Consider the following 72089-nt stretch of genomic DNA (forward strand, 5'->3'; position numbering starts at 1 on the left):
CATATACTGTGATTATCTTCAACACTCAAAAAATCAATTGTCATTTAGTGCCCCTATGGAATATGGATTGCTTGTATGAGTCAGCATCTTTTTTTTATATTTTTGTTTCTATTTATATATATATAAATATACATATATGTACGTATGTAACATTTTGGGAAACGCCACAATGCTATGTTTAATGGGATAGTGGCATATATTGAGAAAAAGGACATACTATTGGAGATCTTAAGTAGAGTAGCTAAAAGTTGATATTTTATGTATATGCTTAGGATTTCTTTTCAGTAATACCTTTTGAAATCCCTGTGAAGAGAGTATAGAATGCCATTTGATTTGAAAGATATTTTCTCATTTGAGGAGGAAAGAGAATAGTACTATTGCTTTAAGATGCAAACTACTTTTACTGCAATTTGTAGGCTATCCCATAGTACCCTGTACATGATTGAAAGTCTCGGAACATTTTTTGTATCATAGGTGTCATTTTGTAGAGTTCAGAACATTTGTAGTAATGCACGCATTGGTGAAGGGTAGATTTAAAAATTCTTACACGCGTACACAAATACACATACACACACAAGGATGATGTCGACTTATGCATGCAATATACAGAATTATAAGAATGATGGATTGATTTTTGACAGAATATGTATTTAAAGGATAGTTATTTGTCAGCCAAAGTGATATCTTTCAAACTTTCACCCTCATCATGTACAGTTTATAGGAAAGGAAGGTTATCATGCTGTGTTTTAGTCTTAACAAGTCGGACTTTTGAAAGGTAGTGATGCTCTTATATACAAACTCTCAGTCTCTATTACCCAACCTCCAGCCTCTCATCCAACAAATACTACAGAGAAAGTCTGAATATCAGCAAGTCAATTTAATTCTGCCACTGTAAGGTAGACAGGTTAGAATGCAAAGGTTTGGCAATAAATACAAGAATTACTGACTGGTCAAGGAGTTAGTCCAATGGCTAAGACTGCATGAAAAATTTGACACAGAAATAGTGCCTCCGTGAGTGAGGTTGTACTGATGCACTTGACAGAAAATGATAATGTATAGAAATATTCTCCTATGGTAATATGCTGGGTATTCATTTGCAAATGACTCGGAAAAAAGCATGTTCTTTGCATAAGTTTGAACAGACTCTGAGGCATTGCCCTTGTGTGTTTGATCTGTGTTGTATTAGGTTTACATGCATACAACCCAGCTAGTGGCAGTTTCACTTATTGCTGGCCGGTCAAATGCCATCTGTGCTTTCAATGGTCAGTGCAGTGGTCAGTGTGTTGATCCCTGTCCAGTTGTAATATTTCTTGTGTCTCATCACATTCACGTGAGATGACAGAATGACAATTACGACAGTCATAATTTTGCTTGAGTCATCTTTTTAAAAAGTCTTAATATGCCACAGATTCACTAGCTAACATGCTCAAACCTCAACAGTTGAGACATCCCAGTATCTTTCTGTGTCTATCCATAGCCTGTGACTATGGTTAAAATTCCCCTTTGAGGAGTGGGTACATTGCTGGTAAGATACCTTCATCTTGTGTCATTTTCCCGTGATGGTTCGCTTGAGCCAATTACGGGTTGAGAAGGAGGTCCTTTCAATGTCTTGAATCTGTAGAGTATTTTCTTTCAAACAAAAACTTGGAATGTTTTGTGTATTTTGCAATCACTTCAATGTGGGCTCTCCCTTGTGTGACCTGTACAGTGTGTTTGTAAATGATTACAAGAATTTTATCAACATGATATCTTTGGGATGGTGTAATGTGTGCACATTGAGAATAATAAGTCTCTGGGTCTTGCATGTATTTCGACTCCAATATCATTTCTTCCCCTTTTGAAACTCAGATATCAGTTTGGGGGAATCTTTCCAAATGTATTCTTTGATTGTGATCTTATAAAGAAATGTTGCATAGTCCCACAAGTGTATATTGTATTAAAAAAAAGACAAGACAAAATGGAATATTTTCTTCACCTGTGCATGATTGTCCAGTATATTTTTGTTGTTATATGTGTTGTCATTTGTAGTACCGGTATATTTGCAAGATTCATACTGTATTTTGCATTTACATGACATTATTTTGGTGTTAAAACAACATGTAATATTCTGCAGTATTCTCACAATGATGGATATTTCTAAAATTATTAAAAAAGTAAAGAAACTGTAAACAGGTAGGAATACATGTATATGGGTACGTTATCTTTTTTTTTTTAATAATATGAATAGTCCGAGATATCATCGATAATGTCTACTGCTAATTAGTGATGTGCATAATATGTGTGAGCTGCGAGTGTGTGTGTGTGGGGGGGGGGGTGTCCTGTTTCATTTGTGAGCAAGTATTTTTGTGTTCTGTATATTTTGCTCCAATTTCTCCTGTCCTAGAGTCTACATGACTGTGTGTGTGTGTGTGTGTGTGTGTTGGTGTGTGCAGGGAGGTGTGACTCCTCTGTGGTGTGTGTACAATGTGTGTATCCTGGAATATATACCATGGTGTGTTTGTGTGTGTCTGTTAAAATTTGTATATATACAGTTGTATACAAAAGGTACGTAGGTAGATACCAGTAGATAGATGGAAAGAGATAAATAAGATAGCTGAAGGGAAAGCCCTTTTGATCTTTTTTAAAATTTTTTCCTTAGAAAAATCAAACAGTTGTCAGGGCCAGAGAAAATATTCTGACACTGAAAACCCAAACTGGAATATCAGAGTAAAATTTGCAAGGGCATACCAGCAATGAACTTGCTTGCTACATTTTTTGTCAATCTTTTATTTTTCTTTTTTTTCCATATAGGCAATATACAAATTAATTCATGACATTGAAAATAACACAAATTCAATTCTGACAACAAAAGTTTATGTACACACACACACACACACACACACACACACACACATATACACCTGACATATATGTAAATATGCACACAAACAGGAACCCCCCCCCCCCCGAAAAAACACAAACACAACAAACAAACAAACCCAACCAAAAATGTACAATATTGAAATTAAGTTCAAGTATAGTTCTGCTCAGCTGATATATTTCTGCAACTTTTTGAAGAAAAAAAATACAAAAGTTGAAAGAAAGTACAATATTGTTAAATTTTGTTCACACATTTCACACATTTCAAACATGAAACTGTGAAAACAAAAGACACATCTTTTTTTTGCTTGTTATAATTATGTAATACTACTTTTTGATTTGATTCCATGGAATTAAAAGTGTGCAAAATTCATCTTACCCAGCTAAATACAAAAAAAAAAATACTCATGCAGATTTTTCTACTTTTACAGTAATCATAAAAGCAGAAATACATTATGTAAATGCATAATACGTATTGACAAAGTGTACTATGAGCATTCCAACTCATGAAAATGATACGCATGTGAATATGTTAATGGTTGATTTTTAATTTCAAGCAGTACATGTGAAAGAATAAATCCTTCATTCATCACCCCATTGTCTAAAATAACCCATTTCTCTTAATTCTTATAGAAGAAAAGTTGTCACAGGGCCTGTAACAAAATGTGACATTTTAGTAATTTAAGCAGTATCCCTTGACATCTCACTGGGTAGTCGAGTAGTCCTATAGTCCAAAATTGATATAATTTGTGCACTTTGGGAAATTAATTTCGCCAAAAATTTAGCAATGCGAATTCAGGAGAAAAAAAAAGTCCTCACAAGCATCATGTTCATGTAGTGAAACACTACATCCGTACAACAAGTGGTAATTAAAGAAAGAATATGAAGTGACTCCGCGGGCAAAAGCAAAAAGGTTACGTAGTCGGCAGGATTCGAACCTGCGCGGGGAGACCCCAACAGATTTCTAGTCTGTCGCCTTAACCGCTCGGCCACGACTACCGATGATGAATGTGTGACACTATTTTCTCTTTGACAACACCGTACGGCCATACGTTTACTGCATGCATGTGAGATGCACTGGATGTACTCTGGGTTCGCAGGTGTAACATTTCTCACACACCACTTCCGTGTTTGTTTACCTGTGACTGTCCAACATTTGCTGCCTTTCAGGAGTAGTTTTGGCCGAAATAGAGCAAAATGACGACCCCTGCGAGACCTGCACCACCCAGGCCTACTCCTAAACCAGGTTTGTGCTGTCACTTTTATCACTCGCAAGCCAAATTCAAGTAAATATCAATGTGTGTTCAGGATGGTTCGTAGCTGGCTAGCGTAGCCGCCCTGCGCTGCCTGCCCTGCGTGTCTGCAAGGTCGATTTTCAGTGCAGCGGGAGTGCTGCTCGAATCCACCCGACGCTGGCCGGTGCGAAATGGATACTGCCCCCTGCCCTGGCCCTTCGGCCCTCCTTCACCAGCTTTAGGAGGAGCTCAATAATGAACTCCTGTAGACCTTACAGTTACATTACCAAAACGTAAAGTTTACCTTTACCGAAGATACTGGGAGATTGCTGTGTAGAAGCAGTCGAGCTTCCAGGTCTGTTCTCTTCTGACTAATCTCTAGTCTAATCTATCATCAGCTGGCACTTACTTTGTATTGGTGGGTGGTTTCTTATTGTCCAGTTCTAAAGAAGGCAAGGCAGCAGACAGGCTGTGAGTGTTACTGTATATTAAAGTAATTACTGCTCATCTCACGTCAGAGTTGACTATATAGGGGACAGGCATTGTTGGTCTACCCAGTGTCGATCAAGCCTAGTCTTAAAAGCATTATCTATAGATGGAGCTTCCACTAAACTTACTTCTTCCGGCAGGGAATTCCAGTCCTCTATCACTCGATGTGTGAATGTATCCCTCCTTACATTTGTTCTGCATCTCGGCTTAGAAAGTTTGTACATAATTTAATCATCTAAAGTAGACTTCTATGGCTGCCTTAGTCAAAACAATACCAGCAATACCAATGCCATTATACCCTGAAATGAATAAAAATTCATAGATACATAGAACATAATACAGTCAAGGGTCTAGATCTACAGTACGGTATGCCTAATTGCTTTGCTCAGTCTTGTCACTTGTCATTATGAATGTCAGTTGTAACCAATACTCGATCTTGATTCCATTAGTCTACTTGTAGTAAACTCTTCGTCATGACACCACTCCTCCATGACCGACAAGTAATTTATGTTTAATTCCGCGAAAAACTTCTCATCTATGTTTAATGACATTTGCTGGGTCAGTTTTTCGCTTCTGACACCATTGATACATACGCTATTGCGACGGTTTCAATCGTTCTGTTTGAACCACGCAACTTCAACCCAGTTCCCCCCGCATAAAAATGGTTATTATTATTTTTTCCAGCTTGGTTTTCAAACCAATCTGGAATAGATATAAATCTATAGGATTAATCAGTAAACATTTTGACTCACCTCTTCCACTGTTTCCTCCTGTTTTCTGGCTGTTTCCTCCATTTCTTTGCAGCGCTCCCCAATTCATCGCCGCCTTCGCAAGAACGTCTGTGACATGCCAAATGCTCATTCACAATATTACGAAGTTAAATTTAGCGTTCGAACAACTTACTAGTACTTTAGTCAATAAACGTAAGTGTACAAGTACTGATGGCACTATATCGGTACATTTACGTTTATTGACTAAAGTAATAGTAAGTTGTTCAAGCACTAAATTTAACTTCGTAATATTGTGAATGAGCATTTGGCATGCCATAGACGTTAGTGCGGTCATTTTTCAAACGAAGGCAGCGATGAATTGGGTAGCACTGTAAAGAAGTGGAGGAAACAGCCAGAAAACAGGAGGAAACAGTGGAAGAGGTGAGTCAAAATGTTAAGGCCAAGTAAAAAAAGATAGTAGTTTCTCGTCCGGGTTTTTTGAGCAAGGCGATGAGGGAGGTCCTTACTATTTGATATCTTACTATTATTTCGAGGATTGTCAAAATGAAAGTAATATGTGTTTCTCATCCGGTAATTCTGAGAAAGGTAACGAGAGAGGGCTTTACTATTTTCTTATAACCAATTAGTGAAATATCACTCTGGTAGCTGTGTTTAATATGAGAGACCAGGTCCCAAGTGTACAGTATGTCTTGCCTGCACTCTGTGCATTTTCAAACAAATAGATTATGTACCATACTTGAAATGAAACTTCATGCATGCAGAAATACATTTGCTTTTTCTTTCCACTACAGATGTCAAGGGAAAATGACCATCTTAATACTGGTATTATTAGTGTTGTAATGGCATTTCTCAGGGGCGGATCCAGGAATTCTGTAAAGAGGAGGCGTGACTAATATTTCTCCTGGTGCCACTTCCGGGTTTCATTTCATCTTTTTTCTTTTTATTTTCTTTGTTTTTAACGAAAATTAAAGGGGGGCGTGCGCCGGTTGCGCCCCTCTCTGGATCCGCCACTGTTTCTGATACCAGTGTTATACTTGCAATTCTGATGTATTGTGCTACTCAGAAACAGGTATAAAACATGTCTTTCAACAAGGAATGTACGACTGAAATAAATTCTATGATATTCAAAACACTGCTTTATTCATCATTGGTGTTTGTGACTTTTTGTGTCCACACAGCTGGTATGTATCTGCATTTCTTCACAGTACAATTATTGTAGCACATTTAACTGGAAACTGTTGTACAATTGCAGATGGATGTCAAAATGATACTGATATGGCATTATAGCATTAAACGTTTAAAGATGTTTCTTCATGTTCTAAAAAGACATTTGAAAATCACTCATCATTTGGATGATGAATGATTGTATACCACACTACAGATGATACGACTCACGGCCGTGTCCGTGAATTTACATAGTAAAGAAAAGTATCCCGCAGAAATACGAGACAAACCAGAATCCGTGGAAAAGTTATTTATTTTGCAGATACACCCATTTGATAATTCTACATTTGCTGGAAAAGCGCATTCACTTTCTCTTCAAAATAGAACAATAAATCGCCGTCAGCGATGCAACGTTACAGAGCAAAGTGTACGGGCTTCTACACATTCGAATGTGTTCATGCGTGCGTGCAGACAGCTGACAGACATGTCCCGTTGCATAAAACTTTTTAGCAACCTTAGAAAATTCAGGTTGGGATTTGCCCAACCTGAATTTTTTAAGGTTGCTAACCTAAGAATGTAAAATCCGTTGCATAAAAACTCTGGTTGGGAGCTTCCAACCGGAATTTTGTGATTTCAACCGGAAAAAAAATCCGGTTGGAGTTTCATGCAACAGGCCCCTCGGGGGATGGTACCGGTGACCGACCCTGGACAGCTACATGCATATGTTAAATACAGACACGCACACTAATTTGCCAATACGGTGCGGCACGGCCACTGCACCGGCACCGTACCTTCCGACACTGCACACACATGCACATACAATTGTAGTCACAATGACATGAAAATGTATACAAACTCGATACAATCCTCACAAGCATTTGTACAGTACAATCATCCGCTTGAAATATGAGAAACGGGGAAAAATACGAACAATGCGCGAAATATGCGTGGAATATCAGCGATTGATTGCAAAAAAAATGTTGCCGCTATCGCGTTCACGACGTACCGAGTGCGCTGTTCATCACAGCTAGCCCAGGCCGGCCGGCGCCGCCCGCGCCCGCGCCCATCCAACTACAGTTCGACTGCTTTGTGGGTCATTCCTTCTTGCCGAGCTCACAGTGTGAAATGCATGCGTTACGCGTTATACATACACACTACAGAAGCTACAGCTGTACTACAGCTAAGTAGAGGACGCAAGGCGTAATTAGAAATGACATCACGATTGGTAGGTGAATTGTCGATCTTTTTTTCGGCGGCCGAAAAAATAGTAAATATCAAAAAATTTGATGCGGCAACTGAAAATCGAGGCGGGCGGGGAGCGGGCTGGGACGAGAATTATGAATTTCTTGGTATTTTCAGCGCCATTTTGAAAATAGTAAATAGTAAAAAAATCGATGCGGCGGCCAAAATCGATGCGCGCGAGGACGAGAAACTGGTTTCTTTTTTTACTTGGCCTAACTAATCAATCCTGTATATATTTATTCCAGATTGGTTTGAAAACCAAGCTGGAAAGTATTAATACTTGAACTATTTTTATGCCGGGGGAACAGGGTCGAAGTTGAGTTCAAACAGAACGATTGAAAACGTCGCAATTCTTAGCGTATATATCAATGGTGTCTGTCTACAGAAGCAAAAAACTGACCCAGCAAATGTCATATTATAACTGAGAAGTTTTTCGCGGAATTAGACATGCTTAACGGTCAACACTCCTCCATGAGTACATGACTCTACTCTCGTCTCTACTTTCTTAAATGTTTACCCTATCAAAAAGATAGGCCCGGCCTGGCCCTAGGCCAAGCTTAGGCTCTCTCGAAATACAGTAGCCCTGTTGGTGTTATATGGTGTGGCATCATATCAGCTGTGGAAAACTTTGCCTGGCAACAGTCCAGTGCATATGAACAGGGTTATTATCAATATCATCATCATCATCATCATTTTTGAAATCACATATTAAGTTATTATGGCTTCTTCATAAAGATTTTGGCTGTGCTTCATATTAAAATTTTCATACCTCAGAGAGAAAGTAAAGTTTGAGCTTTGAAACAGTACCGAAGAGTTATCTGTACATGTGGGCCTACATACAGTAGCTACATCTTCACTCCGTGAAATGAAAGAAAGAATGGCACCAAGACACATTTTGTGGGGGGAATCCAGGAATTCCATATAAGGGGAGGGGGAGGTGCACGCACTCCATTTTTTTTTTTAGAATACAAAAAATAAGGGACACTGAGTGCCCCCCCCCCCCCCCTTGGATCTGCCACTGTGTTGCTGTGGAATGGTTTAATATTTGGCCTTGGGCAAAAAAGTTTTTCGCCCTAACCTTTACAATATGAGAAAAAGGAGGATGAGGGCACTTTTTTTTCTCTTTGCCTTTTCCTAAACGACAGTTTTTTTTCCCCCCTGGATTTTTGAATGGCCAATCCACTGCACAGCACCACTGGGGTAATCGTGAACTGTGATGTGCAAGAAGGCTGTGATGTGCAAGGTTCAATGGCTGGAAACAGCAAAAATCAGCTGAAATTTCATGTTTTTATTGTTTTGTTTATTTAAAAAAATTAATTCAGCAGTCAAAAAATGATGCGGGCGGGGATGAGAAACTACATAATAATTTTTTTTTTTTTTCACATGGCCTTACGTTGCATTCTGACTCCGTGGTACATTGTACTAATTGTGTTACAGGCCTCGAATTACCCGGGAGGCAAAAGGCAATTTGCCGCAATGCCCTATCTACTTGCCGCAATGCCTCTCTCACTATTACCATGCTTATGGCAACTTTTCCTTGCTGCCCTTCAAAAATTTTGAGAGAGAGTGCCCCTAAAACCAAAAATTGCCTGTTCCTAAAACTGGCGAAATTCGAGGCCTGGTGTTACTACATGAATCAAAGCTATATATTGTAGAACTCTATAGAGTAACTAGAAAATATTGTGAGACATTGGAATAAGATAGTGCTTAGCCTGATCTATTTTGTCTGAATATTCACAAGCTCATTTTTAGTTTAACAGAATTGTCTCTAAACTTCCATGATCAAAATTTCTGCAAACTGGCATGATTTGTTCACATGTACTCCTGAAGTACAGTGTGTATTATCCAATGATTTCAAAGCACAAATCATAGAGGAAATTTTTTTTTTTTTTTTGTGCAGATATGTGCAATTTTAGTTAGATTGCATTTAAACCAGTGGTGCTAACTTTCATTAAACCCATTTCTGACTTAAACAAATTCTCATGCTGAACTCCTAAAATGCAGTAGGAAATTAATAAACAAAAAAAAATGTCACCGAAATCCCATTCCAAACATTCAATAGATGCCCATCAAACCCCAAATGTTGACATTTTTAGGAGCACCCACTTTATGTGGGCTTACATACTGTATGTGATAAAATTATGATGAAGTATGCACCACACTAACACACCATTTAAAATTTAAAATTGTCTAAACTCCTTACCAGTGTGGAACACCCCCTCCCCTCTTCCACACACCAATACCCCTAAGTTGTACAATTGCTTTGGTCCTTCACAGTGTATCTGCCCGAAGCTCTCCCTCCAGTTTGGCAGCCCTGCATAATTTATAAATCTTCTTGCATGGCCATAATTTTCTTTGACCCTTGACCTCCATTGAGGAAGTCCATATTCATTGTTTATTCACCCAATTTGTGAGCATTTAGGGTTTGTCCCCTTTTGAGAATTCACAATATACCCGGGTACTCCACTTCCTCCTATTATTAGGTGAATTGACCATGAAGACAGACTTCACAGTCACACAAATGACATGGTGAATCTATATAATGATAAATTAGTCAAAACCAATTATACATTTTGATGCAGTAAAATCCTACTTTCATGCCTATACACCCATTCATCACAATTTCCTTGGATCCATGCAACACTGTGTTGTGTGAGGTGAAATATTAACACGGTGGGCAGTGAATGAATTTGATGACATGGTTGATGCAATGATGATATGTGTCTGCTAGATGAGAAACTTTGACCCCTCACTACTCATAGGGATGTTTTTGTGTGTGTGCGTGTGTGTAGGTTTGTGTGTGTGTGTACAACCAAATTTTCCTGAATGGAGGGAATTATTCAACCTCACACATTCAGAATTATATTATATTCAGAATATCATATTTAGCAGAAGAAACAGTTTGAGCACATTTTGCTGCCACTGAATACTGCAGCATTTTTTTTTCTTCAGAATTTGCTTAAAATTGTTATTCCCATCATGTACCGTACACTAATTTTTTGTTTTTGAAAGGTCAGCCATTTTCTTTGCAATATATTCTCAAAGGAATTGTCCACAGGACTGTGTTTGAGCCATATTTAGGGAATGCATAACATTGCTTCCACCTGTTACATAATTCCAACAGAAATAAGTATATTACTTGACAGTTATATAAAGGTTAATTTGAACTCCTGTTTTGTGTTGAAAAAGATGACAATGACAGAGCTCTCTTTTGAAGTCATATTTCAAAATGAACAATGTCTGCTAACTGTCTGGCTACTGTTACTGGGTAGCCAATGATTGAATAATTGAATCAGACTGAATAGCCTGCAAGACAATGCTTGTGTGCACGTGGTAGAAAGTCATGCTTTGATGAGATTAAATGTCAACAAATCATGACTTTTGGTCATGTGCACAAAATCCTACTCTCTAAAAAAAAATCGAGTGAAAATATTCACTCTTAAAGGAGTGAATTCAAAAAAGAGTGAATTTAGAGTGAATTTAGAGTGAAAATGTTCATTTTCACTCATTTTGGAGTGACCTCAAGGATCACTAAAAGTTTTTGGAGTGATCCCTGAGGTCACTCTAAAATGAGTGAAGATGAACATTTTCACTCAAAATTTACTCCAATTTCACTCTAAATTCACTCTTTTTGTATTCAATCTTTTTGGAGTGAATATTTTCACTCGAATTTTTTTAGAGAGTATGTTATGATTCCAGAAACTGTTTTGGCGGTCATAAGTTTGTAAATATTTTGCCCCGTTGCCAAACTGGCAGACCGTTATTTGAGCTTATTACCTGTGTAGCTGCCAGGATTTCTGATTGATGCAGTGAAGTTGTTTCCAATCTGTTATTTAAACCTTTTGTAGACCGCACTACTCCTTGTAACTGACATTCACATCAGAGGCCTGTTTCTTGGTAGAGCTACATGTAAATATTCCAATATATGTGTATTGTTTGAATAGCAAACTCAACGCGGTGAAAGATTGAATTCCAAGCCCTTACAAAGTTTAACAATACACAGTATGTTTTAGCTTTAAGTGTACAAACCGATGTGAGATGAGGTGATGACATTACCTGCTATACAGTAGGCCTATGCAGTGACAGCCAATGTCACTGGCACATTTATTGTCAAAACATGGAAAACTTATAAATCCCACTTACTTTTATTTCCCATTTGTGTCTCGGTTTGATGAAACTTTTTCCATGTACTGTTCGTCTGGTTCTTTCTTTAAATCTTCATAGCTGACAACAAAGAGGAAAGTGCATTGACCTTGATTTTTTTTTTTTTTTTTTTTTTTTTTTTTTTTTGCAAAGCTCCATTGCGAACAGTACATTGGCTAGTTTTTATTACCAGTTAGGCTAGAGCTACATTTGTAGGTGAGCCCCCTCGTACACGTTTGATAAATACAGTCACATGGCCCTTTCACACTGACAGCTGCAGTTTGTTCTTGCCAAGTCTCTTTTAATTGAGGATTTGCTTTGACAGGCATTGTGCCCTAATTATCTTGGAAGAAAACTTTGCAAATTAATTGTTATATGATTCTATCTCGAATATTTTCCAGGTCAGGTGAAAGTGTTTCGAGCGTTGTATCCCTACACAGCCCAGCAGGTAATGTAGTGATTTGTTATTTCTATTCATGTCGTATATTGCTACCTAGCAAACTGAAAACAGAAAGGATGAAAAGAATGGAAAAAAGGCATGACAAATAAGGTTAATTGTAACCTTCACTTAAATGTCATTACTCTTCTTTATTAGATACATGTAAACTTCAAATTTTGAAGATTTTCTTCTCAAAAGTGTACAATCATGCTTAATACAGATCACTGGACATGTGATGCTCTATAAGGCATACATATATGTGTGCTATAATTTGCATGAGCAATTTATTGCGCTTGGCCCAAGAAAGATGAAGTTTGATTGTTTGTACGAATGCTGCAGAATCAAAACATGAAGAAGTACACTGTAGCAAAAAGTTTCACATGCTTTTATTTTTGTGGTAACTTCATGTTGCCCAAAATGTGTACAAATTTCTACAAGCAGCAAACCTTACTTTTACAAAATTTGTTCAAACAAACATGCATTCATTTGTCATTATCTAGATTCTCGCTTTGTTTCAGTATCAGTTTTGTAGTGATACATGTACATGTATGCAACAGAACTTTTGTCTACAGGGCATTGGATGTAAAACTGTGTCATTTCCAGTTTATAGTGCAAGGGAGACTTTTGTGGTCTGAGTTATAATGAGTAACGTTTGTTCTAGAGGTTGCTGTCATGACTTTTTTTCATGCTGATTTAAAGGTGCACGAAAATGTGACAGTTACCATTCAATCTGTCTCTTTTGATACAGAATGATGAACTCACTTTTGATGAAGGTGACTTGCTGTATGTTACTGAAATGGTAAGTATACTTGGTAATTGTACACATGGTTGAATTTAAAGTCCAGGTAGTGAGTGATACCACGGAGTGGAGAGGCTGGTCCGGCTTTAAATATTTGATAATCCCTGTGACGAATCATGTATCGCCATTAAAAGAACATCGTTCGGGGATGGATAACCAGTCACAATAGTTAAGGTTTAAGCAAACTTTATTATGCTCACGCAACACAACTGCCGGCCGAAAAGGGGCGAAGGTTGTACAACAACAATTTAACATACTTCTCAAACACTGCCCGTAGGAGGGCAGTATAACACACTGGCGCAATCACTTTCTTCTTTGTCTTCTTCTACATATCAGAAAGGAAAACACTTGGCATTCGAATAATCATGCACATTCAATATGCCAGGAATGTGTGTGGAATCAAGCCAGTCAAACTTCCGACTAATTGCATGGATAGGTAGACCACATTACGAACACTCAATGATTTGATAACATTAACACAAACATTATCCCGATATACACTGTAGACACAATGTCTCCAAAAACGTGTATGAACTGACTGACAACTAACTAATATGAAACATTAACTTTACATTAGCTATAATCAGTACTGCTATACAGTATATACATGTATACCCACTCATTGGAGCAACAGTCAGAATCCTGTGCATACATGTACAAGCGTAACAATAATCTACGCTTTACATGTGCCTTCATGTGCATTCTACCAATTATAAAAAATGACACTAAATACAACTACAAAATCAACCACCTTACGCTGTAAAAACCAGAAAATATTTCACAATATCAACTATCAAATACATACCTAACTCACTCACATTCTACCCTTTTCTCACAACATGAAACATTACTATTGTACATAAGTACCATGATCTCCACATTCTCATTCACTCTTTTGTTACAACACTATCAAACACTGTACATGAATAACATACAGCTGTAATCACTTTTCTTCTGATGGAATATGAAACAACAGTACATAAACACCACACCATAGCTGTCTTTCCTTTACAGTCCCCCAAAGAAACACAATGCTGTCAGAACCAAATAGATGACCAACTATAGGCCCCAAAAGGACAAAAACAAAAATCCCTAGATAAATCAAATTAAAGCATAAACACATTACAGGTTAAGTAAACAGTATATGGGTGGCATGGAAACAACAATGGTGTGTATGCATTGTAATACATGTCGTACCTGATACACGTATTCAAATCGGTATGAGTAAGACACACATGTACAAGAAAGCCGCTGAGAATAATCACCCACCTGATGTAACAATATCAAAACCTTAATGTCATCATCAACTTATCATGTGAGTTATTACTACAAAATGTACAACCCTTTGGCATATACCAAACAAAACAACTGAAAACGATACATTCAGTATAAAAAAAAAATGTTGCATATGAAAACAAATTATCAGAAATAAGCAGAGATCAAATACACCTGTATTATACTTTTGAAAGCATACTCAAACTTCCAAACCATATTTTGTCCTTAAAGTGTATCACTGTATGAACTGCTTTGTACACATGCATCAAAAACGGAATCCTACATCGACGTCACTCCTTACAGTATGACCTGACACATGATTCGTACATATCAAAAAAAGGGGAAGGATGAGCTACACGAGGTACATCAAAACTATGTGCTATGTACAATGTGTTACCATACATATCATGTAGGCTTCATATAATTACAAATTGTATCATCATACATACATTCATCTTTTCTTTATCAAAAAACCTGTTACTGATATTCTACCCTTGCATGTGCAACAAAAAAAAAAATCAAACGAGCATCATACATACGGATAACAAAAAGTCACCTCTCCTACATGTGTGCAATATGTATGTGACATAAGACACAAAAAATGACACTAAGAATCATACACATTGGGCAAAATGAATGGCAAAAACACAAACATAAAAATGCTGACTTATACTTACTGAGTTGCCATCAAAACTATCATGTCAGAGTGATGTGTATGCTACATACAAATAAAAACATAAACATGTAATTCTAATTTGCACAACTTGCTATGTGCAAGTCACCTGGCTGCTTACGTGATGTATACTACAACAACATGGACTTGCATCCAATAACAATATACATGTACTGTTTCTGTACATTACATTGAATCAGAATCAATGCAAAACACTTAAAACCATAACAAAAATACACTGTATTATCAAGTTTGTAATATCCTTAAACAAAAAAATAATACATGCATAGATTCATTCCATACTATCACAAAAAAAAAGAAGAAATGAACACGAGTTTTAAATCTCAGAGTGCCGAAAATATCAAGAGATGCAAAACTACACAATTCACACAAACTTAACTCGTTGTCAGAAGAAATTCCAGTGTAACTAACATAATTGTCAACTAAAATTTACAATATTACCTTGGGCATAAGACATAATAAATCACAAACTTATACATCGCAAGTTTGTTTTTCTCACTTCGAAACACTAATTACACGTACGTTACACATTGTGGTAAAAAAATATTCCATAAACTTAAAAATCCTTTGTTATTTCAATAAAAACAATATGTTTATCCTATTACCTACACAAATATATAAATTTAACAAAACTTATAAAGGTGAAGTAGTATATAACACATAATTCAAGTCACAAATCAGAGTCCAGAAATATCCGGTAGCCGAGGTCACAAGTGGAGGTTATCAGCTTCTGGATAAACAGTCAATGTCTGGAGGATGGCCAGGAGGGGGTCCTACATGCAAGCACGTGTAGTGACCTGGTTGAGGGTGAGGAGCAATGTCTGAGGTTGGAGACATCACAGGTGTGTTAAGATGAAGACGACGGGCAGGAATCTTCTTGCCCCGTGGAAAGCGAGATGTACCTCCAGGAGTGGAGGTATTGGTGAAGGCACGGGGTTCACTGGATGCATCTGGGGGCGCCCAGGAGGGTCATTGATCTCCATAATGCGAGGATGGTCGGGGGGGGGGGGGGGGCACTGTGTCGATGATGAAGAGTGGTAGTGCTACCAACACTGATGTTTAGAACATCCACAGGAAGCTCATCAGGGGGTAAGGTGTCCAAGGAACACTGGTTGACATCTGAAGATGGCTGACATGCTGGCCAGCCACAGAGATGACGAGGTGTGGCTAGGACATCACAGGAATCATCATCAGTGACATCAGGGATGGTGCCATTCATCTCAGGGGTGCAAATGATGGCTAGCTCAGACTGAGCTAGACACTGACGTGCAGGTTCAGCATTCTGGGAACAGGGGTGTAGGCCTATGCCTTGGTGGTGACAGTTGCTGGCTGGTGAAGGTTCGGTCACATCATCAGGGATGGATGAAAGTGGGTTGTAACGGGGAAGGCTGAGAGACATTGGAGGCGTACGGGGCAGCCGAATATCTGCCTCTGGTGTAGGATCAGGACCATAGGTGTACGAAGGTCCATCACCAATTGTGATGCGGCGCTTCGCGGGACGGATGGTAATGTCGTGTAACACTATAAATGGAATGCCTGCCTCAACTAAAACATCCGGAGAGTCAACAACTAACCCTTCAAAGAGAAATGCCTTTCCATCTCTTGTGAGTGTAAGGCACGTCCCTCCAATGATTGCATACGGTGAAGAACGGTCAACTGAATAAGCCTCAGAAGAGTCCGTTAAAACACCTCCAAGACTCTTAAACACTGAGTAGCCAATCAAGTTCTGTGGAGAACCGCTGACAAGAGTAACCCGGACACTCTGTTGGCCATGGTCAAGATCAATGTAGGGAGACATACAGGCCTTTTCAGGCAACACTGAGGGACTAGCTACTGGAGACTGTGGCGACTGATCAACCCGGAAGTGGAACTCATCCGACTCCAATGAGCCACTATCATAGCAGTAAGAATTGTCTTGAAACCCTATTGACCTGTCTAAATCTGACATATCCTTTGCATCTCCAAGACTAGTACTGTCTGAATCAGCAACACATACCCTAGCAGACAAGCAGACAATATCTGTAGCCAAAGCACTGTCATGAAGTTCATCAAGACATTCATCAACTTCTGAGAAATCACATTCTGACTCTAGCTCATCATAATCATCCAGATAGTCGTCATATGGACACAGGGAATCAGAGTAGCCAAGGATGGACGCCGCTTGGCGAGCACATGTAATGATATCTCTTTCATACTCTGGTAGGAATGAGCAATCACTGATGTGATGCTGGTTCGGGCGATTGGCCACGAGACATATTGAGCAACTGTGAACTTTATGTCTAACATTAGAAAGACTGGACTCACTAAGACTAAGACTACTCATACACATAGGGACAGGACGAGGAGTAATGCTACATGAACTTGGATTGACAGCATCATACCGAGTAGCATGCGATACTCTATCCTCATGGGGACGAGGTTGGTTAGGGTCCCCGAAGGGCTCATCACAACTGTCATAATTTTCATCATCATAATCGTCACAGAAATCATCATGATCAAGACCGACATAATCATCTTCAGCCATCCACTCATTGCTTTCATTTCTTTTGATTTGAATTGACTCAGAATCGTAAACAGCGTAAGGTACCTGGTACATTGTACTTCTGGTTAGGATACTGGTAGGGGCGGCCTCTCTCTCGGGCCTGGGTGCGAGGTCGTTGCCTCAGTAGGGGACAGGGAACAGCCATTCAAGGGCTATGTATGGGACTACAGCAGATGCGAGCAAACCATAACTACCTATCACGACACGTTTTGCCGACCAACTGGCTGCCATATCATGCATAAAATCCATCGGTAATGAGGGAAGAGCAGGGTACTTGATCCCATATAGCTGCCACCACGCCTTTAAAAGAACATCGTTCGGGGATGGATAACCAGTCACAATAGTTAAGGTTTAAGCAAACTTTATTATGCTCACGCAACACAAACTGCCGGCCGAAAAGGGGCGAAGGTTGTACAACAACAATTTAACATACTTCTCAAACACTGCCCGTAGGAGGGCAGTATAACACACTGGCGTATGACTCTATCACTGATCTTTATGTGAGTACACACACTTCTGACGAATCTTGACTAGAGTTGACCATTACCGATGAGTCATGCACATATGTGACCCACTACAACAAAAGGATCCGAAAGTCGAGGGAGGTCGATTTTCTGAAAATGACATGATATTATTCCCTTACTCTTCCACTTTAATTTCTATAACACGACTCTCAAAAGTACTTGGCTGCAGAGATATTGATGATTTTATGAGACCATGTTGAGGGGCATAGGAAATCAGCGTTTCAAGAAAACCGCCTTCAATGTTTTCTTTCCGATGCAATCGTGATCAAGGAGAGGTAAGGCAGTTTTCACCTCTTGACAATGGAAGGTCCGCTCATAGCAACCTCCGCGATGTTAATTGAAGCTTAGTGCCAGCAGTCTAAGCACGACCAATCAGTAACCAGGATGCCACGCACTGACCAATAAGATCGTTCCCTCGTTGCTAGGGGCAGAGTCTATCTGCGGCGCTAAATCCAAATCTTCAGACACGTTTCTGTTCTGTTCAAAGTCAGAAAATCATGGCCCGGAAAAACGCTAATTTCTTGCCTTTCCTTTGATCATTTAGCTTCGAAATTTTGGCAGATGATAGACGAAACATTTGACTACAACATTATGCCAACAACGGAAATTTGATGGTTTTGACCGATTTCGATGATCTAACTTCAGACTTAATTTTCTTGGCTCAGTCGTCAGCGACTTTCGGATCCTTTTGTTGTGGAGGGTCACATATTCACTCGATGGATGCAATTGGGGTTTTCAAATGTATCCCGGTGGGCCACGAATGACTTCAGATCAATTTAATCAACTGAAGGTTTCCACCTGTTTTCCCATATTAAACAGGTCTTTAAACTTTTTGTGCCAATTTCAAACAGTTTCTAGCAATCAAGTTTTGATTCATGAAGTGAATAGAATCTTGTATGCTTTCAATGTGTTTTCCAGTCTCTTTTATACACAGAGATATGCTCATATCCATGCAGGCAACTTTGTTCTGTCTCGTTGGCCTGTCTCAGTGATGAAGGATTTAACCGTCACATCGCAGACCACTTAAGAAATTTCTTCGAGCTGTTCCTAGTTCCATGATCTCATGAATATTTTCATTTATTTCAGGTGTCAAGTGGTGTGAAAGTCATCCACCATGTTTGTAGTCTTTGTTAAAATAGACTGCTTTTCATCCAACCATGTTCAATGTAGTCTTTGTAAACAGACTGCTTTTCATCCAACCATGTTCAATGTAGTCTTTGTGACCAGACTGTTTTTAATCTTTCACACTGCACCAGAGTTCACCACCAGTCTGCTAGATAACTTCCCTGATGATTTCAAGAGTGGAATTCATATTTGTAACTCATCTTCCCCCCCCCCCCCTCCCCCCCTCCCCCCCTCCCCCCCGGAATTTGGTGTTGCGTATTGTCAGCCAGCCAATCAAATCTCTGTGTAGTTTCTAAGTTGCTCTCTTTTTGAAACACAAACATGGCAACTGGTTACGTCCCTTGAAAACTATGACATTCTCTTTTTTTTCCTCTTAAAATCCAGATCACAGCTATGTTACATTGCAAGCATTGTAATGTGTCCATTGCCATAATTTTGGATGGATTCCAAAATTTGATTGTTATGCAGTATGCTCTATATAAACATATTTGTTTTGTTTTTGATGTCTTTGCCTTTATGGTGCTATTCATAAGTGACTAGTAGTTGTTAGATTTTAATAACCATGTAGGTGGTGCAGACTTACTTTACTGAGAAAAGTGTACAAGGCATCAGACAGGATGTACATGTACATTGTATGTACAGTAAGTCTTACTGATCGATTCTAACCCAGGCCAAAAGATTAGGCATGGAGCTGTGCATCATAATAAACCACAAGCTAGGTAGAGTGTGAAGTTGTGAACCCTAAATCTACAGTACATTGTATGATTGTACAGTAATCATGCACGAAAGTTATCAAGTGTCGAGGATCAGAGTCTGAAGCAGAGACTAGACGAGGGGAGGTTTCTTTTTTGTGACACGCATGTGTCATTTCCTCCCAGTGTTTGGGGCTTCATATCTCGTGGAAAGGATACAGTGGGCCCTTCAAGATTACGTCCCTTGACCACAGAATAAGCACGGATTGATTGATTCACGCCGATTGCCGAATCACCACAAGGAAAATGCAGAGTTCACATTTGTGGAATAACTAGGGCATGGACAGGCAGTTGTTTTTGTGCTGTCATCGTGATGATACAATTTTTCAATGAATTTAAAGCCAAACACATAATCTGCTTTTAATCAACAAATAAAAAAGCCAAATATCTGCAAATATCTGTCTCTTATCAGTGAACAGAAAGCAAAGCAGTTACTTGCTTCTCAGCGTGAAATGTAAAAGCCGATATCTATTTCAAATCGATGAATGAAAACCCAAATAAACTACTTTGCAAACTTGCTCTATAAACTGAATATCACCATTATCATTTTTTTTTTTTTTTTTGGGGGGGGGGGGTGAATTTTCCTGGAAGATTGCATTGATATGACAATTGTGCTCAACAGGTTTGTGGTTGAGGTTCCCCTTGTAAGGCAACTGCGTCATCTTCCAATTAACTGTTACACTTGCTCGTCTTTTCTGACTGCAGCTAGTTACGTAGTAAGACAGTGAAAGTATTGACACAACTGCTATCCTGAACAGAAAGGGCCATCAATCATCTTGTGTAGACCGGGAAATAAAACAAGCGTGAAACAAGCATCCCTGGCACTTGCGCTTGTCAACATGCGCTCTCATCAGTATTTTGACTGTTAAAGTGTACGTAATCTGTCACACACTATACACTCATTTGAGCTGTCAAAATTTGCATAAAATATACACAGTAGATTTATACTTTCATTGCGCATTCCAGCCATAATGTGCATTACATGTATACACACATATATCATCAACATTTCATGATCATAATACTGCATTGTGAACTGATTGTAAAGCTCATTGACCAGAACGTTTCCCCCTCTACTCCCATTCTGGAAGATTGATTCTTCAAACCTAATGAGAAAGTGATTTGAATAGGGACCCCTACAGGTGCCAGTCAAAAAGTTTTACTGTACAATTGTATAAGCTGTTATTTTCACGAGGGTTTAATTTTTGCGAATTTCGCGAATCACAGTTGGATGGCGAATGTAACAACACACGAAAATGTCTCAATGCGCCTTGTTAATAGTGTATTTACTTAAGCATCTGCGTCAATTCGCAAAAACAACATCTTGTGAAAATGTCTTGTCATTCGCGAAAATATCTGTATGTGAAAATAGCAGCGTATCAGTATCTCATGGGATTTATGCTATACTGTATATATATTATACACCGATATGTATGTTGAGAAGTGTTCTATGGCGATATTGTTTTGCTAGGTCTTTCATGTGTTGAATGAATTCTCTGCATAGAGATTTATTGTTAATATTCATCTCATTGATTCTTCAAATTTATATGCAGCTTAAAAGTTTGAGGCACTCATATCTAATGTGTACCTGCTATTTGCTCACTTTTGATACTCATCTTACAGGGATGGTACAGTATTGGTGGAGGTGAAAATTGGGCTTTACAAACGTGTAACTTTTTTTTGCGAGATACCAATAAAACACCTATGAAATAGTATAGAGCATACCATTTTTTAAAGAGGATATTCAAAGTTTATTTGTGGGAAGATGGAATTTGGGTTTGGAATAGCTGAAATGTCCAAACACAAAGTAAAACAAAATGATCACACTTTATTAGGATCACTGTTTTGGATATCTCAGCCATTTATCAAATAAACATTGAAATCATCATGGAATTACATGCTCTTTCATATTTCATGAAATCTATTTCTCACTATCTCACCAAAAAATGATGAAAACCTGAAGTAAGACCCCGTTTACAGTGCGAGGCTCGGCCGCGGCTCGGCCGCGGCCGTGCCCAGCCCCGCTTCAGTGTAAACGCGCAAAAGGCCAAATGCGAGGCCAAAATTGGCCTCGCATTTGGCCTCGCTCTGGAGGTGGTCTCGGCCACGGCCGAGCCGCGGCCGAGCCCGGCCTTTTCTTGGTGTAAACGCAAACTGGGCCAAATGCGCGGCCAATAGCGCAGCCAATTTAGTCTGGCTTCCAAACCCTCTGCCTGTACTCTGCACTGTAAACGGGGTCTTACTTCAGGTTTTCATCATTTTTTGGTGAGATAGTGAGAAATAGATTTCATGAAATATGAAAGAGCATGTAATTCCATGATGATTTCAATGTTTATTTGATAAATGGCTGAGATATCCAAAACAGAGTGATTAACCCCTCAACGTCGAAAACTAGTATAGTTTCAGGTGGTTTTGTCCTGCAAAGGATTTTTTTCCTTCGGCAAAGGCCTTTGCCCAAACGGCGACTTCGTCGCCACGGAATTCATTTGGCAAAGGGTCTGAAAACCAGACAATACCAAATTGCGTTTGTTTACAAGCAGAGCGCCACTACGACAAAATATTGAAAGGTTTGAATCAAAAGCGCGGCCGAGCCCGGCAGTGTAAACGGACAAAATTGCGGGGCCCGGCCTCGCAATTGAGGCAGGGCTCGGCCGCGGCTCGGCCGCGGCTTGGCCCAGCCCCGCACTGTAAACGGGGTCTTAGTCTCAACCAAAACTAAACGATCCCTTTAAAAGTGAAAATTCATTAATTTCATTTGTTACAATGTTAATCCACTTTAGTTTCTGAATTATAGTAAGGTTAATGTCAAATGATGTGCTAGATGTATATGTGTATTTTTAATTTAAAAATGGTTTTGAAATGGCTGAGATATTCTAGTACTAAGCGAAACAAAACTAGGTTCTAATAAAAGATGGGTGCCACCTTTTATTAGAACCTCTTTATTTGTTTTTTTTATATCTCCATTTCAAACCCGATTTTTATTGAATGAACTTTGAATAACTTTTAGAATTGTATGCTCTTTAATATTTCGTAGTGGTTTTTTTAATAGTTATCTCACAAAAAGTGAAAACCTGATTCCCCATCTCAACCAAAACTATACCATCCCTCTAAAGTTTAGTTGACTCTTCATATTTTCAGTTTGGATTCCATGTAGATATTTTGTCATTGAAGTTTAACTGATTTTAGTCAAGAATAAGTTAGATGAAAGTGTGTCTTATAAAGGAAAGGTAGCTACCATTCCATCAACTAGATTATGATAAAAGTTTTAGAGAAAAACAAAATTAGAGAAAAGTTTTTCTCCCCCCCCCCCCATGGGGTATGTTTATCTCATGTTTTCCATGATATCATAGTGGGTTGAGTCTCACAACTTGTACCATCCATCACTGTGATTTACAGGCAGTTCTTCCACCCCCACTGATTTACAAGCATGGCACCGTTAATAGATTTATGAGCGTACAAATGTAGCAGCAAGTGCAGAAATAGCCAAACAAGTTTATGATTTACTATCCTAAACTATATGGTCTGCAGTTTCGCCAAGGAGCTATGGGTCTGTAATAGCTCCTTGGTTTCACAAACCATTCACAGTGGGTCATTCTCTAATTCATAGTTTCACTGACCTCTCCGAACTGACGTCAAAGATGCAGGTTTGGTTTTAAATGATACTTATTGTGGTCAAAAGTACATTTGTTTCAACTCACATTTCCAGTGACTGATATATAGACTTGGGTTTCGATGAGGATGGCATACAATATCATCAACTTTGAATATGAGTTATAAATGACCAAACAAAGGAGGTAAAATACTATATTTTATCCTGAGATGATAATGACAATCTCCACAATTGGTAGATACTACATCAGAGAATGAGGAGATACATTATTGCAGATGCTCACTCTCACTTGTCATAGATATGGTGATGTGTGTGGTTTTTATTACCTCTTGAGAATATCGATCATGTAGTTGACGTCCCTTTACGTGAATCATGCATTGTGTTAATTGTTTAGAGTTGGCCACCATGGGCCCTTCATATGACAGTGAGTGGTCTGCAGAGAAGATGGTTGTATTGTTGTAGCTTTATAAAACACAGCGTAGAGCTGAATGGCAACTTAATACAATGCACGGTTTGTTGTCATGATGTGCTTTATAAATGCACTGTTTATATAGTGTAAAATGTTGTGTCTTCTAATGGACCTCTTTAGAAAAATAGACTGGCAGTTAACTGCTCATCACTTTTTTGTTTTGATTTTGATTTTTTACTAACCAGTGATGGTGCTAAATACTGCATTTGTTTTTCGTATACAGTAATTTCCCTTTTTTGGGTTTTACGTCAGGGACAGGTATTTCCTGTGTCAGGATAGTGTAATTTATGAGCATAACTCCCTATTGCTTTTTGAATCAGGACTTTCTGAGAATTTCGCAAGGGGTTAAATTGGTGAAGGTTGAGCACAGTAATGAATGGATAATTTTTATGTACATATGCGTGCGCGTTACATTCATATCAAGATCCATTTTGCATGTTTAAATTTGTGAATAGCACCCAACTTGCAAAATGTGCAAAAATACAAACTTCACAAAATATGAAGTGTATAGCTAAAAGTGTCATAGCCATAGATGTGTTGTAAATTAGGGCCTACATCATATACAAAACTTGCAATTTTATCTATAATGACTTTGCTGTACTGCATTTTTAGCATACGAAAGTTACAAGGCTTTGAAAACAGGATGTTTTCCAAAACCACGCATGGGATGTGGTCTCAGAATAGTGTGACAGACAGGGGGTTTGCGCTGCGGTACACAAGAGTTAAAAATTGCATGTTTCATTGACAGCCCGTAGAGTTTGTGATACAGCTGTTGTAAGGAATGTTGTTGGTTCACAGTTGGCAGGGAGACTCATTTCAAAGGCTTAAAAACCCACAAATTCAGGTGCAAGAAACATGTTAATGTGTCTAAAAACAGACAAAAACATATACTGTAGTATTAGGGTCAAACTAGAGAGCCAAGAAGAGCCTATTAATTACCAGGCGAGTTTGATTTGCTGATGCATAAATTTAATAAGGAGAGTGAATCCCAAATATAGAATGTGAATTGAGGGAATGCCACAGTATTAATAGAATATTGTCAGTGAAGTTTGTGAGGAAAATCAAGCAATTCGTTTAAGAGTTATGATTTCTTTAAGTTTTGGTGCAACCATTGCTGGATAAGAAGACTTTATTACTTGTGATGTCATGTATTAACAACATTACAAAGAATATAAAGAAATTGCACATAATTTTAGTTTCTATATCTAGCATATAAAAGAGCTTATGACTTCCGTTAGCCTCTTTCAGAAAGCAGGGAGATGATATTACCCTTATTTCAGCAACAAGTCATAGGAATGTGTACTTGCCACAAAAATGAAATTTTGTGGAATTTTCCATTTAATAATTACAATGTATGCTTTCTTTATATCATCGTCCATGTGTAATATCATAGACTGTTGTAGTCTTCTCATCCAGCGATGGTGGCACCTATGCTTTAAAAACTTTTGAACAGATTGTCTGACCGTTTTCAAATTTTGCTGATGTGTTCTCTTATTTTGATGCATTCCTCAATTTCACATAAAAATATGTATGGGTAACATTTCCCTTAAAGGGATAGTACAGTATTGGTGGAGATGAGAATTGGGCTTTTAACTTTTTGCGAGATACCAAGAAAACACTTATGATATAGTACAGAGCATACCATTTTAAGAGGAATTTAAAGTTTATTTGATGAAAATCGGGTGTGGAATGAATGAAACATCCAAAAACAAAGTAAAACAAAGCGATTGTAAAAAAGTGTGGGTCCCACACTTTATTAGAATCGCTCTTTTTTGGATATCTCAGCCATTTCAAAACCAATTTTCATCAAATAAATGTTGAATTCCTCATAGAATTACATGCTCTTTCATATTTTATAAGAGGTTTCTCATTATCTAACCAAAACATGTTAGAAACCTGAAATCAGGTCTCAACCAAAACTGTACGATCCCTTTAAGAGCTGCATGTTTCATTGACATGCCATGGAGTCTGTGATACAGCTGTTGTACGGAATGTCATAATGGTTCACAGTTGGCAGGGAGACTGTTTCAAAAGCTGAACAACCCTTGACTTTCGGCGCAAATAGAAACATGTTTCTCAAGCTTTAATTTCCAACATGGCATTTTTACTGGACCATCTGAAAATAGACAAAGACATGGTATAAGGACTGGCTAAAAGCCAAAAAGAGCCTATCACCATTTTAACCCGTTGAAGACAATTCCCGAGTATACAGTACTTGGGAAAGTGTCTGATGGGAAATGCGTGTTGTAGCAAAATCAGCCTGTCCTCAATGGGTTAATGTTCATACACATGTACAATGTACATTTGATTGATTGGTTGGTTAGTATGTTGTATATAATTATGTGTTCCATATATCATGTACTTATTATCTTCTTAAATTGTCTTATAATTTCTTTATTATTTCTTAATTTATTTGTTTATTTGTGTGTTCATTCATTCATTGATTTATTCATGTGGCTTTAGATATTTATGCATATCTAGTATTTATCTGCCATTCTTGTTTCTGTCATGTTCTCTAATTTTTAGAACAATGATGGTTGGTGGAAGGCTCGATGTGGAAACAAAGCAGGACTCATTCCAGGCAATTACGGTTAGTTTCCGCAAAGATTTCTCTGATTGGAGAATATAAGAATTTCATTTTGTTTGATTAGTAAGATTTTGACTTCAGAGACTGTTGGCATGGTTTATAATACTTTCCTAGGGCTAATACATAATATCCACTGGTATGGACCATTAAATGGCTACTACCCCATCTGTGGTGAGTTTTATATAGTGACAATCCAGGGTACGTAGCTCGCAGAACCATGCCGGCTAAACTTTTTGTACAATGAGTATTCATCTATCGTGAATGACGAAGCCATTTTACTTTAAAGTGATTAAGCAGTTCCTGGCATACAGACTTGTCAAAGGGATGCACTAGAAAGTATAGCAATATAGTTTAAAACCCAGTATAAAAGGACATCAATACACATCTGTGAAGGCATCCACATGTATGTTTCTGTTGGGTCTATAAAGAAAACTATTGTTGTTTTTCCAAATCATTAGCTGTCATAAATGCAGTAATCTGAGCAAATGCTATGGGTTATGAAACAACCTTCTAAACACAAACTTACACTTTATTCCTAATGTGATTCAATTTTTATGGGAAATAATTTTATTCTTTGAAAAAAAGAACTTTGAAATACGCAAATTATGTAAAAGATCTGAGGAGAAGCATTCCCATGACCTACATTCCAAGTTTTGCTTATAATCTGTACTTTTAGATGGAATTTTATTAAAGCTTTTGTGAGTTACCATATATGTGTCATACATTTAGCGAGTCTAAATTTTCACAAATCAGAACTTTCTGATGATTTCATGAGTGGTTAAAGGGGCCCTGAAATCCAAATGCATGTTGATCTGTGTTGATTTATAATACCTTCAACATCACTTTTGCGGTGAAACGATTATCTAGAAACATTCCATATATTTTTAATGATTTTTTCTTTTATTTTTCTTCAGATTACTTGGGAACGCCCACAAAAAATCCTTCCAAACCAATCAATATTCATATTCTTGAGATGACATCATCTGTCAATCATTGCTAAAGTGCTGAAATGTTTAACAAAAGACATTGGAATGCACCTTCCCCTCAACTCAGCATAACTTGCATGTTCACTCGCCATGTCTTTTGTTAATCACATTAATAATCATAATTAAGAATATGAATATTGATTGGTTTGGAAGGATTTTTTGTGCGTGTTCTCAAGTAATCTGAAGAAAAATAGAAGAAAAAAATCATTAAAAATATATGGAATGTTTCTAGATATTCGTTTCACCGCAAAAGTGATGTTCAGGGTATCATAAATCAACACAAATCAACATGCATTTGGATTTCAGGGCCCCTTTAAATTTGTGATCATAGAGTACAGTAATGAACAAAGAAATGTACATGTGCACTTCGCATTCATATGTCAGGATCAGACTGTATATTTTCACATGTTGCTAAATTCAAGAGTAGCACCCAACTCGCAAAATTCATGAAAATGAAAAGGCCCACAAAATATATGGTATATAGATACAGCATCTGGTTCCAATTTTGATTGCAGTTGAAGAGAGCATGGAGTCTGTAGACTACCCTCTGCATGAAGCGGCAAAACGTGGAAACATCTCATTCCTGGAGGAGTGTTTAAACAACAAGGTAAGTACACAGAAACCAATAATTTGTGACCCGCTACAACAAAAGGATCCGAAAGTCGGGGAATGACGATTTTGTGGAAATGGCATGACGTTATTCCCCTACTCATCTACTTTAATTTAACATATAGCACAACTCATAAAAGTACTCGGTTGCGGAAATATCAATGATTTTATTAGCGCATGTCAAGTGGTTGAGGAAATCAGAGTTTCGAGAAAAACGCCTCTAAAGTTTTCCTTCGGACACTATCATGATTATGGGGAGACGAATCAGTTTTCACCGCTTGACAATAGAAGGCATGCTCCTAGCGACCTCCGCCAATGTTCATTCAAGCTTAGCGCCAGCAGTCTATGCACGACCAGTCAGTAATCAGGATGCCATGCACTGACCAATAAGATCACTCCCTCGTTGCTAGGGGCGGAGTCTAGCTGTGGCGGTAAGTCCAAATCTTCGGACACGTTTCTGTTAAGTCGGAAAGTTTCTGGAAGACGGAAAATCATGGCCCAGAAAAACGCTGATTTCTTGCCTTTCCTTTGATCATTTAGCTTCGAAATTTTGGCAGATGATAGACAAAACATTAGAGTACAAAATCATGCCAAAAACAGAAATCTGATCGTTTTGACCAATTTTATGATGTGACTTCAAACTCGATTTTCTCGGCTCATCCGCCAGCGACTTTAGGATCCTTTTGTTGTAGCGGGTCACATTTGTTTTTCTTCATTCTTTGGTTTGTGACTGTCATCCTGTTGAAGGAAACACACATGTACTGCCAGGCAAGGACATTATTTTTGTCGGATGGCAGACATACCAGTCACATGCATAATCATCACAACTAAGTATAATCATTTTAGATATCAAGAATTCCTCTCGATTCCTCACAAGGGCAACATTTGTGAAATCTTTGGCTAGATTGACACTCCGTAACAATACAGTATGTCCCCAAAGAAATTACAATCAGATTTTTGCATTGAAAATTCCCAATATGATTAAACTGTCTAAATGCTACTTCAGGGTCTTGAGAAATAACATCTTAGCTCTATTTTGCAGAAAACAGAAAACCCCGTTCAATTTGGTTAAGTGGTCGCGGAGAAAAATGTTTTGTTGTAAAGCATCTCATGAGTCCGATTCTTCCAAGTTTAGCACCTGGATGCTCTTGGAATTGCATATTCTTTATGTGTTAACACAATAGCCTGAACTTGGAGGGGAAAGGTTCCTGACATGCTCTTAAGATTTCTCGTTTCTCTTTGACCACTGGAGCAAATTGAATGGGGTTTTCTGTAAGATGTGGGCAATGAGTTATAGTTTCATACCCTGAAATTGTATTTGAATTGATTCACTGCTTTCAAAGTTATCATTGCGGGGGATCCCATTGTAATTTTTTGTGGGGACATACGGTACAATGGAGCGATAGTCACTTGCCCTTGCCTATGCACCAAGTTTCAATCGCCAATGCATGCATGCATAATAGTATAGTTCTTCACCCACTGTACATTCTTATGTGTGGCTGATGAGTAACACTTTTGGATACAGTAGATCCAATAAAAGTTAGAAGCAATAAGTGTTGATCATGAACGTCTCACTAGAATGTACAAACAGACAAAAGACATGCATGGAATCCATATATTATGCTAGATCAATTCTGTAATTGCCAATATTTGTTCGGGGTTTACATGTATGTATCAAAGAAAAGGTACATCAGTGTCATGGATCATATCAAGCAAATGGAATTCTATCAATTTTCTATTTTGTGGTATCAGATACTTTGTGTAATATGCCCACTGTATAATCATTCTCGTATTGTATCTAGGATACTACAAGTACCTCAGTTTAGATTGACCTTCATAAATGTTGATTAAATCTACATGACAAGGCCACATGTGAATTTTATGGGTTCTTCCCCCTTCTCATAACTAGACAGCATGCTTATTCATGTCTGGAGGTATACAGTGTACTTCCCTCCTATCCCACCCTCTCCATTCACACTTACTCAGCCCCTCCATCACCCCCTCCCCCTATCATGGCAGATGCAGAGCTACCAAGTCTCACGCAGAATGCGTGAGACTCAAGCATTTAGGGTCTGTCTCACGATCTCACTCATGGCACCCATTTTTCTCACGCATCTGGTGAAGTCTGCAATTTGGGCCAAAAATAAGGAGCATATAGCTCAAAGGATTAAAGTGATAGTTGCAATTGAAGGTATATTTCCCTTTTGCTTTTCAAAATTAGTAAAAAATAGTCACTTAAGTATGCACCAGATCGCATCATTAAGAGCTAATAATTTAAAAAAGCTCCCTACCATGGGAGGGGGACACCCCCCTCGTTCGCGCGCATGCGCGCGCGAGCGCCGAGATGCCGAGTCATAAAAATCTCACTCATAAAAGTTTTTTGAACTTGGCATCTCTGCAGATGACCTGGGGAGAGCAGTGTTAGCACTGAAGAGTCTACCCTGGGTTGATAAGATGATGATGATGATGATGATGATGTTGATGATGATGATGATGATGTTGATGATGATGATGATGTTGATGATGATGATGATGATGATGATGATGATGATGATGTTGATGATGATGATGATGATGTTGATGATGATGATGATGATGATGATGATGATGGTGGTGGTGGTGGTGGTGGTGGTTTTCTCTCTTCTTGTTGTTGTTATTGTTATCATCATCATCATCATCACCATCAGTATTATTATTATCAATATCATCATGGGGACACTGTTGCTTAGTGGATAAGAATGTTGACTTTCAATCAGAGGTCCCGAGTTCAAATCCTGTCTAGTACCTACGTCCTTGGACAAGGTGTTTTCACCCACCATGTCCCTCTTGACCCAGGAGTATAGACGCGTACCTGGCAATGCTAGGGGAATAACAATGAAAGGGCCCTGTGGTAAAGCAGTGACAAGACTGAAAAGGCTGCCATGGACAAAGAATATACCATATTATCATCATCATCACCATTATCATCGTCATCATCATCATCATCATCATCCTCATCATCTTCATCATCATCCTCATCATCATCCTCATCAACCTCATCTCCATCATTCCTACTACTACTACTACTACTTCTACTACTTCTACCTGCTACTATCAATGTAACCAGTGTTATTGCTGTAATTAGTAAGTGGATCTACTAGAAGTATCATAATGATGATCATCTTCTTTACTACCCTAATCTGTAATTATCACTGCACTCTTCTGTGACTTGCAGGTGTCAGTCAACAGCCTGGACAAGGCCGGAGCCACACCCCTTTACTGGGCAGCCCATGGAGGTCATATCGAGTGCATGAAGTCACTAATATCTCGGCCAAACTGCCAGATAAATGTCCAGGTATGGTCCCTGTCATTCCCCTCCCCCCCCCCCCCCAAGCCAAGGGCAGAGTGTGATAGTGCCCTCTGGTGTTCAGTAAGACTATTTGTTTTGGGTGTTATTGTTTTGTTTTTTTGCTGTCCCACTTGCGCTACATTTGCTATGACTAGTTGCATGATGAGCTACATTGGCAAGTTGCATGTTATGTTTCCTTCCAGATTTGTTATGCATTCATTGCCTGGTGGTGCAGAGTGTGTAACTATCTACTGTAGTAGTTCACATTGTTTCATTAATCTGTTGAGTACGAGTCCCGAGTTACTCGGGTGTGTGTCAATGGGAAATGCGTGTTGCAGCAAAATCAGTCTGTCCTCAATGTGTTAATCCAACAAGCAGAGCTGCCAACTAGTATGTGGTTTGTTTGTTTGTTTTTAAAGCTGCTCCATCAAATGTAAGAAAATATATTTCATTGTTAAAGGAAAATATTTTTGTGGAATTTGATATTGTGTGATCAATAGTGTGCTTTTAATCTTGAAACAAAAATTATGACTGTTCCTTGTGAAATGTGTATTTTGCTTCTTTTTTTTTTTGCTCTACATCAGTATGTTGTTTTTTTATTAAAGAGGTTTGCAGCTCTGTGTAAACTGTTTGTTCAAAAAATGCTGCAGCTATGTATTCACTTTTTTTTTAGCTCACCTGAGCCGAAGGCTCAAGTGAGCTATTGTGATCGCTCTTCGACCGGCGTGCGGCGTGTGTCGTGCGTCGTCCGTCGTCTGTCGTGCGTAAACTTTTACATTTTCATCTTCTTCTTGAGAACCCCTTGACCGATTTTCACCAAACTTGGCAGGTAGAATCCCTAGGGGGATAGGATCTCAATTTGTTCAAGTGGGCACCATACCCCACCTAGGGGGCCCCCAGAGGGGCCCAAACCCCCCAAATTAAGGAATCTTAAAAAATCTTCTTCTCTAGAACCAGAAGTGATAGAGCTAATTTAATACTATGAATTAGTACATTGATGACTGTAGTTTCAAGTTTGTTCATGGCAGAATCAGGGGTGCCCCCCCCCCCTTGGGACCCAGGGGAGGGGGGTCGGGGAGGGTTCCTAATGGGGCCCAAATTGTACATTTTCATCTTTTTCTTGAAAATGCCATTATGAATTTTCACCAAAGTTGGCAGGTAGCATCCCTAGGGGGAAAGAATCTCATTTCCATCAAATGGGCACCATGCCCCACCTGGGGGGCCCCAGGGGGCCTAAATGTGGACCAAAATTGTAAATTTTCATCTTTTTCTTGAAAACCCTATCACTAATTTTCACCAAACTTGGCAGGTAGCATTCCTAGGGGGGTAGAATCTCAATTCCATCAAATGGGCACCATACCCCATCTGGGGGGGGGGGGGGGGGGGGGGAGGGGGGGCCCAGGGGTCCCACCCCCTTCCTCCCCCCCCCCCCCTATAAGGAATCTTTACAGATTTTCTCTAGAACTGGAAGTGATTGAGCTAAGTTAATACAATGAGTCAGTATATTGATGACTGTTGTTTCAAGTTTGTTCATGGGAGAATCAGGGGTGCCCCCCCCCCCCCACCCCCTTGGGACCCAAGGAAGCGGGATGGGATGGGGGGGGGGGTCCAAATGCGGGCCTAAATTTTCATCTTCTTGCTGAAAACAACATAATGGATTTTCACCAAACTTGTCAAGTAGCATTCCCATAGGGATAAGATCTCAAAGTGTTTGAATGGGCACCATGCTTTCCTTGGGGGCCCCAGGGGGTCCAAACCTCCTAAATTGATGAATATTAGATAATATTTTTCTCTAGTCCTAATCAAAAGTGATAGGGCTTTAAGTCTTTTTTTCCCAAGCTGCATAATCCAACATTCTATAAAGTACAGTGTACTTGGCAGGTATTTTTACCAGTGTGATGGAATATGTAAATGGACACCATGCCCCCATTCTCAAAGCTACCCCCACCATAAGTTTCCAATGTTCTCAGGTAAGAGTCTGCAAGAATGCATATAAGGTGAACTTGCGATACTCAGGTGAGCGTGTGACCCCCGGGTCTCTTGTTTATATCTATCTACCTATCTTCATGTATCTATCAATTTACATAATAGGTGGATAAATAGATAGATAGATAGATATATGAATAGATGAGTAGATAGATAGATGTTGTCTCACCTATCTTCTAGTGTTTTTAATTCTTATGATTTAGAAGAGATGCATTATTTCAGTCTTTAGCCAGCAAAATTAACACTCTCTATGATGTTCAGGTACTGTAAAAGTGGAAATTTTCGCGGTGTTCAAATTTTCGCGAAACTCTTCCGACCCGGCCAAGCGCGAAAAATTAGTCATGCGAAAATATCCACTTTTGCAGTACTGTGAAAGTGGATATTTTCGGGTGATTAATTTTGGGTCAATACTTGCATGCTTTTATTTTCGTGCTAGTTTCTGGTTGCGCAAAATGCTCAAAAATTTCAACCCCATGAAAGTTTCCACTTTTACAGTACAGTACTTTGTATCTTGTTAAGCTGGCTGCAGTGTTTCTAACTCTGCTAAAGAGGGTGGTGGTGGTGGTGGTGGGGGGGGGGGGGGAAGGGAGGAATCCACCATTTTTGTACTGCAGTGTGCATTCACCATCATTCACATCATATGTTGTGGTTAATGGCACATATCCTTCAACCCGTTGAGGATGAATTGATTTTGCTATGACACACGTTCTCATAGACACCTGCCTGAGTATACTCTGGACTAGTCTTCAGAGGGTTAATCTTCTGGAACTCAAAGCCCATTGCAGAAATGGGTCATAGCCAATTTGCTGATAATAAAACTTTATGTGATAATGATTAGGATGGCCAGTGATGTACTGTTTATGGACCGTGATGTTAACAAGAATTCGTTTTATTGAAGAAATGATGTACACGGTCAAAGAGAGAGGAAAGAGAGACAGAGAAAAAAAGAATTAATCATCATTATCGAAGCATCTGTGTGTTCACCAATTGTTGGTGTCTGTTGCAATTCAATTCATTTTTCGAAATGGGATGAAAAGTGCCTTTGGTGATATGGGTCATTTCCTCGCAACTGTTGAATGCTTACAGTTTCTCTCAGTGAGCTTATAATGCACATATTTGGAGCCTTTTTGTTTGTTTGTTCTTACTGTGTAAAGAGTACAAGTATTTTCATGAAATAAATTTATTAATCATCATTTCAATGAATTATTGTGCATATTTATGCCCTAATGACAGCATTTAACCTCGTTGCCTGGCCTGTGCATCAAGTAAGGTTTCTTCCATGGTGGAAATTAGCTTTTGGTGTAATTGCATTTGGTCTATACACCTATCCCATTTGGAACCAGGATTCTGAGGTTTAGCTCAGGATGTATACCGCAAGCATCTACCTAGATAAATGATCTGTGGAGTTAATGATTGCATTGCAGAGTTAGCCGAAACAGTTGGATGAGAGGGACTGGGCAGTGAAACACACATGATACACACTTTCGTATGCTGCACCACTCCACCTTTCACACTCGTGTGAACACAGCTGCAAGCAGTTCAATAACCCTAGCGCAGACCTCCGCCAAGCATGCAGCTCATTTCCACCACTGATCTTGTTCTTCCATAGAGATATCAGTGATTTCCACCCGTGCTGAAAGTCGCCCGATTTCCCATTATAGAAGTCTTTGTTACGTCATAAACCCTCAGCTGCACGGCGCGCCTTGCCCTAGCAGAAACGTAACTAGAGCACGCGCTTTAGTGCGCGCATGCAAACCTCAAATACGCGCAGCCTGAACTCCCAAGTTCATTGACCCTACCTGCCAAAATATCACAAATCCTTCATAAATTCCCCCCAAATTCTGGGATCACTACCAAAATTTAATCATTTTGTTACTTGTGTCATTCTCAACCTTTCCTGTAAGTTTCATCCAAATCCGTTAACTACTTTTTGAGTTATTTTGCACAGGGACAAAAAACACACAAACACACAAACATACACACAAATCAACGGTAACGAAAACAACCTCCTTCCTTGGCGGAGGTAATGAGGAAGAGACTGTGTGACTTCATGAGAAAAGGCAGATTACTGTCCTTTTGGGAAATGCCATCTTCACTGACCAAAATGGTCATGTGTATGGCACAGAACGTCTTTACTACCCTACCTGTACTTTAATCATTATCAGTGTGGTGTCATATAAATCAGGCTATCGTAGCATATTAAAAAAATATATATACCGGTAATACACACATAATGTAGATAGAAATATAAAGATAGATAGATAGATAGATACAGTGTAGATAGATAGATAGATAGATAGATAGATAGATAGATAGATAGATAGATAGATAGATAGATAGGTAAATAGATAGATAGACAAATAGACAAATAGATGGATAGACTGATAGATTGATGTGGAGAGAGAACGAGAGAAATGAACAGACAGTGACATTCCCAGCATATGAAACGTGTCTTGCAAACCCAACTTTTGTTGTCAAAGAGCATACGCTTGGTAGAAATAGATTGCCATCATTCATGATACAATTTGTATAGAAGTTTCAAAAAACACTTCTGAACTGTTGTTAGCATTTGTTCTTCAAGTTTAAACAATGGAGAAGGTATATCAAAATCTCTTTGTGAAGAAGAATAGTGTATAAGCTGTTATTTTCGCAAGGGTTAATTTTCACAAGGGTTAATTTTCTCAAGGGTTAATTTTCATGAATTTTGCGTGTCATGGATGGACCGTGAATTTAACAACATGTGAAAATGTCACAATGCACTAGGGTAATAATGAACATGTAATAACCTCGGTGTCAATTCACGAAAACAACATCTCGCAAAAATGTCTGTGACCTGCTTATTCGCGAAAATATCTGTATGCGAAAATAACAACTTATACAGTAAGCAAATAATCAACGTTGGTGAAGGTGATGGGACAAACTATCACTTCCGAGGAGATCTGGATGTAGCTATCTTTCCGAAGCGCAGCTGAGGAAAGATAGCTACATAGGAAGTGATAGTTTGTCTCATTGCCTGAAACTAAAAGTTGATTATTTGCTTTATATTCCACATCTAGGGTCCTAGAAATTCCCATTTTATTCCACATCTGAAACCGTTTTAGCTGTCTTTAGGTATCCTTAGGGATTAGGCTACGTGTGCGCGTAGATGACAAAACAATGAATTTGCTGTGCACACCGCGCGGCACCGAAGTGAAAGTGTGTTGTACTGTGTACTATCAAGTGACCTAGGTCACATGATAGTCCACAGTGCAACGCACTTTTATTTCGCGCTTACTCATCTTGCGTTAGGACTGTGTGGACTGTGTAGAGATCAGCGAAACAAAAGGGACTATCAACATAAAGTGTAACGAACTTTTCTTCTCAGGTGATGTGATGGGCAAAACTACGCTTCATCACGTGATCAGCTCTGGACCAATCCTACTGCAACATTCTTTAGTATGTGGAATATAATAGTATCTAACTCTTGCAGACTGCTGTTCTGACCTTGCATAGCATTCTTGATCATGTGTGCGTGTGTGTGTGTGTATGTGTGTGTGTGTGAGTGTGTGTGTGTGTGTGTGTGTGTGTGTGAGTGTGAGTGTGTGTGTGTGTGTGTGTGTGTGTATGTGAGTGTGTAGTGTGTGTATAAGCCAGTTCGTAGTTCTACTTTGCACATGAGCAGAAAAAGGTCACTGGTACCAAAACGCATGATGGGTTTTAAATTCACAGAGATGAGCATCTGTCATATATAATGATTATTCATGCAATCCTTGTACATGATACTTGCCATTACATCCGCCTGACTGCAAACCTGGTATTTGGCATTACGAATTCAATAAAAATGTTTTAATGCATTCAATACAAAACAAAGAAATGGATGCTTCCCCCGAGGGTTGTTTGACGGACCATTCTGGTCACCTGGTACGCATTATGTTGCTTTGAATATGAGTGAAGTGCCTAACCAACTAAAAAAATAGAAAGGTCATATGTACCAACGTGCACATGAGCTAATTACGAACTGGCTTATTGATAGACCACATATTACATAATGTATTATCTGATAAATGTTATGTTTCTATTCACCTTGTGTTTCTTGTCTCTGTTGATGCTCAGAATAAGATTGGTGACACAGCTCTGCATGCTGCAGCTTGGAAGGGCCACAAGGAGGCTGTGCAACTTTTGCTGGAGAAAGGTGACATCAGTCTTGTGTCCCTGTTGCTTGGCAACCCATAGTCTTTGTTCCAGGCAATATTAAGTTACTATAAAGAATACAAGCAACTCCTGTTATAATGAAGTCCTCTGGACCAGTACTCTTCTTTTGCTATAAATATATGGAAATTTTGTTATTGCCAAATGATAACGTATACAAGTATAAAGATATTGGATAAATAACTTTGGGACCTAAGTTTTTACTTCACTTTGCCTGTTGAAAAGACTGCCTCTATCTTTCACCTTGTGTGAAATCTTGTACCATCACACTCGTGACCATTTACTATTTGTATACTGTGTGTGTAAAAGTAAAAGTTGATGCCCATTATAGTCTAATTTGGGCATGTCAGAGAAGTTGTTTCTTAGAAACAAGTGAATTTTGGCATTGATGTTTCATCCCTCGCCCGCCACAGATTTTGCTTTAAATATCTGATGGTGTCGTTACACCACCACTCAGTGTTATAAATGTTCCAATATTGATAAAAACATTTATGATATTTCTTGAAATATTAAAAACAAATTTATCAGATTAATCCCCCCACTGCATTAGGTTTAATAAGTGCTCATTGATTTTCCGTCAGCGTTTGAAATTCTGGTGGTAAAATGCTCATGCATCTATCATGTGAATTTTAAATTTTAGATGAAAAGGGCAGACAAACACACAAAACAAGAAGTTGTTGTAGTACAGCTACTCAGTCTCACCTTGAGTGCCTCAGCTCTTTGAGTGTAGCTTTTAATTGTTTGATGTTCAATGTTCTTCACATAAGTTTATACTCCATCAACAGTGCCAAGACTCTTGAGTGTATCAAATTTCATAGTTTGATGTTCTTTACGCTGATAGGTGCCAGGACAGACCTGAAGAATAAGGACAAGAAATTCCCGCAAGATCTTGCCTCAAGAGACCCCGCCACGGCAGCCCTTCTTATTCCACAAAGGAGTAAGTTTTGTCAGTCTTGTAGGGTTCTTTTTACAGTGGAGGAGTTCCCTTCTGTGAACACAAGGCAAGGGGGAGATGCTACAAACTGTATTCATGAGGTTAAATTTGTACACGTACTTATTCCTTTTCAGGGCTTTCATCTCTTATAGGTCAAGTGTATCAATGTGCAATATTTTGCAAGCCCACTTTTTTTTAATTTCATCTGCAGATAACCATGAGAGTCAGGACATAAATACTTCAAATAATTCACAAGAGGATATCTTCCAGTTTTATGGTAGTGAAAGTAAAAGGTTTTTTTTTTGTCTTTCTCTATTTTTTCCCTATTCTTGGAATATGTGATCTGAATATGTTAGATAATTTCCATTCCAATATTCTGAAATTTCAGTAGAATTAAATGGGTAGCACATGGATGGGATTGTCTTTATTTCAAAGAAATCATGGTAAGTATAATTTGACCCATTCTGTTTTGTATGGAGAACAGAAAAAAAAAATAGATGAGCAGGTGTAAGTTTGGCATAATAGAGGGGTTACTGTTAAGATTTTAAAGGCTTAAGGATGTTGTTTCAATTAGGATGTGATGTACTCTTACTCTGACTGAAGCTACCCATTTTTAACCCGTTCCTCCTGCAATTCTATGAGAGCCTCCGATACCCCCAAACGAGATTGTTTTTGTAGGTTGACAGAGAACGGACAGGTTGGTAATCCACCTGTGGGAAAGCAGTCAAGCATTACATGTACCCCCTTTGTCAACATCATGTGCCATCAAACAATAGAAATATCAGTCGGGTGCAAGGTATGAATAGAGCATATGCTGATTGGCTCACAAACTCTTTTTTTTTTTACACACAAAAGATGCACCTGAATGGTGTCAGCGAAGCAAATTTCTACTGAGCTCAGCCTTGATTGCTATGCACATCTTCATACGAGTTTAATAGCAAAATAAGGGCGCACTACATTGCAAAGAAGACAAATTATAGTACGATACACACAGTTTTAATAAGGAAGGAAGCTGACATTGCGAGAAGATACTCTAATCTTTCTATCAAAGCCATTTTTCTGAGCAGCGTAACACAAATAGACATGAATTTTGGCCATGAAACTAGGCACTCTTGTCTACATTTTGGGAACCCGGTATACCAGGTTCCTGTAATGAACAGGTTAAGTATGTGCTATGTTTGGTGTGGGGACCTCTTTTCCCTAGATTGCCTCAAAAGATTACTCAGCTGTATTTTCCATCCCTTTTCCCCCAATTCTGCAGTGATGTACATCAGGCTACATTCTCTTCTAGGATGAAATTCTATGATGAAAAGATACAAAGTCAAGTTTGTGAAATAAATGGAAAAGAGTTAATGAGGCAGAGAAGTAGAACTAATGACACATGTGTGACCTTGGGGGACAAGAGTGGCACACACATAGATAACAACATTTAGATAGATTGATGGATGCATTGGCTGTGAATGGATGGATGGATGGACACACGTATGCAGTAGGATATTATGTTTTTGTTTTTTTTACGAAACACTAGATGCACAGATGGATAGATTTGTCAGAGATTAATAGGTAGACAGATAATACTATTGTATAGGGATGTATTTGTATATCTCATCTATCTATCCATCTATCTATCTATCTATCTATCTATCTATCTATCTATCTATCTATCTATATCTATCTATCTGTCTGTCTATCTATCTATCTATCTATCTATATCTATCTATCTGTCTGTCTATCTATCTATCTATCTATCTATCTATCTATCTATCTACTTATCTACCTATCTATCTATCTACCTACCTACCTACATGTACCTATCCATCTATCTATCTATCTATCTATCTATCTATCTATCTATCTATCTGTCTATCTACCTATCTATCTATCTATCTATCTATCTATATCTATCTATCTGTCTGTCTATCTATCTATCTATCTATCTATCTATCTATCCATCTATCTATCTATCTATCCATCTATCTATCTATCTATCTATCTATCTATCTATCTATCTATCTATATCTATCTATCTGTCTGTCTATCTATCTATCTATCTATCTATCTACTTATCTACCTATCTATCTATCTACCTACCTACCTACATGTACCTATCCATCTATCTATCTATCTATCTATCTATCTATCTATCTATCTATCTATCTGTCTATCTACCTATCTATCTATCTATCTATCTGCTAGTAATAGAGAATGACGCACCAATGCAGACTGCTGGATAGATGTAATGATGCCAACTGTTACTATTTTGCAGTATTTTGTACCTTTTTCGCCAAAAGAAATCTGCAGCTTTCATGGAAAAATACTGTTTTTTTCCAAGTTGTATGCCACTCGTGTGTATGGCAGGAAAGACAAAAATACTGTTTTTCCATTAAAAAATTCACCTTTTCAGTCCTCAGAATACTGCATTGCAGTAAACCTATTGAAGACGAGTCCTGAGTCCCGTGTATACTCAGTGACAGACAGGTGTCTATGGGAAATAAGTGTTATAGCAAAATCAGCCCGTCCTCAACGGGTTAACAACATTGGCATCCGTGAATAATGCCAATAGCTACACTAGCTTGGCAGGACAGTACAGAGAATGATATGAAGCTGGATTGACAGATAGATAGTTTGATAAATAGATAGAGAGAAGGAGAGAGAGAGATGCTTTGACGGATATATGTACCAATGGATGCGTTAATTTAAAGAGTAATGGGTGATACACTGCCGGGTATATTCATGAATAGGTATGTGTTGCTTAAAGGAATCATATAGTTTTGGTTGAGACTTAGCTTCAGGTTTTTATCATTTTTTGGTGACATAGTGAGAAACCTCTTATGAAATATGAAAGAGCATGTAATTCCATGAGGATTTTAACGTTTATTTGATGAAAATTGATTTTGAAATGGCTGAGATATCCCAAACAGAATGATCCTTATAAAGTGTGGGACCCACATTTTATTACGATCGTTTTGTTTTACTTTGTTTTTGGATGTTTCAGCTATTCCTAACCCGATTTTCATCAAATAAACTGTGAATTCCTCTTAAAATGGTATGCTCTGTACTATTTCATAAGTGTTTTCTTGGTATCTCACAAAAAAGTTATAGCCCAATTTTCATCTCCACCAATACTGTACCATCCCTTTAATGGATAGAAATAGATAAATATTCTTGTAAGTAGTTGATTGATAGATTACCAGATGCACTCCTAGGTCAGTCCATGAAAAGCTGAGAACCTGTTCATGTCAAAGATTGTTAGATAAAGTGGGATAGAGGGATAGATGATTGGATATATAGAAAGTAGATGAAAAGTTGAATGAATAGGCAGATGCAGGGAAGATACAAAGTAAGATAGATGAAGAGATAGGAGAGAGAGAGAAAGAGAAGGTGATATATAATGATCAATATGTTATCAGTTTAATCACAGTAAAGGGAGAAGCCCTATTATGATGAGATAAGTACTGCCTGTTGGCTGCTGAATAGCAACAGGTGGGAAGAGGTAATTTTATGGTCCACGTAAATACAAACAAAAAATGATGGGAAGCCAGAGAATGGAGATGGTAGAGGAAATATACAAACTCATCATCATCCTCATCCTCATCATCGTCATTATCATCATCAATCATCATTGTCATCATCATCATCATCATCATCATCATCATCAATCATCATCATCATCATCAATCATCATCATTAAACATCGTCATCATCATCATCAATCATCGTCGTCATCATCATCATCATCATCAATCATCATCATCATCATCAATCATCATCATTAAACATCGTCATCATCATCATCGTCGTCATTGTCGTCATCATCATCATCATCATCATCAATCATCATCATCATCACCATCATCATCATCATCAACAACATCACCATCATCATCATCATCACCACTCTGCCATTGCTGGCCTGCCTCATCTGCTCCCCCCCCCCCCCCCACTCCAAAGTGAAAGGAGAATTCTCAGTATACAGAAAAAAAAAATCAACTCTATGATCACAAGATGTATGCATGTGCCCTTCTTCACGCCCTAGTTGACAACTGACGGCATGCAATATGCATAATGTGGTGTATTTGTGTATGTGTGTGTGTTTGTGTGTGTGTGTGTGTGGTCAAATTTTCACTTCATTTTCTTCACTTTTCCCACCTCCGCTTCCTCTCTCATCGTGTCCACCCCATTTTACCCGATATCGCTGCTCACTGTAACTTTCTGGTGAATTTCATGCATTTTTATCCACTCGCAGATGTAAGCGAACCTGTTGTAATCAAACACCACACAAATTGAATTTGGTATCGTATGCAATGTGACCACAATGGGGTTATCTGTAATTTTATTATTTCGGGCATGGTGTATGATTTCACTTTGTATTATGTTTTGATTTGACATATGTATATAATGTGTGTATGTGGATCAATTCCTGATCTGCACACTCATCCTTCTTAAAGGACAAGTCCACCTTCATAAACATAAAGATTGAGAGAATGCAACAATATTAGTAGAACACATCAGTGAAAGTTTGAGGAAAATTGGACAATCGATGCAAAAGTTATGAATTTTTAAAATTTTTGTGTTGGAACCGCTGGATGAGGAGACTACTACAGCTTGTGAGTCATATACGTACAACAGTATGAAGAAAATGTAAAGAAAATTCAACATATTTCCACTTTTTTCGCATAATAAAAGAGCACTTGACTTGCCTCTTTCTAAAGGCAGGGGGAATAATATTACCCATAACATTTGTTGGTAACAAGTCGGACGAATGTGTACTTTTTTCAAAAGATGAAATTTTGTGAAATTCTCTTTATATTTTCCTTATATTGTTGTACACATGTGACATCTAAGTTATTCACACACTGCAGTAGTCTTCTCATCCAGCGGTTACTGCACAAAAACTTCAAAAATTCATAACTTTTGAACGGATTGTCCGATTTTCCTCAAACTTTCAATGATGTGTTCTACTAATATTGCTACATTCTCTCAATCCTTATGTTTATGAAGGTGAACTTGTCCTTTAAGACCTTTTTAATAGAAAATGATAGTTAAGGATGATAGATGAATATTATTTTTTAAATGAATCATCATATCTATCTAAAAGTACATATATATATGTATATATATATATATTCTTGAATATTGAAATATAGTATTGAAAACTGTACAACAGAAATGCATAGTTATGTTAATTTGTTGTCACTTTCAGCATAATTATTTTTTTTTAGGTAAAAATCAAACCAGACCATTTAGGATTCCTCCACCCCCTACTTTGGCCCCTTTTTTCCCTTTGTGAGTAAATCGTTGAGAGCCATTATCTTTTCAGTGATTTTGTCATGAAGAAAGGGCTGTCATTTCATCAAACATCATTCAGAAAGGATTATTGTGACGGCACCTGCAACATGGAACATGTCAAGGAGGAGAGAATGCATCAATTTGCTGTATTTGTATAAATGATTTATTATTATTATTATTATTATTATTTTTATTGGTGAAACCTGACTTTTGTAGAAAAACATATTTGTTTATTTGTTTTATTGTTGTATTTTTTGTTTTTACATTTTATTCTTATAAAAGCTGCAGACCTAAATTGAATTTGAAATTTAGATTGAAGTTCAGAAGGTTCCCACAAGTAGCACTGAGTAATCTTTCTTTCTTTCTTGCAAGCTACATAAAACTCATTAATATGGCTGAATGACCACTGAAACACTCTTCATTTTGTATCAAAACATACCAATGTTGGTTTTATTTATGCTTGTTGTTTGTTTGTTTGTTTGTTTGTTTGTTTGTTTGTTTGTTTGTTTGTTTGTGTGTTTACTTGACTTTCATGTTTGCAAATCCCCTCACCTCCATTTACTCTAGACACTTCTCAGAAAAAAAAAAGGAAAAATCTCTGAGTGATGACTGATTAAGTGCTGTTAACCTCTTCATACATTATGAAAGCAATGGATTTTCAAAAAATTAACAATCTTTGCCTTGACCTTTTACCCCTTCTCTGCACTTAGCCCAAATATGAATAGTTAACTACCCTTCTGTACCTGACTCATTGTACCAGGTTTGATGACAAAATATCAATTGTTTCTCCGAAACAAGTGAATTTTTCATGATTCTGGCTTTTGTGTTTCATCCCTCGCTCGCCACAGATTTTGCTTTAAATATCTGATGGTGTCATTTCATCGCCACTCAGTGTTTATGTTCCAATATTGATGAAAACATTTACAATATTTCTTGTAATATTAAAAACAAATTCATCAGATCAGTCCCCTGACTGCGTCAGGTTAAGTGCTCTTTGATTTTCTGTCGGTGTTTGAAGTTCTGCTATTAAAACACTCATGCATCTATCATGTGAATTTTGAATATTAGATGAACAGGGCAGACAGACACACAAATTCACAACAGTCTTCCATCGCCAAAGTAATTGTATACAGTTATATGCAGAATAAACTAACTGCATGAAACAATGAATTCAAACATTATGGTAACGAATCAATTAATCTTGCTTTGATGTATTTTTAAACCTTATACAGCTGACTCCTGTTATAGTATAAGACCTTGGGACTGGCGGTTTTGTTTCATTATATCAAAATTTAATTGTAATTTTGTAACCAAACAGTAAAGTACATAATAGGGGCAGTCAGACTGGCAAAAGGTCGTGAAGTTTAAGATCGTGATCTTGGAGATCTCGTAGTTTTGCCAGTGTGACTGCAAACTTCCTGCAAAACTTCCCACATCAACTAGGGGTTTTTCTCCACCCCCTCCAAACTTCTCGATTTTTTGCCAGTGTGACCACGACAAACTGAAACTCCGCGATCTTTGTCACATGACCAGTCCACCACCTGCTTGCGGGCATTATCTCCGAGGCGTGAGGCCATTGTCATGTATAGGCGTGCATTGTTCTGTCAAAATCACTAACCATCAGAAGGTGCACTCTTTCTTCTTTTTTTGCGAACATGCACTGATGGCCCAAACTTCTCGATCCAAAGATCGAGAAGTTTGGCTGCCAATGTGACCGCACAACAAAAGATCGCAAAGACTTTGCGATCTTAAACTTCTCGATCTTTTGCCAGTCTGACAGCGCCTAAAGATATATACATTTTTTTGGACCTAAATAGGCCCTATTTACTTTGTTGTGATGAGAATTTCATTACATCCATGCTGGTTATCATGGGAATGCACGGTAACAGATATATTGTTATTAAAACTTTGACTTGTCAGGAGTCATTTATCAAATTAGGTCAGATGCTTTTGTTTCATTTTGCAGCCATTTTAGACTTCATTAGTAAATGACACCACGAGCATCAAACATTTCCTTTCTCTGCTCTGGATGAGAATTCTTTTCTCTGTATAGGAATTATTTTCTCTGCAGTACATGACTCCAAGGACTTGTGCAATATTCCAAGAATTTTGACCTAAAAGGAGGGCAAACAGTACAAAAGTTGTAGCAGTGCATCACCAGTCACATGAAACATGACTGCTGTTTGACGATCTCAATCGCTCAGTGTGATTCCATTTCTTTTACAGTGAGTGAAAACTACCAAACAGTCCTTGAAAAGTTGTCATAAGGGCTTTTTACACTTGTGTTTCTTAACCCCGGACTTTCTCTGACCCAGGACTATCGTTAGTCCCGTAACAATTTTTTCAGCTTTTTACACTCGCCAATTAGTCCCGTACTATCTCTTGTCCGGGGCTAAGGAGAAAACTGACCTTTTTACACTCGTATTTCTTAGCCCCGGACTTTCCAAACCACATGAATATTCATAATTATGCTGTGTACTGTACACGTACATGCACGCACCGGCAGCGCTTGATTACCTCGTTTCTGATTGGTCAGTGAGGGTCGGACTTCGTCTCTGTCGCTTAGCCCAGGATTATTTTTTCGTTCTGTTTACACTCACTTGCTCGGCACCGCAATTGCGGTGCTAACCCCTGCTATTTTGCAGGGCCAGATAGTACCGTACTATCGGTGGGGCTAGCCCACTTTGGCAAAAACGAGTGTAAACAGACAGAAAGTGGGCTAAGGATAGTCCCGTACCAACGGTGGGGCTAAGGCCCCCCCTTAGCCCCACCGTTGGTCCGGGGCTAAGCAAAAATTTACAAGTGTAAAAAGCCCTATATTTCCCTGCTGCCTTGAAAGTCCTCTACACTGTGCGTGAATTATGCAATGGCTCTTGCGATGATTGGTTTATTTGCGAAAATAGTGCTGTTATTAATTATGAAAGCACAGAATGATTTCGATGTGGCATTCAGAATTTATGAAGGAGAGTCAAACATAGGCTAGAAGGACATAATTCAATGTTGTGCACAATATTGTACACACTCTGGGAACAAAAATAAAAACAGCGGCAAAGTGGGGGGGGGGGGAATAGGAAATATCATTAATGTTGTGTTCTCCCAACACACCTTAAAACAGACTCTGCCTCTGCTGCCACTGTGGGGGAGAGAATTCTTGTATCTGAAGTCTTGTCAAAGTGAAAACTTAGTTCTCATATGCCTGCAGAACTGTCAATTTTTGCTCTAAAATGTGTACATGTATGCATAGCAAATGTGTGAAATGATACTGTACTGTAAACACAATTTCAGTAGGGGTAACAACAAAAATGTGACATATTAGCCAAAAAAAATAGAGAAAATTTTCCAAAAGTACTACAATCTCAGCGAATACCTGATCAGTAATACTGTAAAAGTGGTTTCATTCGCAGTGGTTTTATTTTCGCGCTTTTCGCGCTTTGAGGTTGAACCGCGAATTTAACATCACGCTAAAATGTTTTGAACTCGTCGCTTGTTACAACGCTATCATTACCGACCGCGAATTTAAACACACGCGAAAAAGTCAGCACCGATGGAAACCGCGAAAGTTTCTGTATGCGAAAGAAACCACTTTTACAGAAGACAAATCGCACTACAGCAGTACAGTCAACCTCACCTATTAAAGTTGACTGATTTGGACTGAAGAAATAGCTTCGACTTCGAGAAAATTTGACTTATGAGGGGTTAAAATCAATGAAATATAAAGAGAAGAGGGCTTGAACAGACCTTTGACCCAGGCGATTGTTCAACTTATGCATGGTCAACTTTAGCAAGGTTGACTGTATCTACAAATCTTCCGCACCAGAGTAAGTCACATATATGCAGCTTGTTGGAAAACGTTTTTTTGTTCGGGCACAGTCAATGTGCCTACCTGCATGTACCCTGCTGAATTGGGAGACCACTTCAGGAATAAAAGTCATGTACTATGATCAAAATGGTTTTGTACCTTTGATCTCAAAACACTAAAAAGAAATACTGTAAAACATGATATATTCGAGGCATGAAATTTTCGCAAATTGGAGCTGACAGCCTTTTTCGCGGCATGAAATTTTCGTGAATTGCCACTGGCGTTCAATGCATGTAGTGTAGACAAAGACTTTCGCGTGCATTTTAATTTCGCGAATTTTGGCGCTCGCGAAATTCGCGAAATTAAAATGCACGCGAAAATTTGTCGTTTTACAGTAATGCTAATAAAAAACTCAATATCCTGGCAAATACTGCAAGCAAACTCTTTCATGATGTAAGATGAATTTTGAGCCCTTCTGAGAACTATATTTTGGCTTTTAAAGAGTGCTGTGGTCAAAGGTATGTTGAATTGTGTTTGAATGAATTAGTACTGTGTAATGAGGAGTGTTCGCATGCATTTTAATTTAGCGAATTTTGCAAGAGCCAAGATTTGCGAAATTAAAATGCATGTGAAAGTTCTTACATACACAATATGCATTGAATGCCAGTGGCAGTTCACGAAAATGTTGTGCCGTGAATATATCGTGTTTTACAGTACACATACTTTCAAGCTGAGTTGGTGTTCACAAGTGAATTTTAAAAAAATCAAAATAAACTATATAATTTGGGGTTAGTGGAGATTTCCTCAAAGTTTGACCAGGAATATAAAAAGAAATTTATATAATGGAAATTTCACATATTTTCACAAAACAGTTATACACTTCTATTCCATGCAAATTAAGAAAGACCTAGCTGCCATTGCCACACAGGTTTGCCATATATCTACTGGCAAAGTTTTTCTAAATTTCCTTCTTTGGCTCATGAAATCAAAAAGCAAATTCTTAATACTAGCTTTCCACAAAAGTTGAGTTGTGTTGCAGTAACCTGCCATTGTGGGATTCACACTAGTGCAATTAGCGGGATACATATCTTAAGATTTGAATCACGATCCAAATCTGAAGATTTTTACTAGTGTGAACATAAAAATCGCATTGGATAGCACAATCAGCATCACGATCCAAATCCCCCCAAAATTAAAAGTGCAGCAGCATCATACATCATTACACACACTATACCAGTGATCTCAATGTCACACACTGACAGCAGCACTACACTATGCTTTACCAATCCACGGAGGAAGTAAGATTTTAAATAATTGTAGGATGAGTTTGTGGGTTAACGATACTGTTTACCAAATGGAGTGCAGTGATTTCAAAAATGTTAGAGATTCATTTGTATCACATTTGATGCACATGTGTAGGTCAGTTTCATCACAAAACATCCTACCATATAAAATTTTGTGATAAAGCCTAAAGTATAAGGAGATATCACTATTTTCCACACTAAACCATAACTGTCAGCGGTTTAGTCTAGAAACATTTTTATCATAACTATTGTTCACATTTTGTATATTAAACAATTGTTAACATTGATTATTCTGTTTCAGATTTTTTTTTTACATTAATTTTGTTGTTTCTATTCCTAACTCACATTTTAGAACTAATTTGAAGCACTAAAGCTGGGTTTGTGTTTCATCTACAAATGGTAAATGATACCTTTAAAATTCTAAATCTCATTCTAAATTACTGTTCAAAATTGTATATGTTTTGAAAAAAGTGTGGAAAAGAATTATTGTCATTGTAAATGTCATAATTACAGAAAAAAAAAATGTCATGACATTATTGAATTAAAGGGATGGTACAGTATTGGTGGAGATGAGAATTGGGCTTTTAACTTTTTGCGAGATACCAAAAGAACACTTATGATATAGTACAGAACATACCATTTTAGGAGGAATTCAAAGTTTATTTGATAAAAATCAGGTTTGGAATGACTGAAACATCCAAAAACAAAGTAAAACAAAGCGATCGTAATAAAATGTGGGTCCCACACTTTATTAGAATCACTCTTTTTTTGGATATCTCGGCCATTTCAAAACCAATTTTCATCAAATAAACATTGAATTCCTCATAGAATTACATGCTCTTTCCTATTTCATAAGAGGTTTCTCATTATCTCACCAAAAAAATGTTAGAAACCTGAAATTAGGTCTCAACCAAAACTATACGATCCCTTTAACATCGGAATCATTATTGCCGACTAAATAAAATTTGGCTGCCATGATGGTCGTACAAGTACATGTAACTGTACATCATGCGAATGCAAGATGATGCCACATAACGCTGTAAAACCCAAGATATAGAATTACCCCAGCTTATTGCATGGTGCATCATTTATCAAAAATTTAAGATCCAGTTGGAGCCTGTAGGATGTTCCAAGTATTTCAAAATATGACTTTGATGCACAGGCTTGTGCGTAGAGATGTTTATGTGGGGGCACTGTGGCATACCAGATGACACTCCTGACTCCTGATCAGAAGACCCGAGTTCGAATCCCGCCTAGTGCTTATGTCCTTGGACAAGATGTTTTACCCACCATGTCCCTCTTGACCCAGGTGTATAAATGGGTACCTGGCAACATTAGGGTAATATTGGTAGAGCAGGTAACACTGGTAGAGCAGTGGCAACACTGAAGAAGCTACCCTGGGTAAAGAAGACCTTATTGTCATTATTTCCAATAGTTTTCATGACTGCAGACTATCAGTGAGCCTTTGCATTATGGATCTTGTGAGGATAATTCCCTGGTTTTCCTTTGATGATTTTAATACTGAGTTGATGATGTCATAATCTGTTGATGAAGAAAGAAAGAGGGCATAATGCCCAGGCAGAAGCCAAATGTGTACTTTTGTGCACAAAAATAAATTATGATTGCAAAGGTTTTATTAAACACAGAAGAAAAGCATTATGCAATGTTGTCAAAGGATAAAACCATGACAAAAATAACCTTTTGTTGATCCAATACTGCTTGAAAGTTATTGGTGAAGTAGCCAAATAGTCTGATTCAATTATTTCTGATGGAATAGTGTAGTAGAAAAAGTAAAATGGGTATGTGAGTGTACCTCTATTTACTAAATTATATTGATTTAACCGTCAGAAGATCAGAATGTAATGACTGCAATACACGCCATGATATAGCAATCAATAAATATGGCATGGATTACTAGAAAATTCAATGTATTGAAGAGTTTCACTTTTTTTATATCATTTTTTTACTTGTGTCACCCCTTTTTGGCGGTCATGAATATTTCTGGTTCTCGATGCATCGTGAACCGGAGGATTATACATTGCATTAGGATGATTACCTTCTCCTATCCCAGTGCACGATCATAAACTATGCATCACTTTATTTTCATGAATTAGCAATACTACTCGGACAAACTCTCGCAACGAATTCAGTGTTTTTTGGGTGATTTTCTGTTCTATGAAGTGCCTATGAGGGCATTGACGCTGGGACTGTATGTGTTGTAAACATCATCAAACTTCTTTCTGCAAAGTGCTTCTGTGGACATTACCAAAATTGCAATCCTGTCTTGAATATCGGTCAATCACATTTAGAGAGGAAGGTGTTGTGCAAATTGAGAACAAGGCAGCTAGTGTGGTATTACATCTAACATGAATGCTACTGGAGCCTGGTTTGACTTCATTCTCATTCTGCAAGTGGTAGAAACTTATTCACCTACAACAGTTGATTATTTTGAATTGTGCTACAACCGTTATAGATAAACTCCTGATAAAATTCCGAGCTAACTACCGGCAGAGAAGTAGTGAATAAGGCCCACAATTTGGCATTATGATTTCAGTAAACCCTTTGGCCCGAATTCACGAAGGTGGTACAAGTGAAACCATGTTTTAAACCGTGGACAAAAACCATGGAGCGCCAAGTGTCGCATGGAATGTTTCGTTACGAAATTAGTCATGTCGTCGATGAAATGATTATTTTGTAACAAAATGACAACATTTTGTAACTAAATGAACATTTCGTCCAGGAAATGATAATTTCGTTAACGAAACGGTCATCTTGTCGACGAAATGGCAAATTTCATAACTAAATATTCCGTGCGACACTTGGAACTCCATGGTCTTGTCCATGGTTTAGACCATGGTTTCATTTGTACCACCTTCATGAATTCGGGCCTTTATGTGTCCAAGCATGTAGCTTAACTTGCCAGGTTTTTTCATCAGCGTTCAATAAGCCAACCAAGCATGACTGAGTCGTAGAATTAGCAAGCCCACTGAGATGTAGCAATGTGCCTCGGTCCAACAAGAAGGCCATGGTGACACAATAGGGATTTTGGGGAATTAGGTTTTAACCTTTACTCATTGGCAGTTAGTTTCCAAGGCATCTGAACCAATCAGCAAAGAAGGCTCGCTGGTGTGAATCTCACTCAGCAAACAAAGGACAGTAAGAGTTAAAGGGACATTCCAGACGATTTTCATAATTTCACATCATGTAGTACATAAATCAACAACTCTGTGTACAGATTTGTGGAATTTATTGTGGTTCTTTAGCAGAGAAACAATACTTTGAAAAACCCGCGTGGACATCAAAAATTGTCTCCGTACGCGATTTTTTAAAAAATAATTCCTGCAAGCGATCGTGTAAGAGCCTGCCAAAAGGTGCAACGTCATTGATGCCCTACTCTCAAGTTGGCAGCCGTGCCTCAGAAAACCAATTTAAGTGTTCAAAATGATCATATCTGATTTTTTCATAAAATGTGACAATATGTGGTTTTATTATTTCAAACAAAATATTTCAAGCTTATTTATATATACAATTAATATAAGAATAAATAGTAAACATGTATTTATAAAGAACTAGGGATGACGAGCAGAACACCGCTGAAAAGAGTTGTGCATCGATGACGTATGACTCTCCGCCAAGACTTGCTCATTTGCAGAGTCACACTTTTTTAACCGAAATGTACGAGCTTATTTGGTGATTTGAAAGTTTGTTTTTGATGAAAGTAGTTCATTGGAGGTACCAACAACAACATATTTTTTTAAATTTCGTGAGGACTGCGTCCCTTTAAACAAATTACACTGAACAAGGATGATGACATAGGAGGTTCACATATTTCAGAAATGTAGCAGTGTAATTCCATTACAATACCGCTTGCTTGCGAGTTCACCTGTGCATAATCTATGCATGCCTTCTTCTTTTGTTCTGTTTCCTTGAGCCCCAACTCATGCGTTCTTATGGTGACTCTGCCATGTCATCATCCTTGTTCATTGCAATTTGTTCTAAATTTTGAAAATATTCTTATTCTTCATCCAAATTATTACAAATTCTGAAAATCTGTCCTCAGTATAACTAATTTATAGTTGTTCAAATGAAAAAATCTGAAAATCGTCCGGAGGTCTCCTTTAAGGGGAAGATATTTGATATATATAATCTCCATACTGTATAATGATACATACATCTAGTTTCTATCATTGAAGACAGGTGATTCCATTTCTCCTTTGATATCAACTAGAGTAAATTAGACACTCAAAATGGTAGACGGTTCATCAAAATATAATCAGAAAAAAATAAAAAGTCTCACTTGCTTCACCAGAGCGGTTGTGGTTGCAACCGCATGCGTGTTAGAAGAGATGATGACATCCCCACTTTCATTTTATCCACTTTTATATAATGTAATTGCATGAACATCACTCTTTAAAAAGAACACATGAAATCTTAAAGTTCCATAACTCTGTCATAGCAGGTTCGATTTTGATGAAACCTCAGTCTGCTTTTCTGTCCATCCGATTTGAGTCTATTTAGTAAAGCAAACTTGAACCCGATGTTGAAAGTGTACTTAAGGATCGAGCAAGTTTCAAGCAGTCTATTCAAGGGCACCTGTTAGATTTCTTTAACCTGAAATATCTTCGCCACTTCCCACACCCCCCCCCCACATTTCAGATTGTGATTTGCTGGAATGTTGACCCTTTTCCTACCTGTGACATCAAATGCACATTGTCATGTTTCAGAGCATGGAATGAATCCTTTTCATTGCCCCTTCACCCAGCCAGACTTGTTTTTGTTCATTCATTCTTCACTTTTTAATTATCTTCCAATGTCTCTTTGTTTTTAGGTATGTTGAAGGTCATGTTGAATACTATATGAGGTTATGGTCAAACCTCACCCTCATCATGTCTGTAAACTGCTTGTTGAAATATACCATTCTTGCTCAAAAACGAAGTGTTGAATATTGGAACTGATACCAAATTTGCAGTAATGAAAGAGACAATTTCCCTACCCCAAGAATGCATTCGTTAAAAGCTCATTAGGAGATTGAATTAGATTTGTTTTTGAGAATTGCTTTTTGGTGTATTTACAAATGCATGCATATACTGTTAAGAAATGCAACAGGAAGAGATTGTTATTAAATTAATTTGCAATATTTGTTTCAAAGAGAAATACCACGATTTATCAACACATTCACATATCGTGATAACCAATTGTCACCTGACTCATGTCGCCCACTCATGAAGGTACATGCATTATTGTCTACATGTGTGATAGAAGAAAGAGCAAAACCAATTACTCTATGTTTATTGTTCACTTGTTAGGTTGCTAGGATATTTCAACTCCTCAAATACTACAAATCTACTCATACTTCTTTTTAATTGATAGGTACTTCTCATATCTTTTGTTTGTGTCATTTTTCTATGTTGATAATATCTATAATATGACCAATGCCTTTGTTGAGATTCCTGCCAAATGCCCTCCGAGTCACTCATAGTTTGCCATGCACGTTAGTCTGTTTTCTGATATTCTAATTTCTTCCCATTTGGTATCACTTCTTTCCATTAGTATCTCTTCTTTTCTTTTTGGTATCTCTTCTCTCGTTTGGTGTCTTTTCTCTTCTTTGTTTTCTCTTCTCTGTTGATTTCTCTTGTTTGTTATCTTTTTTCTCCTTTTGTATCTCTTCTCTCCTTTGGTATCTCTTCTCTCCTTTGGTATCTCTTCTCTCCTTTGCTCTCCTCTACTGTGGTATATCTTCTCTTGTTTGTTATCTCTTCTCTCCTTTGGTATCTCTTCTCTCCTTTGGTATCTCTTCTCTCCTTTGGTACCTCTCCTCTCCTGTGGTATATCTTCTCTTGTTTGTTATCTCTTCTCTCCTTTGGTATCTCTTCTCTACTTTGGTATCTCTTCTCTCCTTTGGTACCTCTCCTCTCCTGTGGTATATCTTCTCTTGTTTGTTTTCTCTTCTCTCCTTTGGTACCTCTTCTCTACTTTGGTATCTCTTCTCTCCTTTGGTACCTCTCCTCGCCTGTGGTATATCTTCTCTTGTTTGTTATCTCTTCTCTCCTTTGGTACCTCTTCTCTACGTTGGTATCTCTTCTCTCCTTTGGTACCTCTCCTCGCCTGTGGTATATCTTCTCTTGTTTGTTATCTCTTCTCTCCTTTATCATCTCTTTTCTCCTTTGTTATTTCTTCTCTCCTTTGTTATCTCTTCTCCGCTTTATCATCTCTTCTCTCCCTTATTATCTCTTCTCTCATTTGTTATATCTTCTCTTGTTTGTTATCTCTTCTCTCCTTTGGTATCTTTTCATTCCTTTGGTATCTCTTCTCTCCTTTGGTACCTCTCCTCTCATGTGGTATATCTTCTCTTGTTTGTTATCTCTTCTCTCCTTTATCATCTCTTCTATCCTTTGTTATCTCTTCTCTCCTTAAGTATCTTTTCTCTCCTTTGGTATCTCTACCTCTCTTCTCCTGTGGTATATCTTCTCTTGTTTGTTATCTCTTCTCTCCTTTGTTATCTCTTCTCTCCTTTATTATCTCTTCTCTCATTTGTTATCTCTTCTCTCCTTTCATATTTCATCTCTTCTTTGATATCTTTTTTGTCATTTGGTATCTCTTCTGTCCTTTGGTATCAATTCTCTCATTTGGTATCAACCCTCTCATTTGGTATCTCTTCTCTCTTTTTACATGTGTTCTCTCATGTTGTATCTCATCTCTCCTTTTGTATCTCTTCTCCCAGGATACAACGATGATGACTACCTGGATGATGAGGATTCTGACTGAGGTCAGGACAAAGGTGACAGGGGAAACAAGCCTTAAACTTTCGTGTGATGTAAATATTTATTTTTTGTACAAAAACAAACGAAAAAATGACCAACACAAACAGCAAAATATCAATAGATACAATGGACAGAAAGAATCAACTTTTGTATGTCACTGGTGACTCACAAATATATATATTATATGATGTTATATAGTTATATATTTCATATTTCTTAGTAGATGGGAGATAAAGTTAAAATTCTATATGGGTACATTGTGTCTTTGTTTTCTTCTTCTTCTGTTTTTTGGTGCATGTGTACTACTCTCTTATGTGCCTAAAAAATTATGTACATGTAAAAAAGAGCAAAAATTGGCAGATGCTCTCTGGATTTGCATTGAGTGTTCTTTGTCTTGGTGGCCTTTAACTGTTTTGTTGAAAGAAACAAAATGCGGAAGAAATACAAATCTGCAAATTTAAGACTGTAAGTGTGGAATGTACGTGTAGTTCAACAACAAATCTCTGCAGCCGGGATGCTGTATATATTGTCTGTTAATTCACTACATGTATTTGAGCAGAATGTACCAGAAAGGTGTACTGTATCACAGCAAAACGTGTGATTATTTGATGATAGTGTAAAGGAACTGTATGTATTGCAATCATGTGTTTTGAAAACTAACACAATTTCTGCATGTTAAAAAAACTTCTTCTTATAACATGATTATCATACTTTCCAAATTGCACACAAAAATACAAATAATCCATTCAAGATTTCAATGTCATTATGTAATATCTGTACAATAAATTTCCTCTTGTTCATAATAATACAGATTGAGCATACAATCTAATTCATGGAGAGTAAAAGCTAATGAAAAGAAAGAACAATCTTAGTACATGTATCTCTCCACAAAACAAACAAATAGAATTCCATTCATTTTTATAGCTTTTTTTCCCCTATTTGACTACTTGTCAGACCACTGACAGTCAGTATTGGTGGCATAGAATCAGTAGCTACACAAAATAGGTTTTCTATGTACAACAATGTCTTCATTTGACAGTGATTCCATGGACTGACATTCAGTGTGTGTGTCTGCCTATTGAACCAACTTTCCTGTACTACACAAGTTATCAAGCTGGTTGTAATATGGCCAGTACGAATTCTCATAGTAAGCAACGCAACTACACAACGACTTCTTTATCAGCATGTAGTATATACAAATTACACATACAAACAGACACTTTTTTTTTTCTTTATTTAGACATGTTCTGTCTGCAGGACAACTCATATGAGGCCAGAAAATAGCATTGTAAATTTAGTCTGTGAAAATGAAAAATGAAAATGCAGCTTGGGAGTTAAAAGTTAGAAACCATCATATGCAATCAGTATATAGGTAGATTGTTGAACTCTGAACTCTTATATAAACACCATCATTGCTAAGATGGGCAAGACTCACTAACCTGTTTTGTCAGGAATAACCTTTATTTTAGATATGATTATCATCATATAAGTAAACCAGTCTATGACACGTACATCCGTCTTGAGAGAAGCGTATTCATTACATGGTGATGACTTTGAATTAAACCCTTGCAGGGAAAAAAATTTTTTGTCTTCCGAGTTCCTCGTAAGGCATTCAAACAATTCTGTGGAATACTTGATGAAAATGAATCTGATATACACCATATGCACTAAATGTATTTGTAGTTGTACTGTGCTTTCAAGATGAAATGTGATTCTAATATGTCCATATTTTGAACATTTTGGGAAGGAATATATAGGTATGTCTTTCGTTGCTATGATAAACAGGCAGACGGTTATATGATATAGACAGAGGATATTTGAATAGAGTATTTAGTGGAGTAGTCCAGTTTCCGTTTCTAGCCTGATGCAGTTGACAGCCACCGCACATTTTATGGATAGCATTATAGATATGGCATCATTTTAATATATGTATACTGTAAATTTTACACGAAAAATGTATCTTAAACCATCGGTCTTGACTGTTAACATTTAGCTCACTGGTTGGTTGTAGAGAGAGGTATGGATAATGACAACTCAAGAAATTTTCATCTTTATATGTGGGACTTTCACATTTAAATGATGTGGTATTTTACAGACTTTCAGATTGCAGCTCTTTTGACAAAGTAAATTTGCTGGTGGTCTTTAAAAAAGAGAGAGAAACAAAGAAATGTGTGACGTAGATAACAGGACGAAAATCAGATCAAGTTTAAACTTCAATGATTATCATTTCAGGGCACCAGCCACTAAGCTACAGGTGGAGTAAACATTGATGTTTTAGTTGCTGGGAGATTCCCTAATTATATTCTAAAATGGTTCTAGTTGCATCGAATCATGATATGAAGTTTTTCTACTCAATGCAGACTCTACAGCGATAGGAATCTTGCTGTCAATTGGTATGAAACATGGATTAAATCACGACTCTAGATCTGGGGATTAAAGTTGGCCATGCATGTTTGATTATGACGCGGATCAGTTTGCGCTCTCAGAGAGCAGATTGAAGTCGGTAATGATTTAGGGAGAGAAAAATGGAATCATGACTCTGATATTGTTCCCAGAGTCCTCGCTAAACTGTGATACAAGACAAAATAGCTAAAGATTTGTAATATCTAGCTAGCACAAGCACGTTTAGTCACAAGGAGTGCCTTTCTGTTACCACTTGTAGTCATCATAGAATTTCCAAGTTGACATCAGTGTAATATTTCTTTGTGAAGAATGATAATTGCCAATTGATTTTACTGAATCGTCATCTCATTTGTATACAGCTTTTTACTTTCTTCATTTACAAGTGTTCTGTTTGAGAATGAAATTAATTCTGAATTGAATTCAATGTAATGATAATACACATTATAGAAAAATTATGTTTGTGTTATATTTTGTTCAAATTCCTCAAAATTTTCCATCAAGATGTTATTTACGCTGATGTAGGGCAATTTGTCAATCAGTTGCAATGTTTTGTTCTTTTTGACAGTATAGGTTACCAAACCTACTTTGTAATAAATCATCATGATTATATTCCTTTTTCAGTGAAATTGCATTCCACAGTTTCGACAAATTTTCTTCGTGAACTCCCGCCAGTGTTTGTATACACGTATACACTGTCGTGACATAAAATGGTCACTTTGTATTTTCACGATAACACAATGACGGTTTCTGTGGTTGAGGCAATTTTGGGTTTGTTTGGGGATTTTATAGTAGGAATGAGAAAACTTGATGAACTTTGGACATCAAACATTTTGACAACGAGTCAGATTTGTCACGAAAATATACGTATTAGATAAAAAAGAATTATCATCGATTTTTTAATCTGTTTCTGGAGACATGGTGGTGCATCATCATTGCAGTTTTTGTTTTAAAAAACACACAGAAATGGATGTTTCTACAGTACCCGATGTGTGCTGTTTTACAGACTAGTGCATATATTACCATGTGTTCAAGTGCATATTGTCATTAAACACCATTGCATTCCTTGGAACAGTTCTTCCATTCGAATGTGTTTTTCTTTCGATTATTTTCATGTCTTCGAGCACCATTACAATCTGAGCCAGAATTCGCAATTTCGAGATCGGCAAACTGACGTGTGCTGACTTTCTGTTGGCTGCTACAAGAAGTTTTTTTTTTTTTTTTAAATTCAAGCATGAGTGCAATCCACAGGTTGATATCACCTGAAAACATCTTCGAATCCTTTCCATTAAGGATTAATGAGTGAACATCAATATTCCTAATCTTTAGCCTGAAGCCTGAATCTCTTTTACACAAAATTAAAGTTAACTGTGAGTTGTGGGTTTTATATTTTGGTTGGGTTTTTTTTCCCGACCCATGGATGTCATCGGCAGTCGATCGATATCAATCGTGAAGTCATTTGCTTTGATCGGTGGTGGTGGTTGATGGTGGTCTACAAGTTTCCTGGTTTTTCCTTATGATAAGACCAGCTTTTTAAGTCTGCAAATCTTATGCTTACATTTGTACGAAGGCTTTATCCGTACAATGGGATAGTCCTTATCAGATTCTGGCCTGTTGTATACAGCAAAACGAATGCATGAGATTGGATCTAAAGTACTGATTGCATGTAGTAACAACGATTGGAATGAGTCAACTCGCTACCGGGTCCCGGGAGGGGACACACCGAAAGCGTTGAAAGCATTACTAAACCAGCTCATATATCATCAACATCATCGGCGTCATCATCATCATCATCATCATCATCATCATCATCATCATCATCATCATCGCCATGATATCGCAATGATTCCCACATTCGCGTCATTTCTCGTTTGTAGGTGACATGTGGATCATCGCCGTGACTAATCAATTTTCTCCCTCGGGCTCGAGGGGAAGAATAGGCTGGTGACTTTTCACCGTGCCCTTTCTCAGTCGCCCCATTTACATTTACACATTTAGAGCAAAGTGGGGTGACTTATCGCGGCTTTCGTCGTGTCTGTCACAATCCGTTTTATGTTAGATGTAATGAATACGAAGAATGACATTTGGCTGGCAAAATGTTTTCTGTATGCATCCATTCATTCGCCTTGAATGTTCAATTTCAACTAAAAGATAAATGTTCACTTTCCCTTAGTGCAGCCTATTTCCATTGATATGAAATATTGTGCACACTCCACGTCCAATACCACCGCAATTAACATCGTTGGTCATTGATGCTCCTTTTTTTTTTTCTCCGTCGAGCTTCACTTAATTTCCAAGACAGCGTAATTACTCACGAACTATCGCGTGTTTTAATCAGGTTAATGTTTTTCCTTTGTTGCGATATATTGCTACAGTTATAGGCATTGGTCAGAGGAGGCAATCGTTGGTTATTGCTTTGAGCAAAGGTATTCGATGAATACGGAGGATCGGGGGGGGGGGGTTAAGGCTTATTTTTCACTTCCATTGCTATTTTCTGGAACGATGAAAATTAGTTAGTGAAGTGGCTTTGACAATTTGGGAGTAAGAATTAGCGCAATTTTGCCTACGTGACGAAGGCGATTGTTTTGTGCAGAGTCAATTAATAATGCCTTATTTTCTTCTGGGGATTTGTGTGTGTGTGTCTATCTGAAAGTAAGCAAGGTCATAGTTGTCACGACCACTATGCAATATTGATGACAAGTCGTACCCTCTGCACTTTCGAGCGTCTCTTACTCCGTGCTGAGGAGAAGAGTTATCATTGAAGCATTTACGCCGGGAGTTTCTTAATTTTGAAAAGAGGAGTCGGTGGGGTGACTGGACCCACCTCTCACCGAGCTTTTCGGCACGTTCCTATTGTCAATGTGAGATGGTGTGCTCGCACTATTCATTGCGTATTGGAGGGTTAATTATGAATGGGAGTGATTCCTGTGCGTGTGAAATGGCGAGTTCTGGCAAAGCAACGTAGCCTTATTCTGTTAAGAACGCCAGAAAAAAAAAAAGAGGAGAAGATCAAACGAAAAGTGGTTACCTAGGCAGCAGAACGCAGCAATTAGCCATGTCGCGATGGTTGATGCTGATAAAGTAGAGTTGCGACTCTTCGCTTGCGATTAACCCAGTTTCTTTTTTTTTTAATATCATAATACTGACTTCCAAGCGCGTTTTCTGACTTTCTTTTTCTTTAAATGATGAAGATAGGGACTTCACTTAGAGAGATTGAACCTTGTTTCTGCAGTGTACTCTATTCTGTGTCATTGTGTTATGTATCAATAAATTATGGCATCACTCTCGCGTTACTTTACCTCGAAGATACTTTTATTCTGATCTATAGTTTACTCTGATATCTGATCGTGTCTTTGTCCACTCCTTTGCACATTTCCGGCCTGTGTATAGACACTGTACAGAATTTACTCTGGCAAAACTTGAATGATATATGGTGTTTCATAGTCAAAGCTTTTACTTTTAAAATTATAATTGAGTGACTAAAATGCGTGTACACTATACTGGACGTTTGAAGCGGCATTGATACTTCATTATATTTTTATGAGGCCATACGTGAGAAAATGGACGTTTTCAGTGCGTATACGTCTAGAAAGTACGAGTACATCTCCATCCTTACAAAAATATTTTCTACGAATAGAAATCATATATCATATATCAAGGTAAGGTAGCAGAGTAGATAATTATAGTGACAAATATTGTATTTATAGCTTTTTCATTCATAGCTATTTCATAGCGTGTTGTTTCGTCGTTGATTATCCCGACGAGCAAATCATTCGACTAATTCATTCAAAAAATACAAGATATCGTATGTATAGAATGCAGAAGAACTAGTTGCTGCGTTATGTACGTATGGCACGATATCCACAAATGGATAAAAGAGTGGTAAAAAAGAGACAATGTTTCAGTGATATCAAAAGATTCACCAGTGTGGACAGTAGAGGGCGTATACAGCAGATGATCCTTGCCGTAATTATACTACTCGATACAATATACAGGACTACAGGACAAAAGCTGTTCGAAAGTATAATTTTGGTGCACTGAAAGTTGCTTTTCAAATCTACCAAGTAAATGGTGTGGAACGCCTCACCGTATCAGCAAATTGGGACAATGACATTTTTGTTAACCAGGGAGGTATGAATAATGTTATTGACGATTGACAATCGCGTAATTACACTTCCCATTTCGACAGTCCTGAATTATAATATTCCGCTTATGTAGGAAAAAAAAATCATGAATTCTTTATGATTCTCTGCGCTCGTTGCACGCATAGATAACTGCATTCACCGTATCAGCAGTACTCGATTTTAGCGTATGGTGGAAAAACAATGAATGTACCTGAATTGACGTGGGAAAATGCTCCGGCACACCTCAAATGACACATGATACATTAGATGAGCATACACATGGTACATTAGATGGGTATAAGTCTGTCGGATTCTCGTAATTACGACCGTTCGATAAATTGCCTGAAAATAATGATTTGCTTATTCCTGTGTAAATGATCCTTCAATTGCGTATGACTAACACATTTATTCATGCGTTTGTCACTACGTTCAGGTTGGAGGCTGTTAAAACCGAAGGGAAAATAGATTTTATGAGCTTCCGAGAGTATTTTACCTTATAAAAGGGATGGTAATGAATAAAGATTTGCTATGCAAAGGGGGGGGGGGGGGAGATCATACACAGTCATGTCGGTTCGATAGTTAGATGTAGCAGATCCCTGGAGGCATTACATATTATTGCATAATGAATCAATGAAATAAGAACGTAATTCTACACATTTTGCCTGTCTATTAGTTCAGCAACACTCTGGACTGAGAAAGTGTTAATAGAGAGAAGTATTGTATACATATCTTTATACCAAATATCTTATGTAAACATGTCTTTATAATCAATGTGGCAACCTTTGACCCCTTTCTTCCGAGACAGACACCAGCTACACACTCGATTACGCAATAAAAAAAAATATCAACGAAAATAATTGGCATATTCTGAGGTTATTTTCTCCGGCAAAGGATATCATTCCAAATTGGCTTTCTCTTATCATCGCCTAAACTATATTCATTCACTGATGTCCCTCTTATACAAAACAAGGGAAAGTTCCATTACAGTGACAAAGCATTGTTATTCAGAATATATTTATTATTATCATCAATAAGCTAGTTCCATATACCTCTCCGTTCTCAGCCAACAACAAAATTACAACAACAAAATTGCACATCTCACCCAGAAAGCGGTGTAATCATGATGACATACGTAATTCTATAATTCTATCAATATGACCAACTGCAGTTATCGTCACTATCCTAATGTTCCATGGTTTGTGCACGCAGCAGATACACGACTGGATATGACTGCGTAAAACTTCAAGGAGAACAGATGAGACTAACCAAGTACAGTCACTTTTGCGTTTGATTCAAAGCGATAAATGAGACTTGTAGCGCCAGTGGAGAGTTAAGTACGAAGGACGGTGAACCGCACCCGGCGGTGTGGGGACGATGCTGATGTTAGTCCCGTTGCTCTGCAGGACTCGTCTTTGCCTTTTCTCCCGTCACCTCGCCAAATATTTCACTCGATTCGCGTTCTGGAACAAGGAAAGGAAAAACAAACCCAGAAAATAAAACATTTTAATTCAAATTGTATGTTTTCATCTCCTAATCTCAAAACACCAAGGTAATCGGCCTTGGTGTTAACTATAAGACCTGTACTTAAACAAGCCTGCTTTTATGCAAGCTTTATTATATTTCTTTATATTCCTTCGGTACTCCAACATAGATTTTGTCCAATTAATTTCATGCTCAGTATGAGTAGTCCGATGACTTATATTTGCTTGTTGTTACGCTTTCATTGAGAAATAAGAAAAATGAACGAAAATGAAGTAAACATTTATCGAGAGTTATTAATTTCCTCGTTCCAACAATATTTGTCAATTATATACTCCAATTCCAGGTCACAATGCGAGCAGAGATGAATAAACCCTAAGCATACATGAATTCAGAATGAACCGATAGAAAAAAAAAATGAGAGTGGTGTAGCGCACCATGCCAGTTCCAACAAATATATGAATAATCATAAAACACACTTTGATCGGACGGAGTGAGCAGATATTGACGGGAAAAAAGGATAACGGATTATCAGAACGTCTTTCACCACATTTTTATTATTTTTAGTCATTTGTGAATACAATTATGGACCTACAACTAGGTCCATGATACAATTGAGGTTTGATGACTTTGTCATACACAGCACAATAAATACACAACGCACTATAAGCAATTTTAAGTATATTTCTGGTAGAATAATGCTACTCCTCCCTTTACTTGTGTATCAGTCTTATTCTTCCTTTACTCTCATTATCAAACGATTTATCCATCTACTTACTCTTGAATCTATCTTTCTTCGTTTTCTCATTCCTCTGTTGTCTGTTATTCCCGATTACAGCCAATTACGGAGGTATTCTACATTAGCAGCGATTAACAAGCGCGCGCACATACACACACACACACACACACACACTCACACACACACACACACACACACATACATATATATATATATATATATATAAACATATAGGTAATTATATACACACCAAGATATAAATATAGACACGTAGGTCCTACTAACATCATGTTTGCAATTGACTTCTCAATGTGCATGCATCAACACCATTATTTTCGTATTGCATGCAGCCTTTTCTTAGAGATATACATTGATTTGTGTATAGTTACGTTGAATAAACATAATATTCCTACTTTGATGAGCACATATCTTTCGCATATTTTTCTCGTAATGTCATTCTTGTCCTGTTTACGGCAACGTATAATTGAGAATGCTCTGACCAAAGCAAGAATATCGCGTAAAAATTCACTCTCGCACGTACACACACACGCACACATACAAAAATGACCTTTACTTATAGGCCTACTTTTATATCTCTACGCAAGCAATGATTATTGCGAAAATGAAGAGATATCTCCCCGAGGGTTATACTTATATATATGAAATATGATAGACCAAGAAGAGAATAATGAATTTCTGGATGCGCTACACTGCAAAAAATGCGGTGTTAAAAGTGTAACACCAACCGGGTGTCAAACTGTGGGTGTTAAATTTGGTGTTAAATTGACACAATTTGACACCCTTCGGTGTTAATTTAACACCAACATTCTCTCATTCATTGGGTGTTAGATTCTCGGTGTTAAAATGACACCCAAGTGGTGTTATAGTTTTGTCATGAAAAGGGGGTTTTCACTAATAACACCGTATCGGTGTTAGTTGTCCACCAGAGAAAGTCACGTGTTCGCAGTCCGATGATCTCATTGGTTACACATGCCAATGCCTGAAATTTGTTGCTGTGGCGCGGAGTCGTCAACGTCTGTCATCGCGATAGTCAGGTTTTCGATGTCGTCTGGGGCTAAAAATGACATTGAATCTATGATGGTGACTTTGCTAAGTCTGTCAGCGGGGATAAGTATCTTTTAAGGTAATTATTTCCTGTACCAGTTATTTTCTATCATAAACGATGTGCATGATTTTCACGGATTTCATCGCATATTACAGACAACTTTGTCTTTGCACGCACGTAATACTATAGTATACTATGTAGCGCAGCATACTAAGTACATGTAGCCTATAGTGTTTGCCATACATGATAGGCCATAACACCAACGCGCTGCAGGGGTGCATTGAGTCCGAATTTCGCTGAGGGTTCCTTTGTCCAATAATTGCATTTTAAAAATATCATCAAATTTTGAATATAAAAGGTTCCGTGGCATTTTGTATTGTTATTGATGTAGTTTTCTTACCTCTGAGGCTCTGGTGCGGATCTTTGTTAGCGCGCAAATCATTACCCGCTACTGACGTGCACGAAGACGAAGTTCGAACAATGTTTGTGTGTACATGTTCGTAGGTTTGTACATGTTCGTAGGTATACTGGTGGTAGGCCCCTAGGCCTACTTTATTTTTTGTAGGGCCTACTGTAACTGTTCTAGGTCCAAACTGTTAGGTTTGAATTAGTACTAGGTACTAGTAGCAAACATCGCTCTAAAAAGAGCGTAAATACCCGATTAAAGGGGCTGGGTGGGGGGTTCTCCCGACCCGATTTTTGTTTATCACAACAGGTTACCGGTACGTGATGTTTTCAGTAGCTACAGTGTACACGTAGGAACGTAGGGGCCTATATAGATTATAGGACGCTAGTGTTTACGCGTGGATCTTACGTTAGAATCTACTAACTAGTTTCTAATATGAGTACTACTATTTATGAGTTTGCTAACCGCTTACAAATTTACATTATATAAGAATACTTATATGCTCTTATAAAGTTGATGACGTCACATGCATGTAAAACCGGTATTTCCACCGAGTCCATGTTAAGACTCTAGACTCTAGATCTAATCGTAAGGTGCGAGTTCAAGGGTAGCGAGAAACAGAATCACAGCCCATATTAATAATAATAATAATAATACTAATTGGCAGTTGTTCTCTGTCTGAGAACTGATCCTAAATTTCACAAATGAGTCAAAATGGAATACATGTACTGTATCATCGCTTTTTTCATGATTCAGGTGAGGGAATATACGTCTACTTTGATGGTAGTATTTGTTGAAATAATCTCTTGAAAAAAAAAATCCCTTCTGGAATATGCCTCTTCCCCATACTTATGTTATTGCCACACTTAATGATATTGGCAATAGTGCACTTGAGAATCTTGAAAATGACAGAATTGCAAAAAGACCTTTTATTATCTATCTAAAAAACCTTGAAAATGAGAGTAGATCAATTGCAAAATGGCATTTGATTTTTCCATTTCTCCTCAAATAATATTTGCATAAATGTACACTGCATAAAGATGATGAATACCTGGAAGCAGGATATTATTGCCCCCCCCCCCCCCCCCCCCCGTGGCTAATTAAAACGAACTTGAAATTATGAGCATATCTCAAGTAGGTATATATAATAGAATCACCGACTGAATTAATCTGAAGCCACCTGAACAAAACCCTTTGTTTTCTGCAGTTCTGATCAAATCTTTCATGCACACAAGATAAATCTGTTTCGTACACTTGTATACAGTAAATACACTAGTGCAGTTATGTGGATGTTCAGTACTTTGAATCCTAAGCCAGTGCATCACACCTTGCGCACCAGTTTGACAGTTTGTGGACTTGTAGCCACTTGATAATTATGTATGTTCATGGTCCTTACACTTGCAGGTTGAACAGTACTTCTCACTCCTTCTCCCAGGCAACGATGCCAAGCTTTTTTGAGCAGTGGCCAGTTTTTGGTGGAAGGTCTTGTCAAGCTAGCAAGAGGAAAGCCTTCAGAAACCACAGTCAAGCTGTTGAGATTGCTGGGAGAACACATGCGGAAAACTGATGTGGATTCATGAGACTTGGAGCAATCATCAAATAGTGTACCACCAGACCTGGTAGCTGTCAGGGTATGCACAATACTATAGGTTTTGAAAGCCCCTTTTTCATGTTCTAGATGTCTATCCATCCAATATCGTTTCTTGTGTATCATGCCGCAAGTTGAAAACAATCATCTGTGAATGAAACTTGGTAAGGCTATGTAAATCCAGGGGGCGTTCCACAAAACTTGTCATTGGTGACAACTGTTATAAGTAGCTGAAATCTTTGCATCTGACAATACATTTTATCAAACGTTTCCCTGGAGTCGATAAGGGTCATGAGGTCAATAATCAAGGGTCAGGAGCCCTTCATTATGAAAAAAAAATGCAGGAAATATCTTGTGACTTTGATTTTTCAAAGGCAGATGAATGGATTTCACCAAACTCAATTGTAATATAAAAGTTCACAGTCACAAATCAATATGTAATGTAATTTTGTTATTTTGGAGATGCTGATGAAATAAAGAAGAGTTTTTTTTCTTGTTTTTTTTTAAAGAAGTCACACAACAACCCATGGGTTCATCCTACATGAAGGATCATATGTTTTACTTAATGCTCCCTGATTATGCAGTGCAATTTACTGATAATTTCTGTTGATACCTGGATACTTTGTTAATGAGTCGTAGAATATATTGTATATAGCATGCATTTCTTACAACACAGCATAGAATGTAAGTAACCTGCAAATCCTTCTTGTACTCTATCTGCTCTCATCTGTGAACCAGGGCGCAAGGATTGTGCAAGATTGCTGTGGCTTTGGCTATAGACTACCTTATCCGATTTCAAAAGGTAAGTCTACATGACTATAAGGTTTGTTCAAATATGATGCGACAAACCCCCTGACATTTTTAGTGTTCAGATATGGTGCGCCGAACCACGCCACTTTCATTATGTTAATGAATGCACATGACTCAAAAAAAAAAATAAGATAAAGATAAACTCATGACATTGTATCTTCACTTACTTTTGAGCTTGATTGCACCATAACTTCTTGCCACTGTGTGGCTAAATATATTCCTCTTGCCTCAGTGTTTTTGTTTTGTTTTGTTGCATTTTGATCTGTTTATTTGTTTGTTTTTTACCATCTCATATCGCATTGATTTGTGCACTAAAATGTTGCCGTAGTTTGACTCATCATATCTGAACAAGCCTTTATGAGTCATTTTGGACAGGCAATTAGAACTCACAGTACTTTGGTATTCTGAAAATGAAATTGATTTTTACGAGTTTAATTGATTTTGCATTTTCTACTTTCTATGATCTGTTTTTGTATTAGAAAAGAAATTAGAGGTCAAGGGAAATTTTCTGGGTTTTTTTTGTGTTGTTGGACTATGTAATTTATTAAGATCACTTGCTTTTCAATGTTTCACAGGTTAACTTTTTTTTTTGGATGTTGTGAATATTTTTGCGCACTTGCCTTTGTCAGGGTTATGTCCTGATGTCGACGAGAACTTTACTCGTGAATGCTTCAAAGTCGATCCTTGAACTTTAAAGATTGACTCCCCATATGTAGGCTGAAATTTTGAAGTTGCTTTTTGATCAGTCACGAATAAGAGAAAAGTGATAAATTTCAAAGCTTCTTTAAGAAAAAAATAGGTATAAGTGAGTTTTAATTGTGAAATTATAGTGATCTTTAAGTAAAATGGAATAAGATCCATTTATTATCCTCTGCCAAGAAGTGGTGCCTGAATTGTTATGGTTTTGAGTAGTCCATCCCTCCGTGTGTGTGATAGCTTGAAATCTGTTAAAATAATCATAAATGTGAATAAAATGTGTTAAGCCTATGTATGACTGAGTCTATCAAATTGCATTTTTGAATCGAAATAAAGGTCACAGTCAAATTTGTCTAGTTTTTATTTGTAATAGATTCATACAATGTCTGTTTGTTTTTCATTGTTTCCTTACATTTTCAGCCTGATGCTAGTTTTGATCACCACTTGAAGAGGGAAAGCAGAAGAAGATGCAGCTCTTGATGCAGCTTGCTTGCTTGAAGATCAGAATATGCAGCTTGCTTGACAGAGGACGTCAGAAGGATAACATACATGTGTACCAATATTACTTCATTGTTGACCACTTGGTACTACCCTGCCCTGGTGATATCATTCAGAGTGCCTTCGACACATCGTTCAAAGCACATTAAATATGTGTTTTGTCTACGGTATGCAAAACCTCTCATCAACCTTTGGACATTTGGAATTACCCCGAGTTCGTGAACCGAGATCTAAACTTTCAAATAGATAATGAAGTGATGCATTCTTTAGGAGTTCCCACTGAAACTGCTTTTTTTTCACTGTTTGCCATACGAACATGGACTGAGTGATGGACAAACAATAAATTGCGCCCAGGGGGCCTGTGTACGGACATAATTTGATTCGTTCAATGGTTTTAGAAGACACTTGAAGAATCATCATTGTGACAATGAAACTGTGAAGATACTCCAAGTCCAGTTCTATGGAGGAACCGAGATAGAGACTGATGATACAAGTTGTATACAGTTGATGAAGCAGTACTCTCCATTAGTCGATGACAGTTTTTGATGAGGAGGTGATTACCTTTAGTCCAGGGGACATTGAACAACGACCTTGTAATTTTACATGTCCTAGTTTACATGTGTCAGTATGGAGTAATGCATTACCATGGTAACATCAAATTTTCATAAAGATTACAAATACAGAATGTGGATCAAGCTACTCCGTTTTAAATCAATTCTGTTGAAATTCGATTGTCCAGAAATCTGTTGCCATGGCAATTGCAGTTTTTAAACAAATCATACAAAATTGTGTGGATCACGCTGCTCTCTTAGTTTCTTTTTTTTAGCATTTAAATTTGAATTTGATACATATGGTCACTATGATAATATGTTATGGTGCAAGACACTTTTTGTGGGGGTCATAAATCCGTTTCCATGGCAACAGCATCTTCATACAAATCATCCACAAGTACGATGTGGATTCAGCTAACTTCCTCAGATTTTGAGCATTTGACTTTAAATTTGGCACATGTGACCACTGTATTATACACCTCTGCAAATTTTATTTTTCGTCATTGTCAAATAGTATGTTGTAAAGTTAATGGTATTTTGTAATGAGAATCGTATAAACTGCAAGTGGATTGAGCTTACTCTCTCAATTTTTAGCAATAACCTTGAGATATGACACCTATATATTGTGACAAGATAAATTCTAGATGTGCAAAACACTTTTCTCGTCAATGTTAAACAATGCGTTGCCATGCTAACTTTTTTTTTTAAATACAAAGCAATCGAAGATATTGTGATTGACTCATAACTCCCTCATGTTTTAGGCATTTGACTTGAAATTTGGCACGTGACCACTGTAGTGCGCTAATGTGCAAATGTCATCTTTTGTATCGGTCAAAGAAAGTGTTATCATGGCAGTGACATTTTCAAATTAAAAACTTACACAACAGTTGATTATGCAATCTCCCTCAGTTTCTGAGCATCTGGCCTGAAATATTGCACAGAGTGCTAATGTAATGGCAACCATCTTTTAAAATGAAAATCAAACAATACTGTGAATTGGGTGAGCTCCCTCAGTTTTCTAGCATTTGACTTGAGGTTTCGCTCATGTAACCAGTGCAATCTTAAAATGAGTCGCACACTGATCTCACTGTTGAGTAATCTTGCTATGGTAACAACTTTTGTTACATTGTACTTTTTTCAACAAAAGGCATACAAGAATATCATGAATTGAGCTAACTCTGTAAGTTTTAGGTGGGGGTATCAATTACATCCAGTTCGAGTTGAAAATATTGGCCCAAGAAGGCCTTATGTGTGTCATTTGAATATTTAAATGATCCGAATTTCACATGCTTGTATCATCACTTGCAATAGCATTGATCAAAAGAAAGAGTATAATTTTTTTTTTTTATGTTAACATTTTACAACCAGACTGGATGATCTATGTTGAATATTTGAATTATACAGCTGAATAGGCAATTCAATTTGAACATTTGAATGATAGAGCCAAGAAGATATAATACTAGTATCAATTTCATTTGAAAATTCAACTTGATAGTGCCAAGAAGGCCAAAGGTATTCAGAGTGAGTACTGTATTTAAATTTGATATTTTAGCCTACAATAGCCATAATGTATCTCATTTGCAAAGATAATCAAAGAACAATCTGACAGGGTCAAAGGTATTCCATTTTGATACTTATATTGTAGAGATGAGGCTTTCATTACATGTAATAGAATTATTGTGTTTTGTTGTGACAGACAGAATTTATTAAATATTTTGATCAACCTAGTAGCACGTGACTGTCTTTCACCTACTTACATTACTGTGTTATTTTGTGCGATTGAATGTGGAGAGTGTGAAATGATGTCGAGGTATCGACACTTCAAATTGTTAATAAGTTGGCATCACTTGGAATTTATTTCTCACTCTG

General features: G+C 37.8%; 1 protein-coding gene and 1 non-coding gene across 2 annotated transcripts; one reads left to right on the forward strand and one right to left on the reverse strand.

The window, feature by feature from the left end:
* Positions 1 to 3776: 3776 nt before the first annotated feature.
* Trnas-aga (transfer RNA serine (anticodon AGA)) lies at positions 3777 to 3858 on the reverse strand. The gene has a single exon. It is a non-coding gene; the product is annotated as a tRNA-Ser (tRNA).
* Positions 3859 to 3987: 129 nt separating this feature from the next.
* On the forward strand, positions 3988 to 56669 carry LOC139736846 (osteoclast-stimulating factor 1-like). Its single transcript, XM_071647508.1, has 9 exons — positions 3988 to 4105; positions 12265 to 12311; positions 13051 to 13101; positions 26619 to 26682; positions 28181 to 28272; positions 31489 to 31608; positions 37681 to 37759; positions 38618 to 38713; positions 55824 to 56669. The coding sequence occupies exons 1-9, from the start codon at positions 4057 to 4059 to the stop codon at positions 55865 to 55867; spliced, it is 642 nt and encodes a 213-aa protein (XP_071503609.1). The 5' UTR covers positions 3988 to 4056; the 3' UTR covers positions 55868 to 56669.
* Positions 56670 to 72089: the final 15420 nt, after the last annotated feature.

This window comes from Diadema antillarum, unplaced genomic scaffold, assembly GCF_040938485.1.
Source record: "Diadema antillarum isolate AM-2024a unplaced genomic scaffold, OU_Dant_1.0 seq00000665_RagTag, whole genome shotgun sequence".
Taxonomy (NCBI): Eukaryota; Metazoa; Echinodermata; class Echinoidea; order Diadematoida; family Diadematidae; genus Diadema; species Diadema antillarum.

What these genes read in the sequence shown, in the direction of transcription:
- LOC139736846 (XM_071647508.1), top strand. Translation starts at nt 4,057, where the DNA reads ATGACGACCCCTGCGAGACCTGCACCACCCAGGCCTACTCCTAAACCA. An exon ending in ATCCCTACACAGCCCAGCAG is followed by an intron (nt 12,312 to 13,050) that starts GTAATGTAGTGA and finishes CTTTTGATACAG; the next exon opens with AATGATGAACTCACTTTTGA. An exon ending in ACTGCCAGATAAATGTCCAG is followed by an intron (nt 31,609 to 37,680) that starts GTATGGTCCCTG and finishes GTTGATGCTCAG; the next exon opens with AATAAGATTGGTGACACAGC.